The 72,089-nt window shown below is 36.3% G+C and overlaps 2 protein-coding genes and 2 non-coding genes across 4 annotated transcripts; all 4 read right to left on the bottom strand.

Moving 5' to 3' along the window:
• Nucleotides 1-22,568: 22,568 nt before the first annotated feature.
• LOC133292674 (uncharacterized) lies at nt 22,569-23,951 on the bottom strand. The gene is made up of 3 exons (XM_061491119.1): nt 23,211-23,951; nt 22,967-23,110; nt 22,569-22,808 (listed from the first exon to the last, which is right to left on the bottom strand). Exons 1-3 carry the CDS (start codon nt 23,949-23,951, stop codon nt 22,569-22,571), a joined length of 1,125 nt encoding a protein of 374 aa, XP_061347103.1.
• A 9,716-nt stretch (nt 23,952-33,667) lies between these two features.
• LOC133292677 (U6 spliceosomal RNA) lies at nt 33,668-33,770 on the bottom strand. The gene has a single exon (XR_009748958.1). It is a non-coding gene; the product is annotated as a U6 spliceosomal RNA (small nuclear RNA).
• A 13,525-nt stretch (nt 33,771-47,295) lies between these two features.
• LOC133292676 (U6 spliceosomal RNA) lies at nt 47,296-47,398 on the bottom strand. The gene has a single exon (XR_009748957.1). It is a non-coding gene; the product is annotated as a U6 spliceosomal RNA (small nuclear RNA).
• Nucleotides 47,399-51,522: 4,124 nt separating this feature from the next.
• LOC133292673 (gamma-soluble NSF attachment protein) lies at nt 51,523-57,487 on the bottom strand. The gene is made up of 9 exons (XM_061491118.1): nt 57,379-57,487; nt 56,844-56,911; nt 56,635-56,719; nt 56,337-56,495; nt 55,781-55,918; nt 54,816-54,894; nt 53,034-53,113; nt 52,593-52,722; nt 51,523-51,892 (listed from the first exon to the last, which is right to left on the bottom strand). Exons 1-9 carry the CDS (start codon nt 57,423-57,425, stop codon nt 51,788-51,790), a joined length of 891 nt encoding a protein of 296 aa, XP_061347102.1. The 5' UTR covers nt 57,426-57,487; the 3' UTR covers nt 51,523-51,787.
• Between the last annotated feature and the right edge of the window lie 14,602 nt (nt 57,488-72,089).

Genomic DNA, 72,089 nt, shown 5'->3' with positions numbered 1-72,089 from the left:
ACAATGTAAGCTAAGCATCAAATTTATTAGAGATTGACTAGAAAACAAAATCAATTTTATCATGTTTAAATCTATTTTTTTTATCCAATTTTCAAATCGTAATTCAATTACTATATCTTATTTATTTAATCTTTATATATTGTTAATTTAATAGACATCAAATATATATTTGGGTTATGTTTATCTTATGTTGTAAGAAAATGATTATCTCATGTTATATAAATAAAATTAGAAGTGAGACTCACATGTAAAAGGAGAGAGAAAAAATAGATGTGGGACCTATATCTACTTTGTGTGTGTAGGAAACTTATTTATCTTATGCAACATAAGATAAATATAACCCAATATATTTTTAGGTTGATTGAAAAACAAAATCATTCTACTGGAAAAAAGTCAACTTTATATTGTTTAAGGAATTAACATTTCTCTTCAAATATGAGATGAAGTTATTAACTACAACCCCAAAACGACATTGGAAATAATCATGCAATATATTTTAGTAAAATTCATGTTGCAAGAGGAAAATGAAATTTCTAAAATATTATATATTTTTTTTCTATACTCTAAAATAATGTCATTTTACTTCTTTTATATTTTTTAATATATTTTATAATTTTATATATTTTAAATTAATTCAAATAACATTACTTTTTAATAAAATTAAGGGGAAAATATATACCAACAATACCACGAGAATATTATATGACCAATATCAGTAATTGGTTTTAATAGCAAAAGGACACTCAGGAATGAAATTTAAGTCCCTCCCCTCCACTCTACCAAAAAAAAAAAGTCCCTCCCCTCCATAGCACAGTTAGTATTGAAGCCAGCTCGAGTTCAAATTTGCAACTATATATTTTTTTATATTATATATTGGTTCATCAATTATTCAATTAGTTAGATTCAAGTTGTGCAGGACTAGGCCGCAAAACTTCCTGTACCAAGTTGATGCAGCATTGGCACGTGATAAGGACGCAAGAATGCGCACACGATGCAGCTCAGGTCATCAGGTGAAGCCTCCACAGTGGATGAAGGACTTTGCATGAGGTGGAGCAGTTCCGTAATAGTAGGAAGGTTGTTAAGTAGTTAGAAGGGTGTGACTGTAAGCTTGTATGCATGTAGTAGATATGTGTCATAGTATAAGTAGAGGATCTTATCATTACTGTCATTTTTCATAAAAAGAATATATCAGAAAACGTCCTTGTTCAGTTTCTTTCTCTTTCTCCGCATCATTGGTGCTTTCATTGCTCTTGATCTCGAGAACCATGAGGGTACAAGAAATAGCTGAGCTGCAAAGTACACGTGCTGAGCTTCTTTAACACATTAATCATTCCACCGAAGCTATGGAAATGCGTCTCACTAATTTTTTTAAGATGCGATTCAATGCTATTGATGAGAGGATTCGAGTTCTTCAACCTTTCGCATGCTGATACACATTCACCGGTTGCGAATATGAATTCTCAACCTCACCAAAATGTTCCACAATTGAATGAGCAACGCCTTGCTTTACGATCGGTTAAAATGGAGATTCCTTCCTTTGATGGCAAGAATCCTCATCTATGGATCTTTAAGTGTGAAATGTTTTTCCGGATTCAACAAATTCTGGAAGATCTGAAGATGGAGCTTGCTGGTTTACGAATGGATGGTGCAGCAGCTTCGTGGTTCCAATGGATCCATAATAGTGCAACAGTATTACAGTGGGATGATTTTACCAAAGCTGTTTGTCAGCGTTTTGGTGGCTCAACTTACACAGATCCACGAGGTACACTTTCAAAGCTCTATCAAATTGGCACGTTGGAGGATTTTGTGCGTGAATTTGAGACGTTGATGAACCAGGTACCTAGTTTAATTGATGACTTACTCTTAAGTTTCTTCGTTTCTGGTTTGAATATGGAACTTCGTTGAGTAATTCAGTTACACGAACCTACTACCCTACATCAAGCTATTCAGTTAGCATTCACATATGATGCACATCACCGTGATTTGAAATCCTCATTGACTCCGACTTCAAATCGACGTATAACTCCTAGATATGCGTTGACTTCCTCAACTCAACCTCCTGGTTCTTCAGAAAATCCTACTCTGGCTCTACCTGCACCACATGCATTACCTGTTAAGAAATTGCCTCCAGAAGAGATAAAGAAGAAACGGGAGCTTGGGCTTTGTTTCACTTGTGATGAGAAGTGGTCCTTGGGCCGTAGATGTAAGTCAAAAATGTTACTGTTATTGGGAGAAACGGAGGAAAATGGTGCTGAATACGAAGAGGACATTGTTTGGCAACCACAGGACGCTTCACAGTCCTTACATGAGGTTGTTCTGAATGCGTTGACAATGAACTCTGTGTCCAAGCTATTACAGTTTGCAGCTACTGTAAGGGATAAGGAGGTACACGTGATGGTGGATTCTGGAAGCTCCCATAACTTTGTGCAGAAAGACTTGGCCGTGCAATTGGGCCTTTCTTTTTCCCAATCGCGTAACATGAAGGTGGTGTTGGGCAATAGGGACTTCATGCTATGTAACACTAAATGCTTGGCAGTTTCATTGACCATTCAAGGATTTTCTTTCTGTGTGGATCTTTGGGTCCTTGAATTGAACGAGCTTCAATTAATCCTGGGCATGCCGTGGCTCGAATCCTTGGGTAAGGTGACACATGATTATGTTAACCTTTCGATGGAATTCTTTGCCAACAACAAGAAGGTTCACTTATCAGTTGTTCCCACGCATCAACCCTCTCGTGCAACTTGTTTTTCCTTGTCTTCCACTATGCTAGCACAGGCACAGGTTCCAGCTGATATTTTGGTATTGGAGCCTTTGCTCCCTGCCGCAATTTGGCAGGTCTTGCAGAAGTTTCATACCGTATTTGCAGTTCCTCAGGTGCTACCACCATTCTGTGGCATTGACCATTCAATGCACTTGTTTGAAGGTTCAAAACCTATCTCGGTGAATTCATATCGGTATCCTCACTTTCAAAAAGCTGAGATTGAACGCCAGGTTCAGGAATTATTAGCTGCTGGCTATATCCAACCGAGCAAGAGTCCATATTCTTCTCCAATCTTGTTGGTTAAGAAGAATGACGGGTCCTGGCGTATGTGTATTGACTACAGGGCACTTAACTCAATCACGGTTCGTGATTGCTTTCCAATCCCCACCATTGATGAGTTGCTTGATGAGCTTTGTCACGCGACTGTGTTCTCCAAGCTCGACCTTCATGCGGGTTATCATCAAATCTGTGTCCATGAGCCAGACATCTTCAAGACGGCATTTCGAACCCACGATGGTCACTATGAATTTATAGTGATTCCATTTGGGTTGACGAACGCGCCTTCGACGTTTCAATCGGCCATGAACAGTATCTTTCGTCCCTTTCTTCACAAGTTTATAATTGTTTTTTTGATGACATTCTTGTTTTTAGCAGATCTGTTTCCGATCATGTCGAGCACTTGGAGTTAACCTTGTCTTGTTTACAACGACATCAGTTTTTTGTCAAACTCAGCAAGTGTTCCTTTGCTGCTTCTGAGATTGATTGCCTGGGTCATGTTGTCACTGCTTCGGGTGTTAAAGCTGACCCGAAGAAGGTCACAACATGCTGCAATGGCCTCAGCCTACTTCTGTTAAAGGGTTGCACGCTTTCCTTGGCCTCACTGGCTATTATCGTCGCTTTGTTCGTGGATATGCCACGATTGCTGCACCCTTAACCAATTTGTTATGCTCTGATAAATTTATGTGGTCTGACGAGGCACATGTGGCCTTCTCTTCCCTTAAAGAGGCCATATCTTCCACGCCCATCCTTGCCTTACCGGATTTCTCCTTGCCCTTTGTGGTTGAGTCCGATGCCTCGTCCACTGGTATTGGAGCCGTTTTGCTTCAACAAGGCCAACCCATTTTGTATTTTAGCAGGAAATTGGGTCCTAGGATGGCTGTTGCCAGCACTTATGTTAGAGAACTTTACGCGGTTGTTGAGGCTGTCAAGAAGTGGAGGCCATATCTGTTGGGTTCTCCTTTTGTAATTCGTACTGATCATCAAAGCATTATACTCTCTCAGACCATCCAAACCCCGAAGCAGCATAAATATGTTTCCAAGCTCATGGGGTATTCATTCACAGTGGAGTACAAGCCTGGCCCTTCCAATTTGGTAGCTGATGGCTTATCGCGTCAACATGAACCGGATTTGGTGGCTTCCTGTTTTGTGGCATTGTCTGAACCTTCTTTTGGTATGTTAGAGCAGATTAAGGAGGAAAATAGGCTATCCCCAGAGCTGCTCCAGCTTCATCAACGTCTTTCCCAGGGTCAACATGTTCATTCCTTACTTTCTTGTAAGGATGGCATTTTGTTCCATGGTAAACGTTTCCTTCTCAGCTCTACTTCTGCCCTTAAACCGGTGTTATTACATGAGGCCCATTGTTCGTTGGTTGGGGGCCATGCTGGTTATTTACGTACTTTGTTACGTTTATCTGCAAATTTTTTTTGGCATGATATGAAGTTCGATGTGCGCAGTTTTGTGCGTGATTGTGCTATATGTCAGGAAATCAAGCCTGTGAACACTGCTCCAGCTGGTTTATTACAGCCTCTACCGATTCCAGAAGGGGCCCTTGAAGATTTATCTCTTGATTTCATTGTTGGCCTTCCCTTGTCTCGTGGATTCTCGGTCATTTTGGTGGTTGTTGATCGGCTGACCAAATGTGCACATTTTGGTGCATTGCCCACTAAGTTTACTGCTGTTTTGGCTGCTCAGTTGTTTGTTGATTTGGTCGTCAAACTCCACGAATTTCCTAGATCCCTCATTTCTGATCGCGACAGCATCTTTCTGAGTCGTTTCTGGCAGCACATGTTTGCATTTAGTGGTACTAAGTTGAAAATGAGCTCTGCCTATAATCCGCAAACGGATGGGCAGACTGAGGTTACCAATCGCTACCTTGAGCAGTATTTGCGCGCTTACTGTCATCAGAAGAACACTATATGGTCGCAGCTGCTGTCATGGGTTGAATTGCACTATAATACGGTCGTCCATTCTTCCATCAGTATGTCGCTGTAACACCCCGTGTATACTCGGAATATTAACATTACATTGTATTAAGCGATGCTTAATTAAAAATACGGAATATTCTTTTTCTTTTCAATTATGACGTCATTATCAATTACCAACTTGATTACTTAATCAATTTCATAAATGCCTGTATATAAATTGCAACAAGACATCTACTGAAATACCTCAATATATAAATAAAGTGTGTATCTAAATCACGGCATTACATCACGTAATCCGGACAAGATCCTGATACATTATTACAACTCCAAAAGTCTCAAGACATAATTAAGACATAACAATACTATGTGTCATGGACAATCCCCATGCTCACCAAATAGGCTTAGTCAACAACCAGTCTCAACATAAAACTCTATAAACATAACTGAAGCTATAAGCATATAAACAACATGCATATCAACAAGGCACTAACATACAATAGCTCCATGCATATCAACAAGGCACTAACATACAATAGCTCAACAACATTTTCAAAACATCAAAAGCATGTAACATAGCATGCATATACCATATCCCCCATGGGACATGGTGGAACCACAACATGGCTAAACCAAGGACACGAAAGCTTACCTCTAAGCTAGCTATCCAATGCCACAAGCTCAAAGTCCAATCACAGTAGATCACAATCTGATATGGACCAAATATAAATCAATAAACATGTACCACATGCATACAAATTAAAGACAACGCCTTTTCATTACGTTTTCAAGTCTTAAAGCTTCTAACAAAGCTACAAGCCCTCAATCCCATGATTCTGGCTTAGGCCACTAAATACAGAAGTTCAACTTCATCAAACTAGGGTCCACAAACCCCCAATAGCCTACTGTACACACAACACAACTACTGTTCTGTGAAATCCCAGAATATCCGGATATTCCTCGGGACCATATCCGGATATGCAATATCCGGATATACAGATTCACATATCCGGATATCCAGTATCCGGATATCCCAAAACCACATATCCGGATATTTCATGAAAGAATGCAGTTTCTGCATTTTCGTGAAGATATCCCTTAAAGGTTCCCTTTTTACCGATTTTAAACACCTAATCATGCATTTCTAGGCGTGTTCAACATTACCCAACAACAAGTTATCATCTTTTAGTCATAGATGCATCAAGGTACCATTTTTAAGCCTTAAAACTCAAGTTAAAGGTTGGTACAATATACCAAGGCTCAAAACTCAGAATGGAGATGCTCTTGGAGCTCAACACAACCCCTCAAGTCTGACTCAAGGAAGATGCACGAAAATGGCTTCACAAAGGTTGGTTCTTTAACACAAGAGATCACCACTTGGACCTCCAAAAACCAAAACCAAGCTTTTCCCAAACCCAAACCACCAAGTCAGAACCAAAACTTTCCCACACAGCCCCTTAAACTCAGAAATGAAGTCTCTTTCTCACTTACAAGGATCACTCACACCAAGCCCAAATGTTAAGATGAAGGAACAAGCACCAAAGGTGAATGCTTGCTCAAGAAATGGTGAAGAAGGCAATGGAACAGCATAAGAGGTCAGCCACCAAAGAGAACTCACGCTGGTTTTCTGTTATCTAGGGTTGTGAGCCCTTAAATAAGTATAAATAGCCAACTAACACTTAAACACACAATATTAACTTTAATTGCTACGCTTAGCATTTTAATCCCAAACTTTGGATTCTGAAACTACACATTTTTCCAAGAATTATCATATTTTTATTATATTTTTCTGAGCACCTTTCCGGTACGCGCTTTTCATAGCCAGTACCGGTTTCTAGCACCAGTTCTCATTATTTGGACTTGAAACTCGTTTTACAAGTCCTACATATTATTCTAGTAATTATCATGCACTTACTTTAATTTTCCGGGATACTTTTTCGGTACGCATTTATACCGACTAGCAGAACCGGTATCTGCATTTTTCTTCCGAAAAGTGACTTTTAGCATTCTTAATCACTTAACATAATTATTAAAGCCTCTTAATAATTATTACGGTCAATTATGGAATCATTTCCTAATTTTTCATAATTAATTAATTAAATACCTTAATTAACGGTGCAGGTTCTTACATTCACCCCACCTTTTTAGGATTTTGACCTCAAAATCAGAAACATACCTGGACGAAACTCGGGGTACTTCCGGAGAAGCTCGTCCTCACGCTCCCAAGTACACTCCTCGGGAGTTCTTCCGGTCCACTGCACCTTGACCATTGGAATGATCTTGCTCCTCAGCTGCTTCTCGCCACGATCGAGAATTCTGAGTGGTCCGACGGGAGTCTTCAGGTTCTCCTGAATCTCCACATCATCCGGTTGCACCACGTGCGATGGATCTGCTATGTACTTCCGAAGCTGAGACACGTGAAACACGTCGTGGATGTTAGCCAGGTTCGGAGGCAAGGCAAGCCGGTAGGCAACGGGTCCTACTCTCCCAAGGATCTGGTATAGCCCAATATATCGCAGGCTCAGCTTCCTCACTCCGAGTGCCCGACCAACACCGGTGACAGGTGAAAGTCTCACAAACACGTGCTCACCCTCACTGAACTCCAGCGGACGATGCTTGACATCATATTAGCTCTTCTGGCGATTCTGCGCCTGCTTCAACTTTTCACGGATCATCTGGATCTGCAAGGTGGTATCTTGGACAAAATCCAAGCCAAAAAGCTCATTGTCCCCAACCTCAGACCAACAAGTAGGAGTTCGACACCTCCTACCATACAGTGCTTCGTAGGGCGCCATGCCCAGGCTAGCATGAAAGCTGTTGTTGTAAGAAAACTCAACCAACGGAAGGTACCTATCCCATACCGAGCCCTGCTCCAACATGCAAGCTCGCAACATGTCCTCCAAGGTCTGGATGGTCCTCTCAGTCTGTCCATCAGTCTGAGGGTGATAGGCGGTACTCAATCTCAACTGCGTACCAAAAGCCTCATGCAGCACCTCCCAGAACCGAGAAGTGAACTTCGGGTCCCTATCACTAATGATACTCTCGGGCACCCCGTGAAGCCTCACAATCTCGCGGACATAAAGCTTGGCCAACTGCTCTGTAGTGAAGCTCACCTTCACTAGAAGAAAATGGGCAGACTTCGTCAGTCTGTCCACAATGACCCAAATAAGTCACAACCCGCCTGAGTCTTCGGCAATCCCACCACGAAGTCCATGGAAATACCTTCCCACTTCCACTGTGGTACTTCAAGAGGTTGAAGTTCACCAGACGGTCTCTGATGCTCAATCTTCACCTTCTGGCAAACCAAACACTTGGACACAAAGATAACAACATCTTTCTTCATGCCCGGCCACCAGAAGTTCTTCTTCAAGTCTTGATACATCTTAGTAGCACCAGGGTGGATAGAAAACTGACCCTTATGGCCTTCGGCCATAACCTCTTCTGTCAACGGGCCTCGAGGTACCACAATCCTCTGCTGAAACAAAAGCAATCCATCATCATTCCAAGACACACCGTCTTGGTTCTTCACATAATCCAGATACTCTCTCTGAACTTGTGCCTCTTTAATCTTTTCTAGCAGCTCGTTCACAACATCGGACGCTTCCAACCCGAGAAGTACACTCTCACACCGAGCGGTCACTGCCAAGTTTCGGAACTTCTCAACCAAATCAAAGTTACCAAGTAACAAACTGGATGAACTACTGGATTTCCGACTCAAAGCATCAGCTACCACATTGGCCTTGCCAGGATGATACCTTAGCTCAAAGTCGTAGTCCTTTATGAACTCCATCCATCTCCTCTGCCTCATGTTCAACTCCTTCTGGTCGAACAGGTACTTCAAACTCTTGTGGTCACTGAACACCACAAACCTCAAACCAAAAAGATAATGCCTCCAAATCTTGAAAGCAAACACAATAGCAACCAACTCCAAGTCATGAGTGGGGTAGTTCTCCTCATGAGGTTTCAACTACCTCGAAGCATAGGCACTCACTTTGCCCAACTACATCAACACACAACCTAGCCTCTTCCCAGAGGCGTCGGTGTAAAGCTCAATCTCAAGCGCAGGATCAGGAAGGACCAACACAGGAGCAGTAGTCAGTTTCTCCTTCAACTCCTGAAAACAGACCTCACACTCGTGAGTCCACACAAATGGAGTTTCCTTCCGAGTAAGGCGAGTCAATGGCAAAACCATGGTGGAGAATCCCTTGATGAACCTCCGATAGTAACCTGCCAAACCCAGAAAGCTCCTCACTTCCGTAACTGTCTTGGGTCTCTCCCAGTCTAGCACGGCCTCAATCTTGTTCGGATCCACTGCAACTCCCTCAGCAGAAATAACATGCCCAAGAAACTTCACGGACTTGAGCCAAAACTCACACTTGGAAGGCTTCGCATACAACTTCTTCTCCTTCAGCACTTGCAGAACAGTTCTCAAATGCTCCACATGCTCTTCCTCCGTCTTGGAGTAAATCAAAATATCGTCAATGAAGACGATCACAAACTGATCCAGGTACGGCTGGAAAATCCGGTTAATGTAATCCATGTACACAGCAGGTGCATTGGTGAGACCGAACGGAATCACCAAGTACTCAAAATGACCATATCTCGAGCGAAATGCGGTCTTCGGGACATCCTCCGCCTTCACCCGAATCTGATGGTATCCGGATCGGAGATCAATCTTGGAATACACACAAGCACCCCTGAGCTGATCCAACAGATCATCAATCCGAGGAAGGGGATACTTGTTCTTGATTGTCACCTTGTTCAACTGCCTGTAGTCGGTGCACAATCGCATTGTCCCGTCCTTCTTCTTCACAAAGATAACCGGTGCTCCCCAAGGAGACACACTCGGTCTAATAAAATCTTTCGCTGAAAGATCCTCAATATGCTTCTTCAGCTCTGCCAACTCCGGTGGCGACATCCGGTATGGAGCTAAAGAAATCGGCCCCACACCCGGCAACAGATCAATGGAGAACTCTATCTCCCTCTGTGGCAGAAACTCAGGAATCTCCTCAGGAAACACCTCGAGGAATTCCCTCACCACAGGAATGCCGGTGATGTCCTCCTGTGTACCACTCACCAAACCTCCCAACATGACATAACCAAATGCCCCTGCTCTCAAGGCTCTCTTAGCCTGCAGCAATGAAATGCACGGCGAGGAACTGGCTGTGGAATCACACGGGGACAACACTACACGCTTGACACAACAATCAATCATCACATAATTTCTGGACAGCCAATCCATGCCTAGAATAACCTCCAAGTTGGCCATCGGCAACCCTATCAGATCTACCGAGAACTCACGGCCGTCCCACTGAAACGCCACATCGCGATGAGCAGTGGTAGCATCACATCTTTCTCCGGTGGCGATGGTCACCCGCATCGGTGGAGAAAGCACATCACTGGGCAACTCAAGCCCCACAGCAATCGGGGTAGCAACAAAAGAATGCGTAGCCCCAGAGTCAAACAACCATTCAACAGCTGATGTACCAATCGTAACAGTACCTCTGACAAGGTTCGGAGCTCTATCCGACTGCTGACGATCCAGAGTATAAACTTTCCCAGAAGATGGTGGCACTGCCGGTGCCGAAGTAGGTGGAAGGGGAACCATCTGAAGTGGCACTGCCTGCACTGCAGTAGCCCTCGCCGTCACTGATGGACAGTCTCTGGAGAAATGGCCCTCCTTGCCACATTGAAAGCAAATCAACTGGCCGGTAGAGCACGACCCAAAATGAGTCTTCCCGCATCCCGAACACCTGGGAGCAGGAGGTCTCGCTGCACTCCCCTGAGCAGCAGTCCTCTTGAACTGACTCGGCTCCTGCCGAGCTGCCAACTGTTTACCCTTGCCCTTGTTCCCAAACTTCCTGTCTCGCCAAGAATTGGAACTACCAGCTGCAACCTTCGTCGCCTCAGCAACCTTGGCCTTCTTGGCCTTACTCAAGCTGTAGTAATCTTCAATATCACGACACTGCTGAACCAGTGTCCCAAAATCTCTAGAAGCAGAACCAACTAGGTAACCAGCAATATCCTCACTAAGTCCCCCGCGGAACTTAGCAGCCAGAAATGTAGGAGTAGGCCTCGCCATCCTGAAGTGTGCAAACTTCACCAACTGGTTGAACTTGGCCAGGTACTCGTCCACAGACAACGAGCCCTGAACCAATCTGTCAAACTCTCCTTGTTGCCTCCCCTGAGCGTCATATGGAAAGTACTGACCCAAGAAGAAATCCTCGAACATAGGCCAAGTCATCACATGACCCTGCATCTCGTAGACATGAGCAAGGTTTGTCCACCACTCATGGGCATCGCCCTCCAGCATGTAAGTAGCGAACATCAACTTCTGCGGATCTGTGCACTGCATGACCCGAAATATCTTATCCAACGCCTGAAGCCAACGTGTAGCAGCAACAGGATCAAAGGATCCATCAAAGGCAGGTGGCTTATGCTTACGGAAAGCATTCAGCCGGCGATCGATCTCATCACGACCCTCAACAAAAATAGGGACGGTCTGCATGGCCCCCGTAAGATGACTGCCATCTCCCATCTGACTCTGAGAGTCATCCTGCAGACTGGGTGGAGGTGGTGGTGGTGGTGGCGGTGGAGGTGGTGGCAGAGGGGCATGACCAACATCAGGGTCATTCCTTATCTCCTCCAACATGACTCTAAACATCGTCATGTTCGCCAGACGGTTGGCCTCCAACACGTCCTCAGTGGCCTTCCTGTTCGCCTCTCTGACGGCGTCCAGCATGGCCTGATTTGCCATTCTCATGGCCTCCTGGTCGGCTAGTCGGGCCGCCTGCATCTCAGCTAATGCAACCAGGACAGGATCGGGCCGATCCTCCGAAATCTCGCGGTTTCTCCCGGGTCTTACCATGACTCTGCACAAGTTACACAATTTATGAGTTGATCAGGCCCACGCAATGTGGTCACATATGCGTTATCATAATAATACTCGACGGAGCAAACACACAAAACAGACACAACCAAACATCCTAATCATTGCAATACATACAGGCTTTTCCCTTGAACTGTTGCTCTGATACCATAAAATGTAACACCCCGTGTATACTCGGAATATTAACATTACATCGTATTAAGCGGTGCTTAATTAAAAATGCGGAATATTCTTTTTCTTTTCAATTATGACGTCATTATCAATTACCAACTTGATTACTTAATCAATTTCATAAATATCGCCTGTATGTATATTGCAACAAGACATTTACTGAAATACCTCAATATATAAATAAAGTGTGTATCTAAATCACGGCATTACATCTCGTAATCCGGACAAGATCCTGATACATTATTACAACTCCAAAAGTCTCAAGACATAACAATACTATGTGTCATGGACTATCCCCATGCTCACCAAATAGGCATAGTTAACAACCAGTCTCAATATAAAACTCCATAAACATAACTGAAGCTATAAGCATATAAACAACATGCAAATCCAGCATCCAATCATGGAAGCATAATATAACAACAATCTAATTCAGCTCCAGCCTCCTGCCGTCTGAGGTCTCAACATTACCTGACCCTGAAATAAGCATTCCCCAAACGTGGGGTGAGATCTCTAAACAAGAAATCTCAGTAAGACAAGGGGTCCTCAAGGATCTTCCACCCCAAGCTCACTTACATGTGCAATATAAGTTCTAAAAGCATTTATATCATTATCAGTTCCAAAACTATGTAGTGCAACAGATATCTATGGCATGTGTGTAATCACTATCTACTGGCCAGAGAAATGTAGGAATACGTCTATTCCCTACATGTAGTACAAGGAACACCGCTTGCACCTCACCCACAGCCTCACCCTCTTGTATGTTCTACATACTCAGGCTTACCGTATATGTGGAACACCTCCATGCATATCAACAAGGCACTAACATACAATAGCTCAACAGCATTTCCAAAACATCAAAAGCATGTAACATAGCATGCATATACCATATCCCCCATGGGACATGGTGGAACAACAACATGGCTAAACCGAGGACACGAAAGCTTACCTCTAAGCTAGCTATCCAATGCCACAAGCTCAAAGTCCAATCACAGTAGATCACAAGCTGATATGGACCAAATATAAATCAATATACATGTACCACATGCATACAAATTAAAGACAACGCCTTTTCATTATGTTTTCAAGTCTTAAAGCTTCTAACAAAGCTACAAGCCCTCAATCCCATGATTCTGGCTTAGGCCACTAAATACAGAAGTTCAACTTCATCAAACTAGGGTCCACAAACCCCCCAATAGCCTACTGTACACACAACACAGCTACTGTTCTGCGAAATCCCAGAATATCCGGATATTCCTCGGGACCATATCCGGTTATGCAATATCCGGATATCTCACTGTCCATATCCGGATATGCAATATCCGGATATACAGATTCACATATCCGGATATCCAGTATCCGGATATCCCAAAACCATATATCCGGATATCCAATACCCGGATATCTGTTCGACAAATATCCGGCTATTTCATGACAGAATGCAGTTTCTGCATTTTCGTGAAGATATCCCTTAAAGGTTCCCTTTTTATCGATTTTAAACACCTAATCATGCATTTCTAGGTGTGTTCAACATTACCCAACAACAAGTTATCATCTTTTAGTCATAGATACATCAAGGTACCATTTTTAAGCCTTAAAACTCAAGTTAAAGGTTGGTACAACATACCAAGGCTCAAAACTCAGAATGGAGATGCTCTTGGAGCTCAACACAGCCCCTCAAGTCTGACTCAAGGAAGATGCACGAAAATGGCTTCACAAAGGTTGGTTCTTTAACACAAGAGATCACCACTTGGACCTCCAAAAACCAAAACCAAGCTTTTCCCAATCCCAAACCACCAAGCTTTTCAACGTAACTGTATATCTTCTAAGTTTTAAAATCAAATTATGTAACTTAAACTATTTGTTTATGCTTGTAAAATATTCTACATAACTAATTGAACTCAAATTAAACGTGTCGATCTTGAAAACCAAATACTCAAGCTCAGTATGATTATATAATCAAGTGTTTAAAATATTGCAACAAGTTATTGCTACACTTCTTATTCGAGCTGAACCTGCATCTGTTAAGCTTTCAATTTTTCCCTTGCACTAACAGCAGCTCAACGATAAAAGCTTAATCAGGGTTCTTTTGCAACTGGTTATGCTAAAACCAATCCAATTCTGGTCACCAAAGAGAAAAGCATCAATCACAGAGACACCTCAAGCATTTATATCCATCAGTTTGAATAATTAATCCAATCGAGCAAAAGACAAATTATAGAGAACTGTCAATCTTAAAAATAAACAGAAATTTTACACATACGATTTATGCAATGAATATAATGTTTTTGCAACAACTCTCCTCTTTTATCCATGCTTGAGATCAGCTATGTAAAATTTTGCAACAAAGCACAACACAGGAAGAGTTTCAAATAAAATACTTTTGAGTTACAAGATTCCCATTCATTGCCTTCTTCAACTTCGTCTAATTAGCTTCCAAGTGCTTAGACTATTAGTCCAAAACTAGCTTGATAATAAAATTTTAAATTATGATCTTATTGAGCTTGGTATAAATTTCCTCAACTCACTGAGTAAGTACATTTTAAGGTTATAATTATTTCACAGTCATATTTGCAAAACTAGGGATTTAGTGATGAGACAGAGAGAAACACATTTCAATTATTACCATATTCTGAATTCAAAGGTTTTAATAAATCTCCTACAACAGTTCGTCTTGGACCAGATCTGGAACTATCCTCAGCGGTTTGTGTAGCCATAAATCCTATTTTTTACTCATTGAGATCTGTTGACTTTGTATACCATTCTGCTGTAAATAAAGGGTCTTATTCTATAGATCCATTGTGGTCTTTAAATAATTATATAATAATGGAAACAGCAACCCTAGTTGCCATCTCTATATCTGGTTTACTGGTAAGTTTTACTGGGTATGCCTTATATACTGCTTTTGGGCAACCCTCCCAACAACTAAGAGATCCATTTACCGTTGAGCTAGTGAGGAACAACGGGAAATTCGATCTCCTATAGTTCCATTCCCGTTCTCAACCTATGAAGATACGAAGGCTTTTTCCTCGGGACAAAGATTTTGATACATACCTCTTCTAGTTGATCTATGCCATACTTTATTCTTGTAAGATTATACACACTAGCTAACAGTCCTCCCGGTGATACATCATAGGCACATTGAGAACGTAGATAATTGTAACCATATACATACAAAATGACAGCAATGGAATGCCAATCTTCGGGCTTTATTTGTAAGGTTTCTATTCCGCGGTAACCGTATTCTGAAACACGGAAAAAAATCATTGGCTTATCAAATTATCTATCGAGCTATGAAAAAGATTCAACAAAATAAAAAAAACAAATCCACTATACGATCTTTATAAGGTTCTTCTTTTGAATGAAATTCAATGGTATCCAGAGAGACCATGTCTTGCACGCCTCCGTTACTTTTTGGGAGGACTACGCCCCATAGAAACTGTCTACCTGAGACTGTCCCTTGGCCCGTAGGTCCTGGCACAAGGTTCAATACATAAGTTGATCCTATAGCTCTATTTTCAATAATATTACAATTACATAAAGACACAAACACAGTTTATCTAGGGTGTACTACTAGTACTATTTAATAGGATAATGCCATAGATGTCATAGCTATGCGGGACTTCTGACATTCAGTCCATTAGTTCTGAAATCAAAACAACAGAGGATATCACACATCCATATTTGGCTCATAACTCGGTTTAATCAGGTGTCCAGAGATAGAAACATTTGTTTAACATATAAATTTTTTTTGGGCTAGAGCATATACTTAGAGTTAAGTCCATTAGCTGTGTTACTTCATCATAAAATCTTAAGTCCTTATGTTAATTTTATGTTTGAACTAAAATCAAAACCTATCACCTTTGAACACAAAAAATTCAAGCTGGGTTCGGTTATGTAATCAAGTCTTCTAAAAATATTGGAACAAGGTATTATTACCACACTTCAAATTCCAGCTGAACCCAGCATTAGTTACCAACAGATTATTACCATGCAAGAATCTCAGAAAGAAACAATTATTATGGAGGAAAATTTAGAGAGAGAAAAAAATTGTCTGTACACATTATTTGTTCAATATTACAAAGAAAGAAAGAAAAAGAGTGGAAGCAAGTAAAATTGTCCAAACTCCAAATACCAATTATTTTCATGGCTATTGGTATGGCTATTATTCAATGGTATATATAAAATGAGTGTATATATGCATAATAACAGAACTTAATAAAGATCTAGATCTAGCCCAACACATCAGAGGCGAATATACAAAACATGGCTTTTGCAGAAGCCCAACATAAAATATTGCAATACTCATGCCACGATGAAGAATTGTTAATAGTTCCAAAGAACAGATCTTTAAAAATGAAAAACATAAAAAGCGCGTAGAAATCCACCATAAGCTCCATGCAGTTCCCAATAGAGGTATCTCCGAACGGCTGCGATGGGTAGGCGGTGGAGTTGAGATCGATGGCTATGGTGGCTCTGGTGATTATGAGAAAGATCGGGAGGAGAAGGAGAAGGGAGCGAGGAAAATTGTTGTTTTCCATCAGAAAGAGATTAGAGAGAAAGAATGAGGGTTTGGTTTGTGTAGTTGAGTTTCTTGCTTTAGAAAGAAAGAAATAAAGGTTTCTTGGGTTTTATTATTTGTGAACAGAGGTTGGGTGTGAATGAATGAATGAGGGTAACTAAGAGGATGAGTTTTCTTTCTTTTTTGTTGCTCTTTCCCGCCATGCATGTCAACTAAGTCATGTTATTATTCTCAATATATATATATATATATATATATATATATATTACTCATTCAAAGAAATCTCCTTAAAAGATGCATGGATTATACTCCAGTCAAAAATGCACCAAAGTGTAGTAGAAATTGCACATTGCCACAAAAGTTTGGCTTATTTGTTTTTATCAAAACCAGAAATGCTAGTCAACAAAAACTGGTCCAAGGACCTAGGGCACACCCAATGCTCTCCAAAAATGGAAAACAAATAATTTCATAAAGAAACAGCTACAGATCAATGTTTAAAAGAGAAGAAGAAGATGCAAGAGGATAAACAAAACATAAGTTTTGTGGAGGAGCAAAAAAGTGTTATGGTATAGTTTTGACACAAGACAACATTTCAACTGCTTGATAAACTAATTCCAGGCCCCATTAGGCCATCAATGTGTTTTAGTGTCAGATGTGCTTGGTGCAGTTAAGAAAATTTTTAGTTTTCGTAATTTTCTTTTTCAGTGTATTCAGTGAATTTCTTGGATTAGATATTGGCCAGTAATTTCAGTTGGGTGTAAATTCAAAAAAGAAAGGTAGTTCTGTAACATTCCCGTCTCGAGCCGGTTCAATTAACATACATATGATACAAATAGAAACAGCGGAAGACTTAACTTACGAAAATACGAGCTAACTTTTTTTTTTCTCTTTAATCCTTTTACTCATGACATATCACATTGCATACTTATTCTAATTTAATTCTTATTTGACGGATACGAAAATCGAACAGAGTAACCTCTGTAAATCAGAAAACTGGGGATTTGCAAATCCCATCCTCAAGATACCCTAATAGACAGTTTATACAGTATATACTTTCAGAAGTTCCAGATATCCATATAGGATCATATACCCATCCATGGTTGCATGCATAACTTGGCTCCGTGCCACTACGTCTAACAGCATGCAAATCCAACATGTAAAGATATAACTAAATACTGCATCATAATATAAACATGCCTGAATACATAATTGAACATGCATAAAAACAGAAAACATGTACAAACCATATACAAGCCATATACAAAATAAAGGATCAGACATCATGATCCACAAAATAATGGAATACGAAATAACATAAATACACTCCAAAATAACAGTAGCCTACAGCTACTCAAAATCCAGTCCGTCGTAGCACCTCTACTCACGGGTCCTATCCCCTATGTAGCACCGATACAACACGCGACACGTGACACGACACGACACGACACTCCGACACGTCAATCCTAAAAAATTATGGATTTCGACACAAAATATGCTCATAATATTCAAAACTTAAATCATGAAAATCAAACCATTAGAATGAGGATTTCTTACATCAAATCGCTTATCCAAGGTCCAAGGAACAAAGCCTAAGCTTGGCTCCAACTAAAACCACCATTTCTCTCTTGGATGAATAGTAACTCGCACAAGGGGAAGAGGAGAATTTTTTACACAAGCATTTTCAGCCTAAAATATGTGGTGGAATGGATTCATTGGATGATTTCCTATTGATTTCATGTAATGGACTTTCTCATTTGCATGCTTGTGTAGAGAGAAATCAAAGGATCAAGCTTGAAACCCAAACCCCCCTTCCATGGAGATGCTACGGGTGAGAGAGGGAAAAGAGGAAAGAGAGAGCGCAGGAACCAAAAGAAAAATACGAAGGATTCATGGTTTCTAAGTATGAAATAGTTTAAGTTACTTTAACAGGATAACAACTTATATATCAACACACCTCCATTCAATACCAAACTTTACCCAATGGACTATAATATTTTTCTAGTCATATTTCTAACTTTACTTTCACTTTTCGGGTAACTTTGCTTACCCGCATTTTTACCCTTTAACTATCATTTTAACTCCTTTTTCACCAAAGATGACTTTATCTTTTATTTCGAATTATTCTTCAATATTAAATCCACAACTACTAGTGAGGGTTATTATAGACGTCAACTCCACCGCCCCTGTCGTCAAAGCGATCCTCGATTACTCCTTCATCTCCAGCATCATCGGAGACACCTCGAATGGGAAATGCATCGGGATCATGGTGGATTTCTACGCACTGTTTTATATTTCATTGTTAAAGATATGCTCTTTGGAACTGTTGACAGTTCTGTATCATGGGATGAGTATTGCAATATTTTCTGTTGGAGTTCTGCAAAAGCCCTACTTTCTATTTTCGCCCTTAATGTGTTGAGGCAGATCTTTATTAAGTTCTGTTAACATCCATATATATACACTCTCAAGTTTGGACAATTTTGGTTGCTTTTACTTCTGTCTTCTTCTTTTTTCTTCTTTGTAATATTGAACAAATAATGCATATATAGAAAATTCCATAACCCAAGTTTCAATGTCGTAATTCTTTTTTGTTTTGATATGCTTCCCACGTTATTCTACTTCTCTCTCTCCCTCTCTCTGTATTTTCCTCCATCTCCATTCGTTTTGCAACCTATTAGTTGTTTCTTTTTGAGATTCTTGCTTGGTAATAAATGTTGGGTTCAGCTCGAATTTGAAGTGTGGTAATAGTATCTTGCTCAAATGCTTTAGCTGAAACATAGTAGTTATTGCATTGACCTTGTTCAACCAAACATTTGGCTTAGTTACTAACCTGTCTTCATTTTTAAGTATTACAAAATCTACATTTTGGACCTTCCCTTGTCAATTTCAATAACCGAGCCTTTGAGTTGTATTTGTTACCTTACAATTGAGGAATGTAAAATGTATTTTTATGGAGGCATGATATTGCAGCAAAAAGAAAATAGAATGCTATGCTATTAATTTTTTTTAGTGGCAATTTGAATCTCCTTTTCCGAATGATGTAGTTAGATAATTGTATAAGAATAACTATAGCTACATTCCAAAAATAATTTTTGAGTTGGAGGGGATAATATAAGCTATAGATTTGGTATGAGGTTGCCAAATCTAGCTACATGTAAAACTAAATATTTAAGAGCGCCACGAAATGTAGCTTTTGATCCATGATATCATTGTTTTATTTTTTTATACATATGATATCATTGTTTTAAATTTTAAGTTATCTTCCACTGTGAAAACACTTTATTTTTTACTTTTGTTTCATGAAAATATTTATAACAACATCTACCCTATGAAGTGGTACACTTGTGAAATCACTTTTGAATTATCTGCCATAAATTTTGTTTTTTCATATTTATATCCATGTGCTCTAAGTGATTGTGCTGTCACGTTTCTCAAAAGCAAATTACCAATATGCCATGAGGGGCAAAATTTTTGCCAAAATACCACGGTGGCAAATTCGTTATCAGGGACAACGAGTTCAATTGCTATGTGACAAAGCTAGCGAAACTCGCTGTTGGTGGCAGTGAGTACATGGTCAGATCAGTCAACTTATTTTTAGAATATCATAACTTTTGACTTGGGTGTCCAAATCAGATATTTTTTTTGTTGCACGTAACTTTTTGGGATCAACGCGCTGCAAAAATTCTTGCAGGATTATTTGTTAGTGTTGAAAAATGAAAATAAGAATATGAATTAAATAACATTATTCATATAGATAAAATGTGCCAAAAGAGGCACAAAGAGCCTTTTTTTGGAAATTTTTGAGATCTGGGTATTTATTGCTGCATAGATCTCAAAATGATACGTTGAAAAAAAAACATCTAATTCGCACACCCGAGCTATTATAGCATTTTGAAACTTTACAGTAAAACCTCCAAAATTTTGTATCATGTGTCATTACTGTGGCAGTCTAATCTAGAAACCCGCTGCCACTGACAACAAGTTCTTGGTTGTTTGACATGTATACCTGGTGTAAAGATCGTTGATCTCTAAACTCACTGCCTCTAATATCAAGTTTGGTCATTTTAAACCTGACAGCAAGTTTGTGACCATGGACAAAATTTCTAGCCCCATAACATCCTGGTACATATTTTTGTAAAACGTATCAACATGGTCAATATTCTTAATAGTAGTTAAACTCAAAGAAGTGTGCAGGAGAAATTCTTATACATTTGGAGAGTATTAAATTGATCCACTAAAAATATAACAGATTACTTAAAATGTTTTTGTGCAATCAGATTAAATTTATTTAAGTTATAAATAAACTTTTAGATAAAATTTATAGTTAAGTATTGGTCTCATAGACAGTGGCGGAGCCGGGCTCCAATTTGAGCCCGTGCCAAAAAATTATATGTGTATTTATTTTTCTTAATTTTAGTTAATTCATATCATAATATAATTTAAATTAAATATAGAGCACCTGAGTAGGCAATACTAAGAAGAGTTATAATTTTATTAAATTTTTAATTTTACTATATATATATATATATATATATATATATATATATATATATATATATATATATATATATAAGTGAAAATTAGACACGTAACATAATACAACTTACTCAAATCTTTTATAAAAAATATTTTAAGTTTTAGATAGGGCCAAATTACAAATTGTAACCCGGGCCAAGTTATAATTTTAACCCGGGTCAAATTATAATTAATTATATAATTATATATAATAAGTACAAATTGTTAAAATTTAGCGCAAACCAAAGCCACCCCTAGAATACACGTGGCTCCACCACTGTTCATAGAAGTGGCAATATGGGTTGAATTCGATAACTCTTTCACCAGAGTCAAGGATTTCTTCTTCAGCCTTTTTTTTGTTGACCCTGAAAGTGGGGCAAGTCGGATCGAGTTATACTAGTCGAAGAAGCATTACGAGTACGAGGTTCCCGCCGGCCATTATTCTTTTGGCTATGAAACTTTATCTTCATAGAAGAAATGGGTTGTTAAATGGTTTGAGGATCTTAAGAAACCTTTGGCGTGATAGCCGACGAAGAAGGTGTTCTTGAATTTTGTTTTTTTAAAAAAAGAAAGGCACTTTTTAAAATATAATAATTAGTCAAAAAATCATTTGTTAAACTTGTGATAAAATTTATGTATGCATAAAACTATATATTTTCTTTTATTTTTTATTTTCTTTGAGAAGGTTATACTTATCACTTCTTACAACTATTTTAGTAACCATTAAATAGTGATGATTAAAACATAACAGAAAGAGAAAGATGAAAGATAGAGTGGGGGAATAAGTGATTGAAGAGAGAGAAAAAAATTAATATCAAATAACATTCGTTAATTTAATTTCATCCAACGATTATAAGAGGGGCAATAAGAGGTGATAAGCTGAGTTAGTGATAATTATAACTTCTTCCAATTTTGAAATCAAAAGTTATAACCTATATTTTTGCTTTAAAATTCATGTCGGAGTTTAAAGGAACCAAATCCATATATTTTAATGGTACGAGCAAGTTTGTTAACCAATTAGCTTTGAAGAACAAAATTGGCTAGTAATTTTGCTAACAAAATTGACAAATGGTCGTTTCTGGCCACCCTCTAGCAATATTGTTTAAAAATAAAATAAAATAATTTACGCAATTAGATTGCAAAGAGAAATAGGAAAGAAAATTAAATCAATTATTAAAAGCATTTCACGTAGTAAAAATGTTATACATCAAAAAGTCATAATAGCTAGTAAGTAATAACGTTTACTATAGCACAATGTGTACTGAAGAGGAAATGTTTATCCATAGTCAATAGTACAACAAAGACATCACACAATCATAAATTTATAATGCATTAAAAGTACAATAATAATTGTCTTTTTTTTTTATAACATTAAGGGGCGAAGCCCCAAACAATAATAATTGTCTTTAGCAAGTGGTAGAAACTTTCCAATTATTTTTCGCTCATGGAATAAGATGATCGATGACTTGTTGGAATATGCAGTACATGAAGCAAAGATGTAGATAAGAGGAATTAGGATGTCAATGTATCGTGTGGTAGTCGTTCTGCCAAATAGATATGCATGTGTCCCATAGCTCCAGTGAGATAGCCGCTTTCGTATCTGGCTTCTAGTGTCAAAATTTCACCATCCTTAATCGTGATAGAACCTGGTTTTGGATAACAAACAGACCTTCCAATAGCATAACCTTTCTCATTTCCAGCTTCATTTCCCGTTCCATATTTTGCTATTGAGGTACATAGAGTTCTTCCGTCCTATATTAATAGAAAGTATGAATTTTATTATTAAAGATGCATTGCAATATATATATATATATATATATATATATATATATATATAAATTTCAGTTCTCAAAATGATATATATTATTTAAATTACAAAGAATGATGGGAAATACTTAAGATATCTGTACCTCTCCATATAGAGTTGCGTTAATACCACCTGAATGCAGATGAGCCGTTCCATAAATGAGATAACCACCTTTTTGCATTGGGATTTTTGTTTTCTGGACATGAGGAGAGTCCTTGCTACCATTTGCCGGAATAGTAAATTCTACCTATAACAAATTAATAAATCTTTAATCCTCACTTACTCCAAACAAATTAATAGATTGAAAAGTGTAATTATAAAGTGCATTGAATAACAAACATATTTACCTGACACTCGTGGAATGAAGTTGAACCATTGGATTTGATTTTATCGGTCGAATCAAGTACATAAAAATTAACAGGAATTTGGCTTTCATCCCAGTCAACCCATCTTATTTTGTATCTTAGGGCAAGCTTTCTCTTTGGGCCTTCAAAACCATATCTCAATTTGCATTTTAAGTTGTCTTGGCAACATAGGAGTCCTCCTTTATAATCGGGGGTCAGTGGCTCACCATAAATGCCTTTTGTGACATTATAAAAGTCTTTAGGGAGATTCATAAGGTCACATCTGCAATCAGTACAACCTTTCCTATCTTGTGTACCACGTGTATCAATGGCCAATATGTTGAATAACCATCTCTCTTCATACCCATATGGAATTTCTGCAGGGTTATGTAGTTCTACTGCAAAAGGGTCTGGAAGGTTTGAGGTTGTTCCTCGTGATTCAACTCCTAAGCCCCAGTAAAGTGGAAGAATAAAGTCGTGGCACATGCCTTGATTCCTCTTGAAAATGAAACCATCATAATTCTTGGGAGGAACCTTAGAGCCGCCGCGCATGCTAGCAACAGTAACATTTTCAATGTATCTTATAGCAAACCAATGGTGAAGGTATGTGTCATACAAAGGTACAGAGTTCCCATCTTCATCAATTAGTTCAGCATCAAAACTCTTGACTCCAATGTGACCTTTCGGGAATTCAATATCCCAAAAACTTTTCCCCGCAACTAGTCCTGGCTCCGTTTCAAACATTTCAGACACAAAAGTAGCTGACTTTATAGGACTTTCGGGGTCCTCATGGGATGACTTGTCTCCGTTGTCAGATTTTGGAAACTCAAAATTTAACAAATTTTTCCCTTGTAATGAATTTAAATCATTTATCCCTTGGAATGAGTATGTTTTGCTTGATAGTAACACTAGTATTGATAATGAAAGTATCAACGATTTAGAGATAAACTTCGTGTTAACCTATTAGAAAAACCGTCATTATTAATCACATGATTAGTTATGAATAATGTTTGTACGTAACGTTATTCTTTCGTGCACACAAACATATGCTAAAAAAGTAGGCACATTAAGTAAGATTGAAGAAGACAAAATAAGTGTTAAAATTTGGAAGGAAGAAAAAGCATACCAGATGATCAGAAGAACTTGAGTAAATGATCATGGTGGAGATTTGGTCTTTGCCGGAAGTATGATCAATTTTATTTTTGAATGCTTATGGAGTTGTTGTTTATTGCTTTTATAGTATAAGATTTTGAAATGGAAAAGCTGGCGTAACGTAATGCCAATTCAACACAAACTTAAAATGCTTGTTTCTGTTGGGCGTCTAACTGTTCGCTACAAGAAAACCGGAATTTGCCAGCAAAAATTTCGAGGCAATTTGAATAGCCGCTCTTTTAAGTATAATGAATAATGGCACTTATGTAATTGACGATCTAAATGCCTATTCAACTAGTGCCAAACAATACATCAAGATTTGCTTTTTCTCTCTCTTTAGGATTCCTAAATCATCATTGCTTCTAATTTATTTGGCGCCAACGATTTTGGATGCTGCTCGGCTGCACCATTTTCCTCGCTGAGTCTCTCTCTTTTTCCTCTCTCTCTGCTTCGCATCTTCAGTTTTGTTTTTTTTTTAGGAATTTTCTACTTTGCAAATGTGAATTTTCTTCAGGTTAGTTTTTTATTACTTTCTTTGTTCCCAACATATAACTTTTATTTTCTTTTTTGTTTTGTTATATAGTTGGATTTGAAACCTGATTTCGTTTAGAAATTGTATGTGCGCTTTAGATTTTGCTCTCTTTTTTATTCAATATCTCTAGACACCCAGGGATTTTGAGATAAATTAATGTAGCACATTTTATTTTAAATAAACGGTGTTTGTAAACTTGTGGTAAAGGAGTGGTTAATAAATATATTTTGAATGAACGGATGAGCAAGGAATGGTTGATGAGGCACGAAAAAAAAAAGGTGAGTTCATAAACTTGTTCTAATTTGGATTTGTTTATGAAGTTATTGATGTATTGCTTGTGAACTTACAAGGATTTGTTTATGAAGTTATACATATTTAATTGTTATTATAAATATTTAATGGAAGGGTTTTTAATAAAAGACCAAACCAGAAGCCAATAGCTTTGTAGAATAATTAAATATAATTTCTCATATATAGAAAATTATTGAAATTAACCATGCTATTGAGCAAGTCATCGTTTGATTAGAACTCTGCCTCACTTGTTTTAGCTTGTTAAAAAAGGGAGGAGTTTAGTATTTAAATACATATTTAAACTTTATGTTTAAAATAATTTATGATGAACTTCTGAATATTTAAATACATGGTTAAATTTTAATGAATTTATGAAAAAAGAAAGAAATATCATACATGTTTAAATGCCTTTCCTGTTCAAGGCTATCTATTTGTTCATTTTCACTTGAAAGATTTTGTCCTTTCCACAAGTTCTGCATTTTGTACTCAACAAGTCAATTCATTGCCAATTTTGCCCAAACTCAGTTCAAAGGAGATGAAGAGAGCTTTAGCCAGACAGATCTACTTGTGGCTCTGGGCTCCAACATGGACGCTCATGATGCTGAGGTAAAAGCATAATCATTTGAAAAACTGAATAGTCTCCTTATTTATTAAGTAGATGGTTTTCTTATAAATTTGATGTCGATAATGATAAAAAATCTCAGATTCCTGCGTATTTGTAGAGCCAAATTATGTGTTGGATATTGTTGGTCATTCCTAACCTATTAGGTGTTAAGAGGTTGGTGAAAGAGGGATGAATCTCCTCACAAAGTTATGTGAAAAACTTTAGGATTGAGAATTAATGTAAATATAAGGATATTATGGGTAAAACGTCGGTGGTGAAACTGGCAGTGGTGATTGTGAGCATTGTGAGGAACGGGAAGAGAAGAAGGAGGTGAGTGGAATGATTGTTTTCCATCACAGAGAGATCAGAGAAAGGGGGTTTGGGTTTGTGTTGTTGAGTCTCTTGCTTTATAAAGAGAGAGAGTTGGAGAGAAAGGTGGAGGTTTTCTTGAATTTTATTATTATTTGTGGGGTTTGAGAAAAGAGGTTGGATGAAAGAACCGATGGTTTTTTTCTTTCTTTCTTTCTTTCTTTCTTTCTTGTTTGTTGTTTATCTTTTCTGCCATGCATGTAAACTAAGTAATGTTATTATTCTCAAATTGGAAAGCTTACTTTATCAATCACATCATCAGCTGATATGCATATTTCAGAAGGGTGTCAAAACAGGTTACGAGAAGGGTCTCAAATTATGGAATGCATATTTTGACTCTCCACGTGACTTGAAAAATTTGTATTTGCATTGATTTAAAAAAAAAAATCGTGTTGTGTTCGTGTTAAAAAAAAAATGATCCACAAAAAATTTGTTTTGTTTCGTGTTGTGTCACATGTCAAATTTGTGTCGACCTGTATTTGTTTTAAATTATTTTTTATTTCCATTTTTTTAATTTTTTTCTTGCCAATTACCGTTTTGAACCATTTTTTAATTTTTTTTTGTCAATTACTATTTTGATGCATAATTTGCGTGTTATTCTTGTCGTATCGTGTCAACCTGCAAAAAATTGGTATTGTGTTCATGTTGACATATTCATGTCATATCAAATTTATGTCGTGTCAATCCGTTTTAACACCTCTAGAAAAAGATACTCATGTGTGGTAAATTGGTAATAATCGCAACTGCAGAAAGTTTTTTTATTTTTGTGATGGGTGAAATTATATATAATTTAAATTTTACAATTAATACAAAAAAAATATTTATTTGAATAAAAATATTCATTATATATAAAATCACATAACATGAGTTATTTATCATGCTTAAATTTACTTTATATCTAATTTTTAAATTTTAATTATATTCTTCTTATCTTACTTATTTTTTATGTATTTATATTTAGGTAAATTTATAGAGATTGGCTAGAAACAAAAATTAATTTTATTATATTTACATTTATTTTTTTATCTAATTTTCAAATTCCAATATAATTACTCTTATCTTATTTATTTAATTATTACATATTAATAATTTGATAAACATCAAATAAACATATTCGAGATTGATTAGAAAACAAGGTCAAGTATGCCTGCTAAAACACTATTTGGACAATACTAATATTTGATTTTGCAAAGTGAAGATCCCTATGGCTTCAAGCTTTATTTATATCATGTGATGTTGTATTATGCTCACTGCGTTCATTTCATATGCAAATTTCATTTCTAACATGAAACAAAATAAGAGGTCAACGTGCTAAGATGAAGTTGATTCTGACATATTTAAAGTGACAGAAGAAGTAATTCAATACCACTTTTATTATTTATAAACGAGCTTCTTAAAACCAACTTTAAATAAAGGAAAACACTACTCTTATTTTATGAGGTTATTATCTCATGTTATCTCACTTTGTAATTTCATCCACTTTTTTTTATCCTTTAATGGTGGGCCACACATGGCTTCTCTCTGTAACATAAGAGAATTATTCTCATGTAAAATGAGAATATCATTCTCCTTAAACAAAACCTGGTCTCTTTCTCTTTCTCTCTCTCTCTCTTTATTGCTTTTGTTGTTCTGGATGAACATTAATGGGTATTCTGTATTGTCTGGTTCTTTGTTAAAAGATTTTTCCTTCTTATATATGTTATAATAGACGGTTATTATAGTAGTGAGTAGTTACTGGTATTCTATCATGTGGATCATGGTGGGGTCCTTTACTGCCATTACTGCTCGAGTCTTAAGCACATCCATTAATTCTTATCTGGGTTCCGGGCTTGAACATCATACTTTATCGTTAAGTCCTAACTCAAATGTGGGCTCTATATGGGCTTACCTATGCCGATATTGACAAACCCGGAACATTAAGCCCCACTCGAAGTATGATGCCTACTCTACTCCGAGTTAATAATATAGTTTGCCTTTTTTAATGTTACATATCCTTACTTTATTAATACCCTCGTTAAATGTTTTCTGCCTATTCATCTTACGCTTGCCAACTGTCCTTTTTTTTACTGGTCTCGATTTTCCCAATACGACGCGATTTGACATCTATCAATCATTTGCTTCGAAATTCAAAACGTCAGTTACCTTTTCCACATCCTTTCATCTCCTTCTTTTTTCTATATAACTTCTCTATCTCAAGCTGCTTGAGATAACTTTATCATAACCGTACAAAGATGAATCAACGGTGATAAAGGAAGAGAGAGAAAAATAAAATTATAACTATTCAAAGGTGAATCAATTAATATGAGGAAATGAATAAATAAAATGACGTAGTTTTGGGGTGATCGGAGATAAATATATCTCAAATAACTTGAGAAATATTTTCTCATATATATATATATATATATATATATATATATAAAGAATTTCTCCGGTCAATGGAGATAAGTTATTTCCGGTGAGCCCAAAATGACGTGTTTTGGGGTTGAAATCAATGAGTTTTTGTAATTCTAATATATTACAGGGTTATATTAGTCTTTATCATTATAATTTTTTGATCTTATAATCTCAAAACAATATCATTTTGAGCTCACCGGAGATAACTTTATCTGGAGAAAAATACTTTTCCCTTATATTATATATCGGTTCATTGATTACTCACATAGTTGTATTCAAGTTGAGTAGGAACTTCTCGTACCAAGTTTTCAACGTAACTGTATATCTTCTAAGTTTTAAAATCAAATTATGTAACTTAAACTATTTGTTTATGCTTGTAATATTCTACATAACTAATTGAACTCAAATTAAACGTGTCGATCTTGAACACCAAATATTCAAGCTCGGTATGATTATATAATCAAGTGTTTAAAATATTGCAACAAGTTATTACTACACTTCTTATTCGAGCTGAACCTGCATCTGTTGAGCTTTCAATTTTTCCCTTGCACTAACAGCAGCTCAAGGATAAAAGCTTAATCAGGGTTCTTTTGGAACTGGTTATGCTAAAACCAATCCAATTCTGGTCACCAAAGAGAAAAGCATCAATCATAGAGTAGAGACATCTCAAGCATTTATATCCATCAGTTTGAATAATTAATCCAATGGAGCAAAAGACAAATTACAGAGAACTGTCAATCTTAAAAACAAACAGAAATTTTACACATACGATTTATGCAATGATTATAATGTTTTTGCAACAACTCTCCTCTTTTATCCATGCTTGAGATCAGCTATGTAAAATTTTGCAACAAAGCATAACATAGGAAGAGTTTCAAATAATATACTTCTGAGTTATCAAAATCAAAACATCACAAGATTCCCATTAATTGCCTTCTTCAACTTTCGTCTAAGCTTCCAAGTGCTTAGACTATTAGTCCAAAACTAGCTGGATAATAAAATTTCAAAATATGATCTTATTGAGCTTGGCATAGATTTCCTTAACTCACTGAGTAAGTACATTTTAAGGTTATACTTATTTCACAATCATATTTGAAAAACTAGGAATTTAGTAATGAGACAGAGAGAAAACACATTTAAATTATTACTCAAAATGGTTCAATACATAAGTTGATCCTATATAGCTCTGTTTTTAATAATATTACAACTACATAAAGACACAAACACAGTTTATCTAGCGTGTACTACTAGTAATTAATTACTTAAAGCCATAACAATATCCTATTAACTTAACACCCCTTTTTGGGTAAAAACAGAAATTATAATAAGTGAAACATACAAGAAGGATCTATCCTCCAAGGGGGGGGGGGGGGGGGGGGGGAACTAATAGAAAGCAAAAGCAGAAAGTTCTTTTGAAATAGATTTTAACGATTTTTAATTGTTTCATTGCTCCAAACCTCCAACAAGGATCAAACTCATCAACTTAAAAGCTTAAAAGTTAGTATCTTTATGCTCCACTTTTTATATAGAGTTCCAGTGGTCATCGTCATAATTGGTGGCCCTATGAATAGCTACTGCTAATCTAGCTTTCTAAACAAGTAAAAGCATAAGAAAGCAAATATTCTTACTTAACACACCAACTGTACATATGTCACAGCTAAGCCATATCTATACTACAGCATATGCAACAAGTTGAACATCTGAATTGGTCGTAGACGTGAAATTAACAGAATGAAATAGGAATATTCAGTAGGATAATGCCATAGATGCCATAGCTATGCGGGACTTCTGACATTCAGTCCATTAGTTCTGAAACCAAAACAACCGAGGATATCACACATCCACATTTGGCTCATAACTCGGTTTAATCAGGTGTCCAGAGATAGAAACATTTGTTTAACATATAAAAATATTTTGGGCTTGAGCATATACTTAGAGTTAAGTCCATTAGCTGTGTTACTTCATCATAAAATCTTAAGTCCTTCTGTTAATTTTATGTTTGAACTAAAATCAAAACCTATCACCTTTGAACACAAAAAATTCAAGCTGGGTTCGGTTATGTAATCAAGTCTTCTACAAATATTGGAACAAGGTATTATTACCACACTTCAAATTCCAGCGGAACCCAGCATTTATTACCATGCAACAGATTATTACCATGCAAGAATCTCAGAAAGAAACAATTAATCCGTGCATGGAGGAAAATTTAGAGAGAGAAAAAATAGAAATTTTTTTTTTGTCTGTACACATTATTTGTTCAATATTACAAAGAAAGAAAGAAAAAGAGAGGAAGCAAGTAAAATTGTCCAAACTCCAAATACCAATTATTTTCATGGCTATTGGTATGGCTATTATTCAATGGCATATACAAAATGAGTGTATATATGCATAATAGCGGAACTTAATAAAGATCTAGATCTAGCCCAACACATCAGAGGCGAATATACAAAACAGGGCTTTTGCAGAAGCCCAACAGAAAATATTGCAATACTCATGCCACGATGAAGAACTGTTAATAGTTCCAAAGAACAGATCTTTAAAAATGAAAAACATAAACAGCGCGTAAAAATCCACCATGAGCTCCATGCAGTTCCCAATAGAGGTGTCTCCGAACGGCTGCGATGGGGAGGCGGTGGAGTTGAGATCGATGGCGGTGGTGGCTGTGGTGATTGTGAGAATTGTGAGAAAGATCGGGAGGAGAAGGAGGAGGGAGCGAGGAGAATTGTTGTTTTCCATCAGAAAGAGATTAGAGAGAGAGAGAGAGTGAGGGTTTGGTTTGTGTAGTTGAGTTTCTTGCTTTAGAAAGAAAGAAATAGAGGTTTCTTGAGTTTTATTATTTGTGAACAGAGGTTGGGTGTGAATGAATGAATGAGGGTAACTAAGAGGAAGGGTTTTCTTTCTTTTTTGTTGCTCTTTCCCGCCATGCATGTCAACTAAGACTCCTGCCTGATCTTTTTCCATTTAGTTAGTTTAACATCTTTGATGTCAATCGTTATTGAAGAATTGCTTTCTTGGCTACACATCACTATATTTTTTTTTTTTTTTTAAAACTTATAGTTCTTTCCTGAATCTTCCATAAAGGCCTTCTACCTTACAATTCTAGATTTACCGGAGCTATTACTAGAATATATGTGTACTTTTCATTATTTTTGGCTATTATTTGTTACTGTTATTTGTTACGCACGTCTGCATTCTGTTAGCAGGGTGCCGTCTTTGCTTTCTGTTATTTTTCTCTTTTCTTGGCTGTTATGTAGCTTTTTGTATCTGCTTCGTTCTATCAATGAGAAATATGCATTTTACAGCATTGTCGTTCTTTCTTCTTTTTGGTTTATCATAAGTAATAGCTATTCACGGCACCTAAACAATCACCAATATGGTCCTCTCATTATGTCATTGCTTGAAAATCATTGGAAGCCTTACATACTATGAACCTACAATTCATCTGATTTCCAGACCCTAAGTATCGGGCATTAAATTATTCAATTAATTTTCCATCCCATTTCAATTTGCCTATCACAGCTAAACCACATCTATACTAACATCACATGCAACAAGTTGAACATCTGAATTGGTTGTATGCATGAAATCAACAGAATGAAATAGGAATATTCAGTAGGATAATGCCATATATGGATATGGTGGAAAAAAACAGATATACATACATGGCCTTGCATTTATGGTTCTTTGTAGAGTAGATTCCAGGAACACACATACTGATTTAAGGAAATATGTAACTCTATCCGTGTAATATTACACTTTTCTAGATTCAACTATACTATTTGACTTATGCTGGCTGTGTCAGATATGTAAACATACAGCAATAAAATTAATCAATGGAGAAGTATGAATAGACACTCAACTGCATCTGCATGCACAGCACAATCTAATTACATTACATGACTAGTTAAAAACTTCATTTAAGTCAAAGAAGATAGGATTTACTTCATACTCTACTCACCATTAGAATGCACATTATCTTAATTTTATACAAAACTTGAAACTTACTTCTCAAGTTTTATATAAACACTAGTGGCAGCACGAAACAGATCAAAGGTCATTTGTTCTCATCCATCCTCTTCAAGAATTGTACATGCATCTGTATATAGCTGACTAGCTTCTTCAGAAATGGTATCTTCCAAAGGACTACATAGATACCATTTACACCCTCAATCTATAGCTGCAAAGCAAGATTTCTGTTTCAAGCAAGTGCTTTTGGTTTAAGTTGCCTTCCTAGGTGGAGGTACCCTATGTTTTCTAAACAGGTATCAGATCAAGGGTATAAAAACCAAAGGGTTTCTTAATGCCATTTACTTCTGTGTTGTTACCATGACAAAACTTCATGCCTTCATTGGCAAGGGTCTTGGTGGGATAATTCTTAGGAAATCTTATTGGCTGGAACCATATAAATGGGCTGTAAAGTTGGTCATGCAGAGCTTCTCAAGGAGCTTGAAGCTAACAAAACCAAATACAAATTCAAGCAAGCAAGCAGCATACACCCTTTTGGGACTCGTGATTGTAGGAACTATTTTTACATATTTTTATTGAAAATCTAGAATTTCTGGATGCCTTATATTGTGTTTGTTCCACCTTCACTACCTTGAAACATCAAATTGACAATGGAAAATTGTTTAACAGTTGATAGGAAAATTTTTATAAACGTTACAAATTAAATGAAGTGGACCAAAGAGACAGAGAGATGAAAAATTATGCTTTCAAAGTGAAAACACTTACTGTGGAGAAGCCTCAACTGTCTATGCAGAGAACATCTCACTAAAACATGAATTCTCCAAATGAAAGGGTACATCTCTCTTCCTCACACAAGTATCCTTAACAACTACAAAATCTTGTGTATTTGCATTCTACATTCTACCGCTGAAAATGACTTATACATGTACTCGCTTCCATCTTCGAAAGGATTTTTTTCCCATATTCTTGCCAGATAAAAAGGTTTTCAAAATCTTACTTCGTTTTAATTAGATTTAACATATGTACACTCATTTGCAGGAAATAAATTTGATGCAAGCAATCTTAACAAGACACATACCTAGAGATTTTTAAGAGGGTTCTCCCATGAAGGAACAAACCAGGAATTGGAAGTAGCAGAAAAAGGGAGAAAAAAAAAATTTGGACCATTTCTCGATTTGTGCGTGTCATCCTTGCGCAGGGGCCATGCTAATCTTCTCTGTATCGTTCCAATTTTATCGGATGTCCCCGAAGGGACACTAGTTGCTTGTGGCCTATGCTATATATTCTGACAAGATTGCATACTGTTGAGCGATGTGGGACTTCTTCTGACATTCTGTTTGCAACCAAAACAAGGGAGGATATTTCTCGTCCACATTTCGCTTAAGCTCTTTAACTCGGTCCTTTTGCAGAGAGCAAGAAACCCGCTCTTGAAAGAGGGATCGAAAATCTGATGTGCAGAGTTAGAGACATTTGTTTAACATATAAAATCAATTTGGGCTAGAGCAGATAGTTAGAATTAAGCCCATTACCTATGTTACTTCATCATGAAATCTTAGGACCTTATGTTAATTTTATGTTTGATATTAATTTCCTTAAGCACTTTATATTTCGGATGTTTATAGAAACCATAAGAAAATTCTCAAAATCCTCTCTTCTTCATTTCTCAACTAACGATTAGATTTTATCTAAGTTTATTTATAACATTATAAATTTAATCTGATAGTACAAAAACATTTTTATATAATCTGTTACATTTTTAGTGGATCAATTAACGACTCTCAAAATGTATGAGTTTCTCTTATATATTGCCCACTTCTATGTGTTTTAACTACTTAGTAAATAGTAACCAAGCTTCATGCACCCCAATTTTGAGGTGTAAATAGATACACAAATACCACGTTACTATTACATTTAGAATCGAGCCCATCTTGACTTCAAATTTGCAACTATATATTCTTTTTTTTTAAAAAAAAAAATCAAAGAAAGTAAGTAAAACTGTAATTTTGTTCTGATAAAATATTATATAGAAACTAATTGAACTCAAATTAAACCTATCAATGTTGAACACCAAAAATTCAAGATCTGTTCGATTGAGCAAAGTATTATTATCGGATCTGGATCCTCTCATGTGAAAATTCACATGGCCATATCATGTGAAAAATCATAACCATACAAAGGTGAATTAATGGTAATAATGGAGGAGAGAAAAAATGTTAAAATAGGTAGTTACGAAATCATAACCGTTGATTTAGACGAGAGGATACATTTCCATTTAGACAAGTGAATTATTTACCTTTGTATGATTGCGATCTTCTCACATGATCATATGATGTGTTTTTTTCATACGAGAGGATACATTTCCATTATTATCACACTTCAAATTCAAGCTGAACGGCAATTATAACCAACAGATTATTACCATATTGCAAGAATCTCAAAACGAAACAATTGACCCGTGCCCAAAAGAATGGAGATGGAGGAAAATTTAAAGAAAGAACAAAAAGAAGATAGCTGAAGCATAGCAAAACAAAAAGGAATTATGACATTGTAACTTGGGGTCCTGGAATTTTGTATACGCATTATTTATTCAATATTACAAAGAAAGAAAGAAAGTAGTGAAATGAACCAAAATTGTCCAAAGAGACCAATTATTCTGTTGCTATTGATATGGCTATTATTCTCTGGTATGGTATATACAAAATGTGTGTATATATGCATATTAGTGGAACTTGATAAAGATCTGCTTCAACACATTAAAGGCGAACATACAAAGCACGGCTTTTACAGAACACAAACAAAAAATATCGCAATAATCATCCAACGATAAAGAACTGTAACTGCCAAAAGTTCCAAAGAGCATATCTTTAACAATGAAAAATAAGAACAGCCCGTAGAAATCCAACATCAGCCCGATGCAGTACGCATTTGAGATGTCTCCTACTGCCATGAATGGCGGCGACGGGGAGGGAGTAGGGAGAGGGCGGTCGCCGGAGAGGGAGGAGTAGTCGAGGATCGCTCTGACGCCGGCGACAGAGGCTGTTGAGTTGAGGTCGGTGGTGGTGCTAGCGGTGGTGATTGTGTGCATTGTGAGGAAGAGGAAAAGGAGTAAGAGGCGAGTGAAATGGTTGTTTTCCATCAGAGAGAGAGAGAGAGAGAGAGAGAGAGAGAGAGAGAGAGAGAGAGAGAGAGGGTCACTCTTGTTAGTGTTGTTGAGTTTCTTGCTTTAGAAAAGAATGAGAGGGAAAAGTGGAGACTTCTTGGGTTTAATATTACTTGTGGGGTTTGAGAGCAGAGCTTCAAGGGAAGAAGAGGGAGCATTTTATTTTTCTTTTATTTGTTTTTCTTTTATTTGTTATCCCTTATTATTATATACAAATTATTTATGGAAAAAGATACTCACTTCTGGAAATAATAGAACCTGCATGCAGAGTCAATAATTTTTTTTTGGGTGAAATTATATATTTTAATATTTATTATTAATATAAAAAATTTATTTAGTTACATAAAAATACTCATAATATGTAATCACATGACATAAATGATAACATAATATAATATAGAAAAATATTCCTAAATCAATTGAATTAACTATAAAATAAAATCAATTTTATTGGTCATATATTGATATTAATATTTAAATTAACATCAAATATATTTAAGATTGGCTACAAAGTAAAATAAATATTATTTTGCTTAAATTTAATTTGTATGTAATTTTAATTTTTAATTTTTAATTATATTCTTCTTATCTTATTTATTTATTAATTATATATTGATATTTAGGTAAGTATCAAATCTATAGAGATCGACTAGAAAACAAAATAAATTTATCATGTTTTAATTATTTCTTATCTAACTTTCAAATCTTAAAACAATTATAGCCTGGATAAACTTTTAAAAAAAAGAACCTTTTATACCTTGTTATTTTAGAAAGACATTTTAAACTATTTTGTATTTAGATAAAATATTTAAAAAATACTTTTAACTAAATATATTATTTCGATGTAAAAAATAAAAAAGTATGTTTTATGTATAAAATTACTAAAAGTGACACATGAAAACTAATCTTGGGGCAAAATTTCGTTGTGGGTGTGGTGGTGGCAATAGGGTGGTGGTGATAATGATAGCAGCTACAATGTGGTGGTAGTGATGGCAGAATATGTAATGGTGGTGAAAGCAGTGGAGGTGGTGAGATTAGTTGAGGTTGGGGTTGAGGTTGTGGTGGTGGCAGTAATGACTGTGACAATTGTGGTAGCGGCAATGGCGTATTTTATTCTTCTAATTGCATCCAAAATTTGTTCCTTCATGTTTCTTTGCTTAAAAAAGCAATTGCATCCATTCCTCAAGCACAACCTCTGCCTTCAATATTTCCATAGGATTGGGAGCTTAAATCTAAGTTCAGAGGAGGTATTGCAGTGGCGTTTTCCAACCCAAGGCAGAGTTGAGGTTCTTATTAAACGAAAAATTGGACAGAGTACTCATGCGATAAAGCCATCAATCTCACCGGGTATGAAAATTGGATAATGCAGATGCCCACCTACCTGTGCTAAGAAATTTCATAAGAGAAAATGAGAGGATGTGAAGATCGAACTCGCTATATCGGGGCTCTGATACCGTGTAAAGAACCAATTCAACCCAACAACTTAAATTTTTGGGTTGAATTGGTTCTTTACATGGTATCAGATCCTTGATGTCCCCGGGTTCGATCCTCGCCGCCTCCCATTTTCTTTGTGAAATATTTTAACACAGGTAGGCTAGGTATGATGCATCATCCACCTTTTAATTCCAATGGACTCTCTTGTGAGTGGGGCATGTTAAAGATATATAAAATCATTAATATAGTTTCATCCGACAACTTAAACTTTTGGGTTAATTTAGTTTTTAGTAAAAGGTTTAGGAAGGTGTGTGCAAGGAAAAGTCACCGAGGATTCATTCCTATTGTTGACTAAGCAAAGTTTGTTAGCCACGTGGAGTTGGTTATGAGGTCATGCTGTTTAGCAGGGACAAATCTTTGGTGCGGCTGCTGCATATACATCCTTTTCAAATAAGGATAAAACACTAGGACATAGAGGGAAATAGAAAAAAAAATTAAAGATTGAAATGGAATAAAATTTTCCTTATTTAGAAAGAGGATGTACTAAATTGGATGCAACAGTTGCACCAAAGATTTGTCTATTTAGTATGGACGAGAGGGTATTAGAAAAGTTAGTCTAGACTAGAATCTTGGGAGAGAACTAGAGCCTCTTGAATGCTCTGGGTTGTAGTCACTGTTTTCATTTCCTTTCCATTGTCTTTTTTCTTTTAGCTGTATTTGCTGTTATTTGATACTGTAATCCTTCATTGTCACCGATTGCTATATCAATACAATACAAGTTACTTCAGTTTTTATTCCTGTCAGTTGTCCATAATTTGATTAGATTGTATCATTATACTTACAAAGTACCAGCATATTAGTTTAGAAGACAGGCCCATAAAAACAAAATTTTCCTTTTGAACTCTCTAGTCAAAGGAGTTGACTTAAATACAGAATGTGAAATTAAAATATTCCAAACCATTCACTGGTTATTGGTAGCATTACAGCTGTCAGTTTCCAAGCCCAATCTCTTCAGGAAAGATGCAGCATCTTCAAATCGGTGTGTTACGAAACTGTAATATTTGACTTATGCTGGCTCTGTAGATATGTAAACATACAACAATAAAATTAATCAATGAAGCATGAATAGACACTCAACTGCATGCACAGACACGATCTAACTTTACACGAGCAAAAAATTTCATTCAAGTTATTATAAAACAGTCAAAGAAGATATGATTTACTTCATACTCTACAAACCAGTGAAATGCACTTGTGTTAATATTTTACAAAACTTACTTCTCAAGTTTTATACAAACACTAGTGGCAGCACCGTACAGATCAAAGGTCATTTGTTCTCTTCCATCCTCTTTAAGAATTGTACATGCATCTGTATATAGCTGAATAACTTCTTCAGACATGGTATCTGTTAAGAGTATTAGTATTAATAGTGTAGAAGTCCCACATTGAGTGTGTCTCTTTGTATTCTTCAATTGGTTTGCTATATAATAGCACCAATGTTGTGTAGTTTAATACAACAAGGATTACTATCATTTCCTCTTGTATCTATGATATTCAACATGGTATCTAGAGCCTAACAAGAGGAATCTTAATCCGTTTAATTTAGTTCTATTTTTCCATAATTTCAATATGGTTATAAAGAGATATCACCCTCCTTGAGGGATTCCCGTTGCTATTTCTTTTTCGGGTTTTTCTTAGTATGCTCTGTGACTGCAGCTTAGACTGATCTGTCACATCAGAAAAGAATGATCTTTGGGAAGTTGTTGGGTTGACCACCGTTGTCGTTGACCGACCACCGTTGACCGCGTTGTCCATCGTTGATAGCCGTCTCCGGCGAATTTTCCTGTGACTTTTCCGATGACTTTCCGGCGACTTTTTCGGCGATCCACCACCGTCTCCGACAACTTTTCCGACGACACACCGCCGTCTCCGGCGACTTTTTCGATTCCCCGAAGCTTTGTTTTTCTTTAATCTTCTTTCTTCCCAAGATGGAGTATTTATACTATTCATCATCCATCTTGAGGGGGAGCACTGTCCAAGTTGCTGATGTTATCTCCGCTGATGTTAATTTCGACACCGAAGTTCCTCGTGAGGGGGAGCACTGTCCATGTTGCTGATGGTCATTCCAGCACAATTGTCTTTGCCGATGATAATTTCGGCACTGTTTAGAAGTTCCTCTTGAAGGGGAGCACTGTACATGTTACTGATGGTCATTCCAGCACAATTGTCTTTGCCGATGATAATTTCGGCACTGTTTAGAAGTTCCTCTTGAGGGGGAGCACAGTCCATGTTGCTGATGGTCATTCCAGCATAATTGTCTTTGCCGATGATAATTCCGGCACTGTTTAGAAGTTCCTCTTGAGGGGGAGCACCGTCCATGTTGCTGAAGGTCATTCCAGCACAATTGTCTTTGCCGATGATCATTCCGGAATCTTCCATGTTGATGTTCATTTTGACGCCATTTTTAGCACATTGTTGATTTTTGGTTTCTCATTTAGGAGATTTATTTTGATGTTATGTTACTTGGTCCTTCTTGTAATAAGCTTGTAGCATAGTCAAGGGGATACCACGGCTGCTCACCAACTGTTAAATGAAATGTCTGAGAGGGATCTCGATGCTGATGGCCTGGTCAGCTCAGTTGTCTTTGCCGATGATAATTCCGGCACCATCCATGCTCTGATGTCCATTCCAGCACTGTCTCTTTATCAGCTCTTCAGTCTGATGGTCATTCCAGTTGATTTGTTGTACTTAGTCATTTCATTTCGTTGATGTAGCATTGTTGTTTTTGGTTCCTAATGGGAGTATTATTTATGTATTAAGCTTGTAGCATATGATCTATATGCTACAGTTTGAGGGGGAGTGTTAAGAGTATTAGTGTTAATAGTGTAGAAGTCCCACATTGAGTGTGTCTCTTTGTATTCTTCAATTGGTTTGCTATATAATAGCACCAATGTTGTGTAGTTTAATACAACAAGGATTACTATCATTTCCTCTTGTATCTATGATATTCAACATGGTATCTAGAGCCTAACAAGAGAAATCTTAATCCGTTTAATTTAGTTCTATTTTTCCATAATTTCAATATGATTATAGAGAGATATCACCCTCCTTGAGAGATTCCTGTTGCTATTTCTTTCTCGGATTTTTCTTAGTATGCTCTGTGACTGCAGCTTAGACTGATCTGTCACATCAGAAAAGAATGATCTTTGGGAAGTTGTTGGGTTGACCACCGTTGTCGTTGACCGACCACCGTTGACCGCGTTGTCCACCGTTGATAGCCGTCTCCGGCGACTTTTCCAGTGACTTTTCCGATGACTTTCCGGCGACTTTTTCGACGATCCACCACCGTCACCGACGAATTTTCCGACGACCCACCGCTGTCTCCGGCGACTTTTCCGATTCCGCGAAGCTTTGTTTTTCTTTAATCTTATTTCTTCCCAAGATGGAGTATTTATACTATTCATCATCCATCTTGAGGGGGAGCACTGTCCGAGTTGCTGATGTTTTCTCTGCTGATGTTAATTCTGACACCGAAGTTCCTCTTGAGGGGGAGCACTGTCCATGTTGCTGATGGTCATTCCAGCACAATTGTCTTTGCCGATGATAATTCCGGCACTGTTTAGAAGTTCCTCTTAAGGGGGAGCACTGTCCATGTTGTTGATGGTCATTCCAACACAATTGTCTTTGCCGATGATAATTTCGGCACTGTTTAGAAGTTCCTATTGTGGGGGAGCACTGTCCATGTTGCTGATGGTCATTCCAGCACAATTGTCTTTGCCGATGATAATTTCGGCACTGTTTAGAAGTCCCTCTTGAGGGGGAGCACTGTCCATGTTGCTGATGGTCATTCCAGCACGATTGTCTTTGCCGATGATAATTGCGGCACTGTTTAGAAGTTCTTCTTGAGGGGGAGCACCGTCCATGTTGTTGATGGTCATTCCAGCACAATTGTCTTTGCCGATGATAATTGCGGCACTGTTTAGAAGTTCCTCTTGTGGTGGAGCACTGTCCATGTTGCTGATGGTCATTCCAGCACAATTGTCTTTGCTGATGATAATTCCGGCACTGTTTAGAAGTTCCTCTTGAGGGGGAGCACTGTCCATGTTGCTGATGGTCATTCCAGCACAATTGTCTTTGCCGATGATAATTGCGGCACTGTTTAGAAGTTCTTCTTGAGGGGGAGCACCGTCCATGTTGCTGATGGTCATTCCAGCACAATTGTCTTTGCCGATGATCATTCCGGCATCTTCCATGTTGATGTTCATTTCGACGCCATTTTTAGCACATTGTTGATTTTTGGTTTCTCATTTAGGAGATTTATTTTGATTTTATGTTACTTGGTCTTTCTTGTAATAAGCTTGTAGCATAGTCAAGGGGAAACCACGGCTGCTCACCAACTGTTAAATGAAATGTCTGAGAGGGATCTTGTAACAGCCCCAAACCCTGTAGCATGATATTGTCCGCTTTGCCCTCGGGCTCACAGTTTTGTTTCTTGGGACACCCCACAAAAGGCCTCACACTAGAAGAGGTATCCACACCCTTATAAGGCATGCTTCGTTCCCCTTTCCAACCGATGTGGGACATTACATCCTCCCTCACTGGGAATACAGCGTCCCCGCTGTACACACCGGTCCAGGGCCAGGCTCTGATACCAAATGTAACAGCCCCAAACCCTGTAGCATGATATTGTCCACTTTGCCCTCGTTGGGACACCCCACAAAAGGCCGCACACTCGATGTAATGTCCCACATCGGTTGGAGAGGGGAACGAAACATGCCTTATAAGGGTGTGGATACCTCTTCTAGTGTGAGGCCTTTTGTGGGGTGTCCCAAGAAACAAAATCGTGAGCCCGAGGGCAAAGCGGACAATATCATGCTACAGGGTTTGGGGCTGTTACATTTGGTATCAGAGCCGGGCCCTGGACCGGTGTGTACAGCGGGGACGCTGTATTCCCAGTGGGGGAGGATGTAATGTCCCACATCGGTTGGAGAGGGGAACGAAGCATGCCTTATAAGGGTGTGGATACCTCTTCAAGTGTGAGGCCTTTTGTGGGGTGTCCCAAGAAACAAAACCGTGAGCCCGAGGGCAAAACGGACAATATCATGCTACAGGGTTTGGGGTTGTTACAGATCTTGATGCTGATGTCCTGGTCAGCTCAGTTGTCTTTGCCGATGATAATTCTGGCACCATCCATGCTCTGATGTCCATTCCAGCACTGTTTCTTTATCAGCTCTTCAGACTGATGGTCATTCCAGTTGATTTGTTGTACTTAGTCATTTCATTTCGTTGATGTAGCATTGTTGTTTTTGGTTCCTAATGAGAGTATTATTTATGTATTAAGCTTGTAGCATATGATTTATATGCTACAGCTTGAGGGGGAGTGTTAAGAGTATTAGTGTTAATAGTGTAGAAGTCCCACATTGAGTGTGTCTCTTTGTATTCTTCAATTGGTTGCTATATAATAGCACCAATGTTGTGTAGTTTAATACAACAAGGATTACTATCATTTCCTCTTGTATCTATGATATTCAACAATATCTTCCAAAGCACTCCATAGGGGGAAGGTATTATAAACATATATATAGGGATAATAAGCAAGCGAACAATATTAACAAATTCCCAATAGAAATGAACTTGATGGGTAACAAATGAAACTTTGTTTAGTAAGTTGATGGGTAGAAATAAAGGTCAACAATCATCGCTTTCATCATCTCAATTAGAAGAGTGAGCTGAAGGGAAGAAGGCTCCAACATTGCAGGAACTATTTTTACATATTTTAATGAAAACCTAGAATTTCTGGATGCCTTATATTGTATTTGTTCCACCTTCACTACCTTGAGACATCAAATTGACAAAGGGGAATTCTTTAACAGTTGATAGGATTTTTTATAAACGTTACAAATTAAATGAAGTGGACCAAAGAGACACAGATGAAAAATTATGTTTCAAAGTGAAAACACTTACTGTGGAGAAGCCTCAACTGTCTATGCAGAGAACATCTCACTAAAACATGAATTCTCGAGAAATATGGGGCTGAGAAATCCAAATGAAAGTGTACATCCCTCTTCTTCACACAAGTATCCTTAGCAACTATAAAATCATGTGTATATTTTCACTCTACAGTTTACCACTTAAAATGACTTTTACATGTACTCAGCTTCCATCTTCAAAAGGATTCTCTTTCATAAATTCTTGCCAGATAAGATGGTTTTCAAAATCTTACTTCTTTTAAATTAGATTTGACATATGTATACTCACATTGGTAACCCACGTACGTATAAGGATTGTTAAATATTTTTTGAAAAAATTACATTCCCTAGAAAAAATTTCACATAGCTTTTTGAACCAAAATGCAATCCAAGAATATAGCAGAAGGGTGGTATTTTTGGATTCCGATGACATGGAAAAATTTCACACAGCTTTTTGGTAATGGTAATATTTTGGCCTACCAAATAGTTTCTTATTAACATTCTTGAAGAATTTATTTTTCAGCATATTCCTGGGAATTATATCATGATTCCCAGGTATAAAAAAAAATTTCCTCTACCAAATATTTCCTTAGTATCTAACCCAACTCGAGTTCAAACTTGAAAGTATATATCTTGTAGATTTTAAAATCAAATTATATCACTAAAACTATTTGTTTATACTTATAATATATTTTATATAACAAATTGAACTCCAATTAAACCTATCGATCTTGAACATCAAATTTTCAAGTTCAATTTGATTATATAATCAAGTGTTTAAAATATTTCAACAAGTTATTACTACCAATTCAAGCTGAACCTGCATCTATAGAGCTTTCAATTCCACAGCGTTCTCTAAAATCAGGAACTGGTTATGCTAAAAACCAATTCAATTTCTGGTCAACAAAGAGAAAAGCATCAATCCTAGAGACACTACAAGCATTTCTCGATTAGTTTAGGGAACCGTCAATCTTAAAAACAAACTGGATATTGGTAGCATTACACTTGTCATCTGCCAAACCATGCCCAAGGAAATAAAATTGTTGGGAAAAGTGTAAAAGACAGAGGAAATATTTTCTTTAAGGCTCAACATGATTCATTTCTCATTCAGACAATAATTCAAGTTACAAAATTTGTAACTCCACAAGAAATATATAAAGACAATTAACACCACTAAAAACACACATAATTCGTTTAGAAACATAGAAGACACATAACATTTAAACTAAAACACTAAAAACAGCTTTAGCATTTAAACTAAATTAAAATAGCACATTATCGTAATAAAAATGTTCAGATATAAAAATTTACATTCATGAAAATACTCGTGAATTCTGCAAATAATATCAGTTGAGCTTCCAAAAGCAGTTCTTACCTAAATGGTGGGCACAATTAATAATTAATTAGGTTTTATTGCGAATTAATAAATAATTAATAGGTTTGACCCAATAAATTCTAACCGTTAATTGACAGAAATCAACGATTCGGATCTAAAATGACACAAAGTTATATCCTTTAAAAGGACAAACATTTTTTCCCTTTATTTTTACTAGGGGTGTTCATCAACCGATCCAAACCGATTCAAACCGCGAAAACCGAACCGAAAAACCGATAACCGAATAAATCGAAAACCGAAAACCGAAAAATTGGAAACCGAAAGAAAATCGCAAAATTTAATTGGATTGGATCGGTTTTCGGATGGGTTGATGAAAATCGATCCAATCCAAACCGATCCAATATATTAATTATTCTCTACCTACTTGTCATTTCTCCAATCATAGCCCAAAAATTTCTAAACTCAAGACCCATTAACTCATCAACTAAACCAAAAAAAAACTTAGTCACGTCTCATCAACTATGGTATTGTTTACTGATATTTTTGTATTTCAATTTTTTTTTTTTACAAAGCCAATATATACAAAAGATGTTATTTGCACAATAATCATGAAACTTATTTTAGGATTTTTAAAAAACCGAAAACCGATCCAGTCCAAACCGAAAAAAATTGGATTGGATCGGATCGGATTTGAAAAAAAATCTAAACCGAATGGATGATTACATGATCAAACCGAAGGGATTGGATCGAATGAGTTTTGTTTCCAAAACCGATCCAATCCAGACCGCGAACACCCCTAATTTTTACCATGCCATGTAATTTCTGAGGAATCACCTAAGCAACTACCTTCAAGACTCCTGCCATATCTTTTTCCATTTAGTTAGTTTAACATCTTTGATGTCGATCATTATTGAAGAATTGCTTTCTTGGTTACACATCACTATAATCTTTTTGTTTAAAACTTATGTTGTTCTTTCCTGAATCTGCCATAAAGCCTTCTAGCTTACAATTCTAAATTTGCCAGAGCTATTCACAGCACCTAAACAATCACCGATATGGTCCTCTCATTATGTCATTGCTTGAAAATCATTGGAAGCCTTACATACTATGAACCTATAATTCATCTGATTTCCAGACCCTAACTATCGGGCATTAAATAATTCAATTAATCTTACATCCCATTTCAATTTGCCTATCACAGCTAAACCACATCTATACTACATCACATGCAACAAGTTGAACATCTGAATTGGTTGTAGGCATGAAATCAACAGAATGAAATAGGAATATTCAGTAGGATAATGCCATATATATATAGTGGAAAAAACAGATATACAGGGCCTTGCATTTATGGTTATTGTAGAGCAGATTTTAGGAACACAGTTACTCATTTAAGGGAATATTTAACTCTGTCCGTGTAGTATTACACTTTTCTAGATTCAACTATAATATTTGACTTATTCCGGCTGTGTCAGATATGTAAACATACAACAATAAAATAAATCAATGGAGAAGTATGAATAGACACACAACTGCATGCATGAATCAAATTTAGCGAAATATTTTTTTTGAGCCATATTATTTTCATTGATTTTACCTCTCCATTTTCGTGTTACTAATCTGGACCACCTGATATGAGATAAATCATATTGATAATTACCTATTTTGGCATTTCTAATTTCTGGAATCGTAGCCCCGATTAGGAAAGGGCCAGAGAAACTTTCTAGTTATGAATCGGATGAGCTGTCCCGTAATAAACCCAATTGTTGCTGATACTTTCTTCCCGGTCCCTTCTTCGATAGCCCATGCCGGATTAATAGTATTCTGGGCTGGGGCAATGAACCTATTTGAAGTGGCTCATTTCGTACCGTAGCGTCTACCAATTTCGCCATATCCCCTTTTACTTCATTTAAGTCAAAGAAGATAGGATTTACTTCATACTATAGTCACCATTGAAATGCATATTATCTTAATTTTATACAAAACTTACTTCTCAAGTTTTATATAAACACTAGTGGCAGCACGAAACAGATCAAAGGTCAATTGTTCTCTTCCATCCTCTTCAAGAATTGTACATGCATCTGTATATAGATGAATAGCTTCTTCAGACATGATATCATCCAAAGCACTACATAGATACCATTTACACCCTCAATCTATAGTCCTAGGTGGAGGTACCCTATGTTTCTTTCTAACCAGGTATCAGATCAAGGGTATATAAACCAATGGATTTCTTGATGCCATTTACTTGTGTGTTGTTACCATGACAAAACTTCTTGCCTTCATTGGCAAGGGTCTTGGTGGGTTAATTCTTAGGAAATCTTATTGGCTGGAACCATATACATGGGCTGTAAAGTTGGTCATGCATGCAGAACTTCTCAAGGAGCTTCAAGCTAACAACCAAATACAAATTAAATGAAGTGGACCAAAGAGACACACAAATGAAAAATTATGCTCTCAAAGTGAAAGCACTTACTGTGGATATGGGGCAGAGAAAATCGCACTAAAACATGAATTCTAAAGAAATATGGGGTAGAGCTGAGAAATCCAAATGAAGTGTACATCCCTCTTCCTCACACAAGTATCCATAACAACTATAAAATCTTGTGTATTTGCATTCTACAGTTTACCACTGAAAATGACTTATACATGTACTCGCTTCCATCTTCGAAAGGATTCTCTTTCATAAATTCTTGCCAGATAAAAAGGTTTTCAAAATCTTACTTCCTTTTAATTAGATTTGACATATGTACACTCATTTGCAGGAAATAAATTTGATGCAAGCAATCTTAACAAGACACATATACCAAGAGATTTTTAAGAGGGTTCTCCCACGAAGGAACAAACCAGGAATTGGAAGTAGTAGAAAAAGGAAGAAAAAAAAAATTTGGACCATTTCTCGATTTGTGCGTGTCATCCTTGCGCAGGGGCCATGCTAATCTTCTCTGTATCGTTCCAATTTTATCAGATGTCCCCGAAGGGACACTACCTCTCTGTGGCTCGAGCTATATATTCTGACAATATATCGCATTCTTTAGCAATGTGGGACTTCTTCTGACATCCAGTCCAGGTGCTGCAACCAAAACCATGTGGGATGTCCGGCGTACACGTTCAGCTCAAGTTCTTAGCTCTCAGTCCTTTTCACTTGGTTGCAGAGAACAAGAAACCCGCTCTAGAACGAGGGAATGAAAATCTGGTGTCCAGAGTTAGAGATATAAAATCATTTTGGGCTGGAGCAGATACTTAAGAGTTAAGCCCATTAGCGATGTACTTCATCATAAAATATTAGGACCTTATGTTTCATTTTCTGTTTGATGTTAATTTTCTTAAGCACTTCATATTCCGGAAGTTTAAATAGCCAAGGGTGGCATATTAGAAATAAAATTCTCAAAATTTCCTCTCTTCTTAATTTCTCAACTCACACTTCTCTTGTTACAGGCAAATAAGCAATTCTTAGCTCGCCCCACATGCTTGGTGATAAGGCACATTTTCCTGGTTATGACACGGATATGTGCTCTACATATTTGCATTGAATAATTGAGACCTATCAATTATGGGACCAATACTCTAAACTATTAGATTTTATCTAAAGTTTATTTATAACAATAAATTTAATCTGATCGTACAAAATCATTTTTATATAATCTGTTATATTATTTTTGGATCAATCTACTACTCTCAAGATATAAAAGAATTTCTCCTATATATTGCACACTTCTATTAGTTTGACTGATTGGAAAATATGAATATAAATGCAAAATCCAAAATTTATCAAAGATAATTTAAAAGTAGTTTCGCAAGTATATCACTTGATAGGGTAGATGCTGTCATAAATATTTTCATAAAACAAAAGGAAAGTAAGCAAATAATAGAAAAGGTGTTCCCAAGTGTAGGGCCAGTTGATAGGGCAGATACGAAAGTTTTGTCTGGAAGATGACATAAAAAATAAAAAATAAAAATGAGATCATGGATCAAAAGCTAAATTTTGTAGCTCGCAATTTTTGTGACCATTCTTTAGAGGCATTAATTTAGTTTTCCATGTAGCTAGATTTGGCAACCTCATCCAAATCTATAGCTTATATTATCCCCTCCAACTCAAAAAGTATTTTTATAATATACCTATAGCTATTATCTAACCACATCACTCGGAAAAGGAGATTCCTGCTACATAATCCAATAGTTCTTCACCATGATTTTCACTTGAGAGTTTTGAAACACCTCCAAAGGCTATTATTGCAACCAAGAAGACACTTGGTCTATCTGGCTGTTTCCCAAACTGTTCTCCCACTAGCCAGTATTCTTAGAGTTACAGAGGTAGTAAAATAATACTACTTTTGATTAATCATTTTAGGGAAATATTACTCTTATCTCACATAAGAGAATTCTTCTCTCATGCACTCACAAATTAAGAGTGGGGTCCACTCTCTATTTTTTCTCTCTCCTCTATTCTCTCTCCTCTCTCCTCTAAGTTGTGAGTGCATAAGAGAAAAATTCTCTCATGTGACATAAAAATAATATTCCCCATCATTTTATAACCTGGCAAATAGTAACCAAGCTTCATGCACTCCCAATTTTGATGTGCAAGAGTATCATATCTACTGAACTTAATGCATTTGTGCAATTATTTTTAACATGCGGATGAAAAAAGTCACATCATTTAAAATAAATATATGATGTTATATTTTTTAATCCACGTGTCATAAAATAATTAGATAAATACACTGAATCTTCTATGCATTTTGATGTAATCAAATTTAATTTGTAAATAGATACATAATGACCACATACTAGTACAATTCCAGCTTGAGTTCAAACTTGCAACTGAGTATTTTTTAAAACAAAATCAAATAATGTAACTAAAACTATAATTATATTCTTATAAAATATTATATATAACTAACTGAACTAAAATGAAACATATGGATCTTGAACACCAAAAATTCAAGCTCGGTTTGATTATATAATCAAGTCTTTTAAAATATTTGAACAAGGTATTATTACCACACTTAAAATTCGAGCCGAACCCAGCATTTATTACCAACAGATTATTACCATATATACAAGAATTTCAAAAAAGAGACAATTAATCAGTGCCAAAAAGAATGGAGATGGAGGAAAATTTAGAGAGAGAAAAAAATAGAAAAAAGGCATACCAGAACAGAAAAGAATTATTACATTGTAACTTGGGGTCCTGGAATTTTCTAAACACATTATTTGTTCAATATTACAAAGAAAGAAAGAAAGAACGAACCAAAATAGTACTCCAAACTCCAGAGACCAAATATTTTCATTGCTATTGGTATGTATATATACAAAATGTGCGTATATATGCATATTAACGGAACTTACCAAAGATCTGCCTCAACACATTAAAGGCAAAGATACAAAGCATAGCTTTTGTAGAACACCAACAGAAAACACTGCAATACTCATCCCACGATAAAGAACTCTCAGCAGTTCCAAAGATGATATCTTTAACAATGAAAAATATAAACAGCGGGAAGAAATCCAACATGAACTCAATATTGCAGTTCCCATTTGAGGTGTTCCACCCGATGGTGTCTCCGACGGGCATGAACGGCGGCGACGGGGAGGGAGGAGGCGGGATGAGGGGGTCTCCGGAGACGGAGGAGTAATCGAGGACGGCTTTGACGCCGTGGACGGCGACGGAGGCGGTGGAGTAGAGGTCAGGGTGGGTGAGTGGTGTGGCGTTGAGGGAGAAGTTTGTGATTGAGTTGTCGGTGACGGAGAGTGATTTTCCGGGGAGGAGGGTTGGGAGGTGGCTGTTGAGAGGTAAGAGGAGGAGGTCGGAGAATGTGAGACGCTGTGGGACGACGTGGTATGGGAAGAGGAATGGGTTGACGAGTGGTTGGTCGAGTACTGTGTTGTCTTGTGGAATGAAGAGTGTCGCACTTACTGGTAATACTGTTGGGTTTGCTGTTGTTAAGATGCTTACCCAGCTGCTGAAGTCCCCTGCTCCTATCAGGGCGTCGATTATGTTGTTCAGTTGCTGTGTTGCCGGTGGCAATGGTGGTGGTGATGAGGGTGAAACCGGTGCTGAGTTGGTGGCGGCGGTGTTGGTTGTCAGCATTGTGAGCAAGACGAGAAGGAGGAAAAGGGAATGGTTGATTTCCATAGCTGAGAAAAAAGAGAGAGAGAGAGAGGTTCTTGTTTGAGTTCTTGAGTAGTGTTTCTTACTATAGAAAGAAAGAGAGAGTCATGCATGTGAACGGATGTGAAATAGAGGTGGGAGTTTCTTGGGTTTTTATTGTTTGTGTGGTTTGAGTTCAGAACTTGGATAGAATAAATGAAATAAAGGGTTGGTTTTCTTGATCTGTCTCTCTTTCCCGCCATGCATGTGATTGTGAACGGAGTCATGTTATCATCTGAAATTGGAACGCCTAGTTTGAGGAAACAGAACAGATTCACGTACAAGTGTGGGTGTGCTAATGGGGATGAAACTTTTATACCATGTCATGTTGAAACTTGAAACAGATTATTTAAAGTCACAGAGGTAATAATATAATACCACTGTTAATTAATCATTTTACAACCTAGCATTATAGTAACCAAGCTTCTTGCATGGCGGCATTGATGTTTAAATTGATACATAATTACCACATTTCTTTTTTTTTTTGAAAAAACTAATTACCACATTTCTTGTACAGTTAGTATATGCCCAGCTTGAATTCAAACTCTCAGCTATATATTTCTTTTAAGAAAATCAAATTATGTACTTAAAACTAGGCAATAATGTTTCTTATATTGTAAATAAATTTTATGTTTTACAAATGTGCGATGCTCATGTTTTTTTTTCTCTTTCTTCTCCTCAGATAATCCCACATAGTCTCATACACACTTTTATATTATGTAGAAGATAAAATTATTTTCTATAACACGATAAATATTAAACCCCTCAAACTAATATGTTATATTTACAAAAGCTTACACATAATTAATTGAAGTCAAATTAAAGCTATTGATGCTTTTAAAATATTTGAACAAGGTATTCCACACTTCAAATTCGAGCTGAACCCTACATTTATCGAGCCTTCCCTAATAACCGGTAGAAATTGTGAATTCTATAATAAATTACTTCAATTGCGCCAATTATTTAATTATCACCAAATAAAGAAGGCTTTTCCACAAGTGGTCGACAGACTTAACATCCAAGTAACACATCTCATTCGGATCAATGAATAATAGCGCTCCTCTCCTTGCCTGCATTCCACACGTATCTACCGAACAAAAGAACAAACTGTTTTATACAAAAACCGATATATACTGATCATCAATTCAATTCAATCATCAAATTGTAATGGGTCCTTCATCAATCCTATAAATAGGCACAGATAGATAAACTTCATTAGAGGTTAAGTCAGGTCGTTTTCGTCCAATGGCTGCTCTTCATCTTCTGCAGTGTCAGCCTTGAACACACTCACATCGCCTGTGGGAAGTTTCCTTGCAAGCCTAATGATCTGCAAACAATTTAATCCAAAGTGTCATACAAATTTGAGTCCACATAAATAAACCCATCAATAAAAGTAACAGTATCAGTAATTACTGCTTGAAGATTGTGTATGTTGTATAAAATTTGACAAGCAGTCGAAATTAAGGTTTCCTTGAAATGGTGATGTCCAATGAAGATTCCCACTGAACTGACAATTTATGTGAACCAGTAAAATATGCAATGCTGAGTTTTAAGTCATCATACAGTAGTTTCCAGACGCATTATGGTCCTTGGACTTTAGGAGGACAAAGAGTGAATACGGTATCAAAGTTGAGGGTATACACTGAATTGAGGTGACTCAAGTTGGATGTCAAGAATTGAGGCAGCTTAGAAGAAAGGCAGGATTGTTTTATTCCTCAGAATTGCTATGGTAAATATAAAAAACTGTGTAGGCACACAAGGGACTATCAGAATAGCCATCAGAACAAAAAACTGTGGAGGCACACACAGCAATATGATCAACAAATCAATGTAGCAACTAACCGTAATGACTGAAGGGGGAAAAAAAAAATTGGGTTATAACTCAGATCTATTTAATTCATGGACTCAATAAGAGGAATACTGATACCGTGACAAGAAGCCCAGAAGTTTCTAAAGCTACATTGTATTGATTACGTTTGCTTGCCTCTCATCTCAAAATAAACCTACATATAAACTAAATCACTCACCACATGGTCCAGATGTGAAATAGTGCCCGACTGAGCAATGCGTTTAATTTCTTCAATGTCTCCATCTGTGTAGGCAGCAAGAAGCTTGCTAGCACAACGATTCTGGTCACTGCTGACAAAAGCATCAATCCTAGAGCACCACAAGAATTTATCCATCAGTTTGAATAATTAAATGGAGCATATGACAAATTACAGAGAACAGTCAATCTTAAAAACAACAGAAATTTTACCCATAGGATTTACGCTATGAATATAATGTTTTTGGAGCAAAAGAAAATTGGAGTGGGAAATCAAAGAAGTAAAGCCAAGGATCTTGTACAATAACAACAACAATAATGATAATAAGTTCAGTTCACACAGAAGTGCTATAATGATCGATATACCACAAGTCGGTTGTGCTTGCAGTACATGGAGGCATAAAAAAGGGGAGGCAAAACTTACTGAGAGCAGTCATTATAGCACTTCTCTGCTTGCTTGAAGTCATGAGCGTAAAGGTAGACAATAATCGCACTAAGATATGCCTGCATTTATGACAAGGTATGTGAGAGAAATTTTAGCACATGAATATCAAACGTATGGAAACATTCCTCCACTTTCAGTATAAGAAAAACAATGATGAAGCAACTGTACACTAATTGAAAAAAAGTCAACCGTTTGGGAACTCAATTTAGTTACTTATCAATCTGATAAAGATTCAACAAAATTTTATGTTGGCTGTCTACTGCCTAACATAACCCTTCTCTTTTATCCAGACTTGGGAATGGCCATGTAAAATTTTGCAACAAAGCACAACATAGGCAGAGTTTCAAATTAAATACTTCTGAGTTAAAAAAAATTCAGATATCAAAATTGACGAATTTGATTTTTATTGAGTATGACCGTAAAATAATGCTCTCTCAGCCATCTACGTATTTCCATATAATTAAAAGAAAAGATCAAAGTTAAAATCAATCCATTTCAGACAAGTTCAAGTAAAGAAAATGCTGTACTTTTTTTTTTCTTTAGAGAATGTAAATAAAATACTTCTGAGTTAAAAAAAAATTCAAATATCACAGGAGTACACTGCCAGCTGCTCTGATACCAGATATTTGGGAAATTCACCACACAATGCAGTTCTGGAGGGCTTTAGAATATTAACAGAATCCTAATCACAAATTTATTTTGTGGTAGAGCATAATTGCGTAAGGCCTATGGTGCACCTTAGCCATGGAGTCTATTTGTGAAAAGGATGAATTGGAGAGGTGAAAAAAAAAACACGCACGCAAACATGCTATACAACTAATATTAGAAGCTTCAGCCCCTAATAGTCCAAAACCAATTTGCTTTTATATTTTAAAATGTGATATTATTTGAGCTTGGAATTAACTTACTACATAAGTACATTGTTAAGGTTATACTTATTTTAGTATCATATTTGTTGAAAAACTAGGGTTTTAGGGAGAGAGAATGGGAAACAGAAGAAATGTGAGACAGAGAGAAAACACATTTCAATTATTACTCATAATGGTTCAATACGCAAATTGACCCTATAGCTCTATTTTTTAAATTACTATGACTACATAAAGACACTTACAGTTTATCTTGGGTGCGCTACTAGTAATAATTACTTAAAAGTTTCCTAAATACTTTATACTATATTTTTTTGGATAAAAAGAGAAATTATCATAAAGAAACTGAAATACAAGAATGATATGATACCCTCCAAAAGAAAAAAAAAGCCGAAAGAAAGCAAAACAAAAAACCCCACAAGCTAAATACTATACTATTATCCTTCATAATCTTAATTACATCAATCTACCACCATATATTTTTTGAAATACCATTCAACAAACCAGTTCAAAGCTTTCTTAATTCTTTTGGCAGAAAATACATTGCTCGAAACCTCCAACAATGATCAAACCCATATCAATTTAAAAGCTTAAAAGATAATACCCCTATTCTCCACTTTTTCTATAGATGTAAGTTTCAGTTGTCACAGTCATAATTGGTGGCCCTATGAATGCTAATATAGTTTACCAAACAAGTAAAAGCATAATAAAGCTAATACTCTAATTTAACACACCAAACATACAGATGTCCCAGTTTTGCTACTTATCGTCATGCTTAAAAATTACAAGAATATTTGTTCAGAAGGCAGACCTAAAAAACAACTTTTTTCTGTTTCAAGTCTCTAGCTCGAGCAGATAACTTTAATACAGAATGTGAAATTAAAATATTCCAAACCTTGCACTGGCTATTGGTAGCATTACAATTGTCAGCTGCCAAGCCCAATCTCAACAGGAAAGATGCAGCATCTGTATACCTGTATGTTATGAAACCATGCCCAAGGAAATAAGCAAGTCAACATACAAAAAATGAAATGTTCAGATATCAAAATTTACAATTATGAAAATAAATGTGTAAGTACATTTTATTTTTGAGCTTCCAAAAGAAGCAGTTCTTGCTAAATGATTGGCAGAGTTTTATTTTTTATAAAAGAAGAATTCATTAAGACAAGATTATCACAAAAAGTTAGGAGGACTAGACATCCTCCTGAAAAAAGGAAAAACAAGAAAAAGAAAACCTAAAAGAAATAAAGTTTCCCAATCTCTCATCTTATCTGTACAGGAAACTCCCCTAAAAAGACCATGAGCTTTACACCAAGTGAAAGCAAAATGTCTAATCTTATCCTATTCAAATAAATTTCCTTAAAAGATGCATGAATTATGCTCCAGCCAAATGAACCAAAGTGTTGCATAAATAGCACATTGCCACAAGATTATTTAATTATTTTGCCATCCTATTTCAATTTGGCTAAAACAGCTAAACCACATCTATACTACGTGACATGCAACAAGTTGAACATCTGAATAGGTTGTAGGCACGAAATTAACAGAATTAAATAAGAATATTCAGCAGGATAATGCCATAAATGCATATGGTGGAAAAAACAGATATACAGGGCCTTGCATTTATGGTTCTTGTAGAATAGATTCCAGGGATAAAGCTATTCATTTAAGGAAATATTCAATATGGTTCTTGCATTTATGCTGTGGCTGTGTCAGATATGTAAACATACAACAAGAAAATAAATCAAAGGAGAAGTATGAATAAACATGCATGCACAGACACAATCTAATTACATTAAACGAGTTCATATTCTAAACATCATTGAAATGTACATTGTCTTAATTTGTTACAAGACTTACTTCTCAAGTTTTACATAAACACTAGTGGCAGCACGATACAGATCAAAGGCCATTTGTTCTCTTCCATCCTCTTCAAGAATTGTACATGCATCTGTATATAGCTGAATAGCTTCTTCAGACATGGTATCTTCCAAAGCACTACATAGGGAGAAAGGTATGATAATAACTGAGAGATATATTATTAAATTCCCAATTGACACTTGACAGTAACACAGTCTGATACATCCATCCAGATGCAATATATACATTGATTATTGTTTGTTACATACAGCATCTGCAGCACTACATTGTGAACGAACGACATTAAAATAAGAGGGCCATCCATCACCATGTATTACATTTAACACACTTATATGGATGACTTCTAATTATTTACAGTTTGAGCTACCATATACTAGCTTATTGGAGCTTACACATTATGAGTTTCAATAGATGTTAATGGTAGTTGGTTACTTCAATATTTAATAATAATATAATAATAAATTAAATAACAACAACAACAACAACAACAACATGGAATTCAGCTTCAAAGCAAGAGGGTAAAAAAACTGATTACCGAGCTCCCTTTGCAAGAGCATCTGATGCAGGTTGTGGTCTCCCACACTCCATGTACAATTCAGATGCCTTTCGATAGAAGTCCCCAACTTCCCTCCATTGGCTTAGATCCTTTGCCAGAGCAGCAGCAGATTCCATGTGCTTAGCAGCATCCCAAGGTCTGATTTACTTGTTAAGGTAAGACAAAGAGAGACAGTTTAAGGTAGTGAATCTAATAACAGGGCAGAGTACCATGATCATTTTTTTCCCTAAATGGAAGACGATGAAGGAAACTATGTAATCAAATCATATAAGGATACGAAGATAGCATCTCTTGTCCTTTTGAAGCTTTCTCATATGCTGTTTTGGCATTCTCATAGTCCTTGGCAGCTCTAAACGCAATAGCTACAGAAGAATAAGAGTTTAGCAGATTTACCAACATGCCTTTTTTTTTCTCTCCAAAATTTCATTTTAGCACTAAATGACTTGCACAAAAAATCAAATTTCTAGAAATGCTTGATCAATTTACCAGCCTGCTCATAAAGACCAGTGGCAGTTCTCCAATCTGCCTTCCACCTCGTGAGACTCAGTCTTGTTCTGAGGTGAATACGAAATAAAAGTCAAACGAAACAGAAACAACACAACTAATATGCACTAGTAGTATCAAAGGGCTTAACCACGGTTTAATCATATTGATAATAAGAAGAACACCCTAACTCACTCATACAACTTTATATGGAAAAAAAAAAGATATCAAAGTATATAGTCCTCAAGTACTTGTAATTGGTTATTATCACACATGAAGCTAAATTCTTGATCAATACCAATTCAATGACCAGTATCATACCAACAGTAGTTGGATCAAATCAATAGGAGAAATCAGCCTAAGAAACAAAATTGCACGTCGCATCGATGCATCAAAATGAACAATACCATTTGATTTGAAGAGTAGAATCTCAGATTGTGGCATTTGATTACATCAGAGAACGCAAAACGAAAATTTGAAGTGCATAAATATAAGTATGAATGAGAGAGAGAGAGAGAGAGAGAGAAGATGAACACACAGATCATCAGCTTTTCTCATCAACTTGTTGGGATCAGAGGTCGTCATGGTTGGGTGCGTCTTCTCGAGTTCTTTCCGATTCTTTCTAAAGTTACTGCTCTGTCCCTGCTCGCCTCCAATCCATATAAGCAATAAGCCCATCTGGGTCCAATAATAACCACCACGTGGGCCCACAGCTTCATTTTATTCTCGAAATAAATAAAATAGATAAATTGCAATTACTTGCGTTAGCTTAAATCATTGGATCCAATTGCAAATAGGGATAAAAGTTTATCCGGTTGAAATTTTTTATCTTCAGTTCTACATCGAATATCGTGCTCACTTTTGATTTTTTTTTTTTAAATGTTGGGTGTCACTTTTTTTTTTTTTTTGGAAAATATTCCATCGGTTCATCGCTTCGCGATTAGTCCGATTCGGGGCGGGTCCAGGATTAAGGCTTTAAACCCCTCCCAAAGGTGGTATGGGGAGGTTCGAACACATGCCCTCACCCCCACCTGCTCAGCTCCCATGCGCCAACTGAGCTACCACCATTTGGTTGGGTATCACTTTTTTTTTTCCCAACAAGTGATAAAATTTTTCTCATCCAACAGAAAAAAAGTATTATCCTTGCAAATATATATGTAATCTAAGGGTTGTTTGGTATGAAGAATCTGATAAAAATATTGGGAAAGTGGAGAAGGTAAAATATATTAGCTGTGTTTGGTATGCCTTCAAGAAACAAATACCAGTATATTATTGTTCGTGTGCATTTGGTTTTGAACTAGACAGGGAAAAAAAAATAGTTATTTGAAATATGGAATTTTTTAGTCCAACTAATAGAGAAATGTTATTTACGATTTGTGGACAAAAATGCCCTGAAAATGGGGTATCAAGTACAACTTGAATGGAGTGCTGTGTACTGGAGTGCTAAAACAAATTAACATAATGGGTAATTTCGTAATTTTATTACACATTTCCATCAATATTTCATCATCAACCAAACATAACATCAGCATAAATAATCTAACTTTCCCAGCAAATTTTTTGCCTACCAAACATTTTTTTGTAACTTATCCGGGCAAAAACATTTCACATCATATTTCGAGAATTTTTTTTCCTCAATAATAAAAATTTCTCTCGTACCAAACACCTCCTAAATGGAAAATATTAGTGTCATATTATAGAAGATTAATATCTCATGTCATAGATATAAAGTATGTGGGATTTATTTTTTAAATAAATAAATATGCCCCACATATTTTGTGTCTATATATAACATAAAATACTAGTCTCCTACAACATGATATTAGTATTTCTCCAACTGAATTTGCTTTTGCGATAATTTAACTTAACCAAAACTATCATTCTAAATTTTTATTCAACATTGATGACACTTTTTTTTTTGTTGGTAAAAGGAAAGGGCTAAAAGCCCCAAACAACAAACAACTAGTTCAGAGTAACTCTCCGAAAATTACAAGCCAACGAAAAATCAGCCAAATACAATGGCACTATCCCAGGAGGAGGAGAATCAAAAACAGTAAAGTTATCACTCAAATGATGCTCCAAAGGATATTTAGACAACCAGTCCGCACATTCATTACTTTCTCTAAACACATGAACCAGATGCACCTCCCACTCTTTCTGTAACCATGCTTGAATGTGAGTCACCAAACGAGACTCTCGAGCTGCTCCTCCAATTTTAGAGAGCAAAGTGATCACTGAACTAGCATCACTTTCTAAAACACATCGACGTCATCCTCCATTCCAAGCCAATTCAAGACCTTTAAGTACACCCTAAAGTTCAACAACAAAGGCGGAGCACTTACCAATGTGATAGGAAAAGCCTTGAATCCACCTACTAGTCTCATCCCTCAAAAGACCACCATAAGCCGCATCTCCAGCATTTAATTTGGATGCCCCATCGGTGTTAATCTTAATCCAACCAGAATTAGGGGGCTGCCACACAACAGGAATATGAACCTGCCTCCGACCAGACCTCCCTAACACACACTGATTGTTAGCCGAGATGACCTCTTACACCGTCCTAATAATAGTTTGACTTTTGTATGCCAAAAAATTATCCTCCTTACCATGGGCCACTTCATTCCTCCATCTCCAAGCACAAGCCACTGTAATCGCGAACCAGCTGGGCCAATGTTCATTAAGCTTCATGACAACATCATTCTTCAAGTTCAGGAGCAACCACGAACTTAAATCTGCATTAAAAAACAGGGTTAATGAGCTCCATCCACACCTACTTTATTTTATTGCAATCACGAGCCATATGTAGAATGGTCTCGTCATGAAGCTGACACAGAGGGCAGGTTGGAGGAGCCATGTTTCTTCTAGCTACCAAATCTCTAGTAGGCAATCGGACATGAGCAATCTTCCATAACAGGACACAAATCCGATTAGGAATAGGCAGTCTCCAAATCAACGACCAAACACCTTGCACATTCTCTTCCTCATCATCATCATTAAGGAGAGCATTATACAGATTTTTTTACCACAATCTCACTAGAGCCTTTAATATTCCACCTGAATCTATCCACACCTCCATCTTCTTGAGGTGGAAGAATGCTTCTAATAGTTTGAATGATACTAACCGGAAGGATATTTGAGAGAGCTCCACAGTTCCAAATTCCCTCATCAGTAACATATTCATTAACTGTCTTCTCCCTTACTGAATCCGAGAGAGGAAGGAGAGCTTTGCTAGCTAAATTGCTATCATGATCCACCCATCTATCCGTCCAGAACTTGATTGTTGAACCATCACCTATATCCCAAATCAGTCTAGGATTTAATTTGTGCCAAACCTCACACATGGCTCTCCAAAGCAAAGAATTACCAGTTCTCCAATTGAAAACAACCTGCCCATTGACCACATTCACATATTTGGCCTTCAACACCTTAACCCATAAACTATCACGGTTATTAAGAAAATTCCAGATAATTTTCCTAATAAATGCTTCATTCATCACTTTGAGTTTCTTAATACCCAGCCCTCCTTTATTTTTTGGACGAGTGATAGCCTCCCAACCAACAAGATGCATGTGTTTTTTATCAACTGAATCACCTCAAATGAAAGCCCTTTGAAGTTTCTCCAAATCATTACAGATATTCTTCGGTACCAAACTATACTGCATATGATAGTAAGGTAAAGTAGAAAGAACAGATTGAGAGAGAACAATTCTACCTGCTTGGGAGAGGGATTTAGCTTGCCAGCTATTTAATCTTCCTCTAGCTCTTTCTACTACACTAGCAAATGAAGACTTAGTGACCCCACCATGTTGAATCAAAGCTCCAAGATACTTGCCAATATTTGTCATTCGCTTAAATCCACTAATCTGAAGAATTTTATCAGCAGTTTCACTAGGAGTGTTCCGGGAAAAAAATATACTGATCTTTTGTTCACTAATTTTCTGACCAGAAATTTCAGCAAACAGGTTCAAACATCTGAGAAGGATATGCATCTGATCCTCATTAGCTTCCAAGAAGAGCATTAAATCATCAGCAAAAAAGTAAATGAGAGATCTTCAGACCACCTCTCCCAGCTTTGATAGGCTGCCACAAATTACCATCCACTGCAGTCTGAATGATATGGGTTAGCTTTTCCGTTGCTAACACAAACAAATACGAAGATATTGGATCACCTTGACGAACCCCTCTACTAGGCTGAAACTCATCAGTAATGTTCCCATTCCATAAGATGCTAGTCTTAGGAGAGGAAACATCAGTCATTATTAATTCAGAAAGATTCCCAGGGATTTGAATCTCCATTAAAATATTCCTAAGGAAATTCCAATTGAGACGATCATATGCTTTTTCCTAATCTACCTTTATAGCCATAAAACATCTTTTACCCCTCATCTTCCTCATAGAGTGCACTAACTCCTGAACCACAATAATGTTATCCTGAATATGCCGATGAGGAACAAAGCTAGACTGGGCAGGAGACACCAGTTTCTCCATTATTGTTTGTAGCCTACTAACCATGATTTTACTTATAATTTTATAAACCACAGGGAACAAATAAATGGGCCTAAACTGACTAATATGCCACGTCAGAAGCATGTAGAGTTGCATTATGCGATGATAAGAAAAATGTTATGAATTATGATAATATGCTATGAATGATTGATATAGTGAATGTTGATGATATGATATATGTGATTGTTACTTTCCATGGGCATGGTAGTGAGAACTCTCTGAGTTGGTATGTGTGGTGTAACACCCCGTATATATCTGGTTGTTATCATATCATCGTATTAAGCCACACTTAATTTAAAAATGCGGAATATCTTTTTATTTTCAATTATGACGTCATTATCATTAACCGAGTTGAATTACTTTATTCATTTCATAAAACATCGCCTGTATGTAAATTGCAAACGACAACTAACTGAAATACCTCATAACATAAATAGCATAAAGGTGTCTCTAGTCACGGATCTACCACACGTAGACCGGACAACCCTAATAGTTTATACAACTCAAGCTAAAAGTACTAACATCAATGTGACATGGACAAACCCCATGCTCACCAAATAAGGCAACAAATCCCACCAAGAGTCTCAACTCAAATATCAATATAACGACAGAAAATATAAACAACATCCAATATCCAGTCATGTCAGTATATAGCATATATAATCAGCTAAGCTCCGGCCTCCTGCCGCCAGAGGTCTCAACCCTCGCATTACCTGAACCTGAAATATGTGCCCCAAACGTGGGGTAAGATCTCTAAAAAGAAATCTCAGTAAGACAAGGGGTCCTCAAGGATCTTTCACCCCAAGCTCGCTTACACGTGCAATATAAGTTCAAAAACATTTAACAGTATAAGTTCCAAAACTATGTAATGCAACAAATATTCATGCCATGTGTGTTTTAACTATTCTACTGGCCAGAGAAAAGCAGGGCGTACGTCTACAACCCCACAATAAGTACAAGGAACGTCGCTTGCACCTCATCCACAGCCTCACCCTCTTGTATGTACCACATACTCAGGCTTACCGTATATGTGGAACACCACATGCATATCATAAAGGTGATAACTCATATATTATTACACTTATTTGTTACTCTTGATTATTATTTTTAGGATTTATTTGAATAAAATAATGATGTTTTGAGTTAATTTACATTTTTAGTGTTTGATTGAGTTTAATTTATTTTCGTCAGAATTTTTCAGCTTTACGTTACTTCTATATTTTGGCCATATCTCGGTCCACAGTTGTCGGATTGACTCCGTTCTTGTTGGGTTTTTTAGATAACACAGAGAGATACAATTCTTATACAGAGCTCGAAGCCCAATTCGGACTGGAAGCTGGTAGATTTCCGACGCCAAGAAGAACGTGTTTTGCTGAAGTTTTAGACTTGTAATTTAAAATCCAATTACATAAGTGGCCCAAAGCCAAGTTTTATTTTATTTTATTTTATTTATTTTATTTCGCACTTTAGATAGATGGGCATCAGAACTGAACCCTAACCCGCTTTGGGTAGGGGTATATGACGGCAGAGTAGAAAACACTTGATTCATTCTGTAATTTTGGTATTTTGGAGATCAAAGTATTTTCTCTGAAGCGTTCTTCGTGTTCTTCGTCTTTATCTTCTTCTTCATCTTATGTTTTTATTCTTTTTAATTTTAATTATGTTTACCTTAGCCATGCGAGGCTAAAAACCTTTTAATCAACCTAAGGGTAACGGATTCCATGGATTAGTCTTGAGGGTCTGCGTTTATTTTAAAACAGTTTCGTTTCCCTGCCAAACTCAGATTGATATCATGCGATCGTGGATATTCAATCTGAGGTTCGCGATTGCGATTATGGAAAGGGATTAATCATCATATTTGATGATTAGGTTGATTGACCCTATGACCTTAAATCAAGCGGGCTGATATTCTACGATTGTATGAGTATAAACATCGTCTTTGATCAAATGCTAAGCGATCACTTAGAGAGGGTTGTCAATTGGAAATAAGGATTCTGATTCGATTAACAAATCAATCACGATTCTGATATCTTCTTATCCGACGAAAGACTTCCATGGAACCCAAACCTTAGGTTGGTTATTTTTAATTACGAATTTTAAATCCAATTTCATATTCTGTCTTTTTAATTATTCAACCAAAATTCAAAAACCCCCCCCTTTTAATTTCTGTTTTGATAAACGATTTTTACCCAAGCAATTTTCTTGAGAGAGACGACTTAGGGTTTCCACTCTACTACAAATTTTCTGAACCCTAATAAAAAAGTAATTTTTAATTTGCGCGAGTTCGACAGCTCGTGTCAAGCACTCGCATATAACAGCTCAACAACATTTCACAAATCAATATATCATGAAAACAACATCATGCATATAACTATACCCCCATGGGACATGTGGAACCAACAATGGCTAAACCGAGGACACGGAAGCTTACCTTGCAAGCTAACAATCCAAGCCAAGAGTCCAACCAATCTTAAAGCCCAAACACAGCAGAATCACAATCTGTTTTGGACCAACAATCATATCAAAATCATACTCAACAAGTATAAGACACAAGGACAACGTCTTTCCTTTACATTTCTTGCCTTAAGGCTTCTCACAAAGCCACAAGCCGTTAATCACTTAGATTCTGACTTAACTAATCAATACAGAAGCTCAACTTAACCAGTCTAGGGTCCATAAACCCCAAATATCATTCTGTATGAACAGTGCAGCTACTGTTCTTCGAAAACCCAGAATATCCGGATATTTTTCGAGGGCATATCCGGATATTAATATCCGGATATCTCTCTGCCAATATCAGAATATCAATATCCAGATATTCCGATCCCCATATCCGGATATCAATATCCGGATATCATATCCGGATATGCATATCCGGATATTTCACGACAGAATGCAGTTCTTTATTTCGCGAGATATCCTTCCAAAGGTTGGGTCTTTAACCCATTCCAATGTCCAAGCATGCATTTTTACACTTCTTTAGGTTCATATACTGGGTGGTTACTTGTTTAATTCATTAAACATGCCAAGACATCTCTTTTAATCCTTAAAACTCATGATCAAAGGTTGGTAACACTTACCCAAGCTCAAAACAGAGCAACAATGGCTCTTGGAGCTCTCCAAACTGTCTCAAAGGTTTTGACTTTGAAGGTGCACGAAAATGGCACACCACAATGGTTCTCTCTTCACAAAGGTTGCTCCTTGAAGCTTCCACAACCAAGGAAAATGGCTCCTTCTTCCCCAACAAGGAAGTCAACCCACTATACCTCCCCAAAATAGTGACCAAAGCTCAGCCAAAACAGCCTCTCACCCTCTCAAGGTTACTCACACCAAGTTATGTTGATTTAGAGAAGAAACAATGATCAAAGGTGGTTTCTTTGGTGAGAAATGGAGGAAGAAAGCCTTAGGACAAGGTGGAGAAGGAGGCAGCAGCACAAGGCACAAAAACTCACGTAGAATGGGTGAGTATCAGCCTAGGTTAATGTGCAAAAGTTGTATTTATAGCCGATTTAAATTTAATCGCACTGTATTAGCGCTAATTGCTACGCTTAGCAATTTAATCTCAAACTTAGGATTCTGAACCTAGTTATTTTTCTAAGATTTATCATATTTTTATTTTATTTTTCGCAGCACCTTTCCGGTACGCGCTTTTCCATAGCCAGTATCAGTTCTGGCACCAGTTCTCATTATTTTGACTTAAAACTTGTTTTACAAGTCCTATATATTATTCTAGTGACTATACTCATTTTTTTATAATTTTCCGGGATACTTCATCGGTACTCATTTATACCGAGTAGCAGAACCGATATCTGCACTTTTCGTCCGAAAAGCGACTTTCTACATTCTTAATCACTTTCTATATTTATCTAAGCCTTCTAATAATTATTAAGATCAATTATGGAATTATTTCTTAATTTCACACATTTAATTAATTATTTTTCCTTAATTAACGGTGCGGGTTCTTACATGTGGCCTTTCTATTGATATAGTTTTAAGACCTCCACGAGGGTAGTTGCCTATGGGATGGAGGAGCTCATGAAAAGACCACACCAGAGAGGGACTCTCCATGGGTATGGCATTATGGCTTCGATGACGGTAGTCGCCTAGGGGACTTTTGATGAGTTTCTTGGGAGTTCCTTGCATATATGTGATATATATATGTATATGATATAATTAAAGAAAATGCTATGTTTATGTTTTACCTGTACAATAAGTGAACTATAGGGCGAAGTGACCACCCAAGGGCCTTTAGTTTACTAAGATTTGTATTTCACCCCTGTTGAGGATTTCATTTCAGGTACTACCACTGATTATGAGGGCTTATCCGTGGGTAAGAAGCGTTAGAGTGCATGACATGTGGACATTTATCATATTTTGGTGTATATGTATATGGCATGGAGATTTAGTCATTTTGATTTATTCCACATGACATTATGTATATTTTGAGAACTCATAAGAGTTTATGTATTTTGGAGACCTAGAGATGGGCATTGCATTATTTGCATGATTCTTAGTATGTATTTTGAATGGAAAGAGCTCATGCATATGAATTATGTATTTTGGACATTGCCTTATAATTATGTATTTTGGGACATTTCCATATGAATATGTAATGGACATTATCATGAACTTTGATGATGTAAAGAATTGGACTTGTATGATGTATTTATGATTTCATTATGTTGGTTATGTGTTGAGTAACTGAGAAATGATTTTGAAGCCTTTATGGCATTGTGCAAAAGGATGCACCATGATGTTTGTAAATAAGAATTGTACATGTCAAGATTGAAATTAAAATGATGAAATTTATGTTCATGTTGTATATTGAATTGTTGATGGTAAGAATTGAAAGAGAGAAGGACATTGAGTCCCTTGCTATATGATGAAAGTTTGGTAAGAAGCCAATGCTAATATATGGCTTGATAAATTGATGTGTTCAATTATTCATGACTTGAAGTAGAGAAAAACAAAGGTTTCTTAGGAAACAAGTTAGACATTATGAGATTACTTGAGGTGTAAGAAAGAATGAGAATCATATGGAATTTTGAGGAGATAGTTAATGTTATGTGCCTAGACATGAGAATGTATATGTATGGTCAATTAGGTACCCCAAATGTGGAGAAAAGTGGGGATTAAAAACCCTTAGAAAGTGTTAGAAACAAGGAGGACCATTTTCAAAAAATAGGGGTTGCTCCCTAGCATGCTTGCTTGAGCGATCAAGCCCTTGCTGCCGGGTTGCTTTCGAATTTGAAATTTAATTGCTCGTTGTCTTCCTCGCTTTAGCGAGCTATTCAGCGAGGAATGAGGTAGCTTACTGGTCTTGTTCACTGAAGCGAGCAGCATCAGGATTTGATTTTTAATTTATTTTACCTTGTATGCTTATGGAAGCTACTTGGTATATGATGTTAAGCATTTATGTAGTATTTCCGCAATAGTTAGAAGTTTTAATTACATATACGAATTATATATGTCAAGAATCAAGGAAAGCATAAAGTAAAGGATTTTTTATCCATGATTTTTAAATGTATTATGTGATTGTAATTGCGCTTAATATTATAAATTGGCTATTATCACACATGAAACTAAATTCTTGATCAACACCAATTCAATGACCAGTATCATACCAACAGTAGTTGGATCACATGAATAGGACAAACCAGCCTAAGAACAAAATTGCATGTTGCATATGCATCAAAATGAACAATATCATTTGATTTGGATTACATCAGAGAATGCAAAAAGCAAAACCCAAACTATTATTTCATTAAAATTGACTTATTCCATATCAATATCTGTAATTACATATAAAATCATTTTATAAATAGAAAATTGACAAAATAATTTGAAAATAGAAAAATACTGTAATGACAGTATATACTGAATAAATATTTATAATAATTCATAATATAAGTTGAGCATTAAAGATATTCAAAGTCTAATTAATGTAATATCTTAGAGATTCATGCTAATCATAAAGCATTTAATTATTTAATCATTGCAGACAAATATTTGAGATTCAAACGATCAATTCTAATGTTATATCTGTAACAATCAATTCAATGAAAAACGTCATTTAAAAGGCTATCAAATTTATGTTACATTTCTATAATTGTTTTTGCAACTTTTAAAAATTATAAAAACAACATTCAACTTTTAAGAGTCTTTCACTCTAAAGTCATTGCATAGATAGTTTTGCGTTTGATGTGCATTCAGAATAAATCCAAATTATAAAAAATTCATTACATATAATTACTAACAATGTCAATCCATAATTGACACAATTGCATTCAATCATAAAAATCACCAAACCACAATGGTAATAATATATCATTATTCTATCATTTAATACGTATGTGTCATGGTGTCAATTCACAAATTCATGCATCAAATTATTGAAGTACATTAATATAAGGGTTCAATTTCAAATAAAAGGTAAATTAATAATAATCAAGAATCAAAAAGTAATAAAAATAACAATTATGTCGTTACTTTTGATTAACAAAATTGAGAAGAATGCATTTAATTACATATTATCATTACTCTTTATTTTCATTCAATTAAAATAATATTACAGAATAAATGGAAACAAAATATATTATACACGGGTAAACTTATAACTTTTCATTCAGTAGCAAGCATAAATGGTTGCAATATAAATTATGTCTCTCTTCATGAATGCATTTAAAAAACATAAACTGCTCCAACGGTTTCTTATTAATTCCAATAATTAAATTTGATTGATGACAAATGATTTGTAACTGCTTTTTAACACAAACTTAATAGCAATATAAAAGACAAAATTAATTGGAATATTCTAATACATAAACAAAATTGTCATCTTCAGAATAATTTTTTTTATTTTTTGTTTACATCACACTCATTGCATAAACAAAATTAATAACATATATTCTAATACATGGTTATATAATGATAGCAAGAAGGACGACAAAAAAATCAAGTGTCATGTAATCACCATAAATAGAAACAATTTCAATAAATTTTTAAATTCATATAAACTAAACAAAGTGTTTTATAAGACTGTTAAAATCATATAGTACTATCAAGGATTCCAGATTTATAACCATTTTCCTTAATTTATTTTGATGAAATTAAAATCATGTGTGTAACATCCCAAGGGATGACAAGGGTAGGGACTGATCGCTAGGGTGTAAATGGGCTGGGCTGGGCTGGGCTTTGGCCATCCTGGCCCAAGCCTACGTCAAAAAAAATTCAGCCTATTTGGCCTACTGGCCTATTAAAGGCTTTATTTGTAGGCCAAGCCCGGCCCATTTTCAAAAATAAGAAAGCCTGACATGGCCTACAGGCCTTGTAGGTCTCCCACTATATATACTAAGCCAAAAAAAAAAAATTGTATAGAGCAAAGAAAGTTCCATTCATGCATGCACTAGTACTTCTCATAAGAAAAAAATGACAAACAAGAAAGAGTCAACATAATACCTCAGCTCTAGAATGTATATCATAGAGGAATAGAGTCAAAGAAATGGGAAAAATAAAAAAATACAATTACTGGATGCTGAAACAAAGTCTACAAGAGAATGTCATTCATCTAAAAATCTTTAAACCACCATCAAGACAAGGGAAAGAAGAGCATTATCGAAAGATCTTCATCAGTAACATCATAATCCAGCAAGGTACCCATTGCTCCATGGTATTAAGCTGCAACAGCATGTAAAATTTGGAGACATTAGACAAGTTTTCCTTTCGTAAAATAAAATAGCACAAAAAGTAAGAGATATTGGTATTTGGTACTTTGTGTCTTTGTCACATAAAATAAATATTATTTTATTATTTTATTTTAATAAATTAAATAGGTCAGCCTACAAGGCCGTAGGCCGGGCTTGACAAAATTGGCCTATGGCCTATTTATTAAAAAAGCCTTTTTATAAGCCTAAGCCTACTCTACTTTTCTGAAAGGCTGGGCCTAGGCTGGGTTTAATGTAGGCTGGGCCGTAGGCTGGGCTGGGCCAGCCTGGCCCATTTACACCCCTACTGATCGCCTATGCAAAAGAGGCACAGACAATGAGTGATCGACTCATGCCAAATCTTGCAGTTATGGGGCATATGAATGAATCAAATCAACACCTGAAAGAGAGGAATTCTGGAGACTGTGCTGGTATGGGACGATACAGTTGGGGATAACTTAAAAGAATTAATTGGTACTACCTATACTAAAAAGATGCATCTACTTTTTGGTAGTTCGGAACATAAGAACTCCATAGTTAAGCATGCTTGACTTGGAACAATTCTGGGATGGGTGACCTCCTGCCAGTTATCCCAACAAGAGTGTGAGTGAGGACAAAGAACGCTAAAAAGTCTTGTATTAGTTTGTGAGGACATTCATTGATCCTTGCAAGTTGTTAAGCGTTACAATGTGTCTATTCAATATTATTAAGGAAACTTTCTAATTTGTTGAGCACTTAAAATAATTTTAATTGTATTAAAACTTTAAATTGTATTTGTATGTAGGGTTGACAAAATGGGCCAACACGGCTTAAACCGACCCAACCCGTTTGCAACCCGAAAAAATGAGTCGGATTAAGGTTGGTTAAAAAAAAAAAAAAAAAAGAGCCAGAAAATCCAACCTGACCCGAGCTGGGTTAGGGTTGGCTCGAAAAAATGGCTCCCGGGCTGGCTTAATAAGACATCACAACCATTAGAGCAGAAGATGAAGGACCAGAATTTCAGTACATCACAACCATTTTAACCCGTACTAGAGTACACAAAGCCACAGTACCCCATCTCAATTTTCAATGGTTCTCTCTTACCCATCCATTGGACCCTTCAATTTTTCACCGTCTTAAGCACTGTCCAACATATAATCCCTTTGTTTCTTTTCCCAACAACAATAAAGATGGCAACTTTATGCAGAAAAACCATATGGGTCCCTGAGAGCCAGAAAATGAAACTCAACGATTCAATGAAAGAAATGATAATAGAGAAAGAAGAAATAAAACTCAACAATTCAGGAAAGAGAAATGATAATGAAACTCAATGATTCTATTTTTCAGTGAAAGAAATTCAACGATTCAGTGACGGCAACGTGGGTTTTGATATATATTTTTTTAATTTAAAAAAAAAAATAACTCGTGCGCTGACATGTTTGACCCGCAGGTTGGTTCGTTTTTTCGAGCTGACTCAGGTTGTCAGCTTATTTTTGCTAACCCAACCTGACTCATTTTTTGCGGGTTACGAGCCAACTCGACGGGTTAACTCATTTTTGCCATCCCTATTTGTATGTATAATTTATAGGAAGAAGTGAATGTCCTTCTCAAAAAAATTTGAGTCTCACAAAAATAACATATAATGATGTAAAATAATTGTGCACAATACTTTATTACAGAGCAATTTGTAACAACCCGTTACGTTCCGGTGTTGTTAATATTGATTATGATATTAAACGCAGTTACAATCACAAAAGTTCATTTAAAAATGCGAGTAAACTTTTTCCTTTTCATTACATAAGCGTTTAAAAATAATAATAAAACATAATGACATAAGCTGTGATCATAACTGAATTCTAAACGCGGAATAAATAAAATAAAAGCCTAACTATCATACATTACTTATTTTAAGCCACCAAGGGATAAATCTCACTTTTACGGTTTTTCTATAATTGAACATGTTTCAGTCTTCTGGACACTGTGCGAAATTCCCAAACTATAAGCCTCTTATCTTTTAGTGTGTTATTTTAGACTCAATTACCTTTCCAACAAGGTATCACAGGCCTCATAAAGATTACTCTAGCTCCGGTTATCACCGTTTGAAGTTGGAAAAGTAAAACTACCAGCCAACCCAAAACAGAGCACCAAACATCCCTCACCATTTCTGTGATTCTGAACAAACCATTAAACCAATTGCTCTCAAATTTTTATAGAGCATACTATACACCTTAAAATTTAATCTGACATATCATGAGCCTAATTTGAGTAAAAATTGGGGGAGAAACAATTTGTGGAAAACATAAATCCAAACAACCCCTGTGCAGGGCCTCCATGGGAAGTCCTCACCCAATTGAACCTACAGGTCTCTACACAGCTTCAAATGCTACCAAATTTTGACACAACATGACTGACATCTCAAGCTTCAAAATGATATATGGTACATCCCTATTTGACCTATGTGGAGGGAGATATGCTCTCCCAAAGTCAGCCTAAAAATTATCATTTATTATAAATTTCGACGACACCTCCTTTGTTTATTTAACTTATCCCACTTTTTTAAAGTTGAGTTTTAAATCCTCAAATTGTACCTAATAGACAAGTGTGGCACACAAAGACCAACAATGCCTTGGTGCTCTTACAACCCATAACAATTTACATTATTCTCATTAATTTACAATCTATTACTTAACTTTATCAAAACTTAAACTCATTACAATCACATTATTCCATTTCATGCATTCTTAACAATTGACATATAAATCATACCCTAAAATAGGCCTATTTCCATTTCATCACATACATGCTTATACTTTACACAAGGTCCATGATTCATTACATTACAGTTCTCCAATGTCAAATATAACTACAATAAGGCACCTCAAAATACAACAATAAATACGCCAATCTAGACTTAGCCAAAATGAAACATGAATAATTAAGGCATGATACAAATCACTAATGCAATATACAATGTTCATGCTTTAAGTATAGCCTATGCCAAGTGGCTCAAAATGCAAAATAACTCCAACTTCACAAGCTCAACCTGTGGGCCTCTTGCCTA

This window comes from Gastrolobium bilobum, unplaced genomic scaffold, assembly GCF_033153095.1.
Source record: "Gastrolobium bilobum isolate Gb01-03AN ecotype WA unplaced genomic scaffold, APGP_CSIRO_Gbil_v1 utg93657, whole genome shotgun sequence".
Classification (NCBI taxonomy): domain Eukaryota; kingdom Viridiplantae; phylum Streptophyta; class Magnoliopsida; order Fabales; family Fabaceae; genus Gastrolobium; species Gastrolobium bilobum.
The sequence above is the reverse complement of the archived record's forward strand: the minus strand, read 5'-3'. Positions and strand labels throughout refer to the sequence as shown.

Coding starts and splice junctions, on each gene's coding strand:
- LOC133292674 (XM_061491119.1), bottom strand. CDS start 23,951: ATGTTTGAAACGGAGCCAGGACTAGTTGCGGGGAAAAGTTTTTGGGAT. Junction 23,111..23,210: donor CTTCATTCCACGAGTGTCAG/GTAAATATGTTT, acceptor AATTTGTTATAG/GTAGAATTTACTATTCCGGC. Junction 22,809..22,966: donor ACGCAACTCTATATGGAGAG/GTACAGATATCT, acceptor CTATTAATATAG/GACGGAAGAACTCTATGTAC.
- LOC133292673 (XM_061491118.1), bottom strand. CDS start 57,425: ATGACGACCTCTGATCCCAACAAGTTGATGAGAAAAGCTGATGATCT. Junction 54,895..55,780: donor GTTTATGTAAAACTTGAGAA/GTAAGTCTTGTA, acceptor CATAACATACAG/GTATACAGATGCTGCATCTT. Junction 53,114..54,815: donor CTACCAATAGCCAGTGCAAG/GTTTGGAATATT, acceptor TCATAAATGCAG/GCATATCTTAGTGCGATTAT.